Genomic DNA, 56,170 nt, shown 5'->3' with positions numbered 1-56,170 from the left:
GCGGATCGTTTGAGCTCAGGAGTTCGAGACCAGCCTGAGCAAGAGCGAGACCCCGTCTCTACTAAAAATAGAAAGAAATTAATCGGACAACTAAAAATATATAGAAAAAATTAGCCGGGCATGGTGGCGCATGCCTGTAGTCCCAGCTACTCGGGAGGCTGAGGCAGAAAGATTGCTTGAGCCCAGGAGTGTGAGGTTGCTGTGAGCTAGGCTGACGCCACGGCACTCACTCTAGCCCGGGCAAAAGAGTGAGACTCTGTCTCAAAAAAAAAAAAAAGAACATTAGGTAAAAACTAGGGAAATGTGAATTAAACATGGAGTTTAGTTAATAATAATGTATCAGGCCTGGCACGGTGGCTCGCTCCTGTAATCCTAGCACTTCTGGAGGCCAAGGCTGGAGGACTGCTTGAGGCTAGGAGTTGGAAACCAGCCTGGGCAACAAAGTGAGACCCTGTCTTTAAAAATAATAATAATGTATCAATATTGGTTCATTAATTGTTACAAATGTACCATATTAATATTAAGATGTTAACGAAAGGGGAAATTGGGTGCAGGGTATGTGAGGACCTGCTACTACCTTCAAATTTTTTCCTGTAAATGTAAAACTTTTTTTAAAAGATTATTTTTTTTTAAATCTTGCTTATCCCAAAGAACCATATATAAATTATTATGCCAAGGACTTGGGGCATTAGCCTTTCTTTCCCCCAGTGAGAAGCCCAAAAGCAAACGTTACCCACCTCTAACTCCAAAGTCTTAGCCTCCCTAACACAGCCCTGACCCCTGCCCTGTTCTATGGACTGGTTGTCCCTAACATTTACAGTCTGTGATAGGAATAAATTACTTGGGGAGCTGAGGTGGGAGGATCACTTGAACCCAGTAGTTCTAAACTAGCCTGGACAACATAGCAAGATCCCATATCTAAAAAAGAAAACAAAAATTTTTTTTAAAAAAAGTAAATATGGGCTGGGCATGGTGGCTCACACCTGTAATCCTAGCACTTCAGGAGGCCAAGGCAGGAGGATTGCTTAAGGCCAGGAGTTTGAGACCAGCCTGAGCAAGAGCAAGACCCTGTCACTCTTAGAAATAGAAAAATTAGCCAGGTGTGATGGTGTGTGCCCGTAGTCCCAGTTACTCGAGAGGCTTAGGTAGGAGGATCGCTTGAGCCCGGGAGTTTGAGGTTGCAGTGAGCTATGATGACAGCATTGCAACTCTAGCCTGGGCAACAGAGCAAGAGACCCTGTCTCAAAAAAAAAAAAAAGTAAATATGGAGGCCCCCACAGCCAGTGTCCAGCCCCTAATCTCATACCATAAGGAGCCTGATATCCCAGTTCACAAGTTCAAGTTCCATCCATATTCCCCAACAACTATCTTTTGGCTACCCTTTGAATGGCAAAATCAGTTCTCAGGAGGACAAATCTGGGAGAGCAGCCCACTAAGGCTCTGGAAGCAAACTTGTGGCCATTTGGGCAAGGAATAAATGGTGGGTTTCTGGAGCATGGTCTAAACAGGGAGTCAAGGACTCCTGTTCCAAAGGGGAGAGTGTGGCTGGAAGAGGGCCAGGTGACATCCCTCTGAGGCTGGTACAGCCTATGGCCTTTCTCCTCCCCATACACCCACCCACATTGCCCTCCATTCTGCTCCCTTTATACCTGCCCAACTGACACCACTGGGGAATAGTGTTTATACAAACCGGCTGCCAAATAGGTGTAGCCAAAGCCTCCAAAGCAGGAGGGAGGGAGAAACCAGACTCCTCACACTTAACCTCTAGACTCCCCCCAGCCATACCCCGTGACATTTGAGACCGTCACAAACTGCTTCTCTTCAGCCTCTTACCTATCTGGCTTCCCTTTTTTTCCCAGGTCCCTCACCTTCCCTTTTTTTTTTTTTTTTGAGACAGAGTCTGGCTCTGTTGCCCTGGCTAGAGTGCCGTGGCATCAGCCTAGCTCACAGCAACCTCAGACTCCTGGGCTCAAGCGATCCTTCTGCCTCAGCCTCCTGAGTAGCTGAGACTACAGGCACATGCCACCATGCCTGGCTAATTTTTTCTATATATTTTTAGTTGTCAAGCTAATTTCTTTCTATTTTTTTAGTAGAGACGGGGTCTCGCTCTTGCTCAGGCTGGTCTCAAACTCCTGAGCTCAAGTGATCCTCCTAACTCAGCCTCCCAGAGTGCTAGGATTACAGGCAGGTGTGAGCCACCACACCCGACCCCTCACTTTCCCTTTGTCTGCTCCCCACCTCTCATTCTACTCCTGTTACAGCAGCCTAAGGCCCACACCTGGAGTCATTCCTGGATCCTGCAGCTCCTTCCCCATCCCTCATGGCCCACACTGGCTCTCTTGGAAAGAAACTGTCAACTTTGACAGAGTTGGTGGGTGTTGAGTCCAGTCCACACGGGAGTGGGGAATATTTGGACCCTGAGAATGGTGATATTCTAAGCTCAAACCATCCCTTCTGGCAGAAAGCCTGGCAGATTTCTAGGGAGGTGCCTGAGCCTCCCCAATTCACAGTGACAGGGAGGCGGCTTTTGTAGTTAGGCCATCTGCCTTTCCATTCCCCCCACCTCCCACTAGCAGTCCTTTCTCTAGGCTTGGCAGGGTTTCCCTAAGTACTGGCCTCCTATGTACAAGGACTCCCTTAGCTCTGGGCAAGGGCCATTTTTAATTTCTCTACTTTGACCTTCCCACCTCTCTAATCTGTAAATATCAGAGATAACCTTTCCCTACACTGCCTCTTCCTGCCACACCACAGTACCTTCCTAGGGATCCCCTTGAGCTCTCTGGCTCACCTACCTCAAGGATGGGGCTCCACGATATCCTCCAGGGGTGAAAGAAGAAATGCTGGCGTCCCCTTTGGGTGTAGAGAAAATGGCCCCTACTCCCTCTCAGAGCCCCCTTCTACCTGCCCCACTTTTTTCTGCTATCCATTTCCTCTCCCTCAGCACTGGCGAAGCTGAGCTCCCCCCTCTGCCCTCCTAGCCCTGCGCCCCAACCTCTCCAACTTGTTGGCTGCTCTGGCTGGGAAAGAGGGACAGGGGAAACCCAGCCAGGCAGAGTGACATGGCAACATCTGGAGTAGTGGCAGAACAGCAGCCAGGCCAGAGTGGGGTAACAGGCTGTGAGGAACAGGGTTTGGGGTACCCCAGGGGAAGTGGACATTCCCTATCTAGGCTAGAAAAGAGTATAAGGAAAAGTGGCAAGAGTCCAGACCCAAAAACCCAGAAACACTGAAATCGCTGGTAAGCACACAAGGCACAGAGAGTTTCAGCTTCCCTTCTCTCCATAGGGAAACTGAGTCATTCCCCTCCCCTGAGGGGAACATTTTCCTTGGAAGCTTGCCTGGGTCCCCCACTATGGGCAGCAGGTGGATGGGAAAAGAAAGAGAGTCACTCCCACATGCTCATACACAGCTGGCTCCAAACCAGTTCCCTTCCCCACCAGTCCCCAAATCAAAATCCCTGTTTTCTATCTATGTGGGGAAGGGAACGATGGGGAAGGGGCCAACAAGGTGGCTGCACGTCAGGGACAGCCCCTAGATGCCCCACAGTTGCCTGTCGCTGTCTTCCCACTGCTCTAGAAGAGTGAAACACAGAATTTGAACCAGTCCTCAGAGTGTTTCCTCTTAACACCCTGGAGGACGCCTTCCCTCGCCACACTCCCAGCACAGATGAGAAGACAGGCGTTGTGATCCCAAGGCCTGGCTGGCAGGGAAGGAAGGCCAGCCTGCCATTTCCTCTGAACAGCTTCTCCCTCCAAGCCCTGAGAGCCACTCTACTCTAGACTCTTGGCCTCCTCGCCAGCCTGTCTCACCCTCTCCTTTAACTAGAGGGGGAGGGGGCTGCCGGGCGGGTGAGCGCCCCTCCCCCTCCTCTCTTCTCTCCCACTGGCAAAGGCAGAATGAGGGGACTCTATGGGAGGTGAAATTAGAAGCTGGGAACATTCACGGGATCTGATACCTGGCACATATTAAATGCTCCAGGAAAAAAAAAAAGTGTTGGAGGAATAAAGGTAGGAGAAACCCAAAGGACAACCTGAAGAAGGTGTCAGCTGCTTTTTCTACTTCTTGCCTCAGCTACTAAAAGCAAGGCTCTGTCAGGCCTGGTCCCTTCTCTGGCTCCCTCTTTGTGACCCATAATAAAGGCACCTGATGGGACAAAGGGGAGAATTAAGTGGCCACTTTACTCTTGTCAGGGTAATTGCCAATTTCCCAGTCTCTCATCTCTGCCAGCCACTTGATCTCCAAACTGTCCCCCTTTCTTTCCTTCATTTCTACTCTCTCTCTCTCTCTCTCTTAGAGAGGAGGTCTCCCCATATTGCCCAGGCTGGAGTGCAGTGGCTGTTCACAGGGAGGCTCATGGTGCACCACAGCCCTGAACTTCTGGGCTCAAGTGATCCTCCTGCCTTGGCCTCCTGAGTAGCTGGGACTCCCACCTCTTCTTGACTGGGAGATCACTAAGGCATGAAACACCTGGGTTTTGAGTTCTCTTAGCTGGTGGTGCCTCATTTTCCTCTGCTGTCTTTCCAGAGCACCTCCAGTAAGTGGGGCTGTATCTGCAGAGCCAAAGGGTATATGCTGGCCACCTCATCACTTGCTGACATCACCCAGAGTCCAGAAGGTCAAGATCAGATGGGGGAGGAGAATTACTGAGGCCCAGGCCACAGAGCTCCTTCCAGGGTGGCTGGCAGAGGGGCTTGTTTTGTTTCTCCAAACTGCTGGGGGGTTTTGGCAGGGGTAGAGGATGCTGTGTGGGGTCTTAGCTGCCAGACTTTTGGGAGAAGCTCTTCAGAAAGATATCTGGATCTCTAGGTTCCTAGGAGAGGGACCCTTGAGAACTCTTGGGGTGGGTGCTTCCTAACAACAGTCTGGAAGGAAGGGGAGGGAGAAAAGGGAGGGAGAGAGGTCAGGAGACAGGGAGGGGCCTGGGTATGGTTTCTCCAAGGGGGCCCAGAAAACAGGCTATTTCTGCTGCCTCCTTGGCAACTGAAATCTAAGCCTGAGGGAGCCATAAGACATATCCTATTGGAAGGTCTATCCATCCTCACTCATGCTGCCCTTCTCTCTCCCCATAGATTCAGGGACTGCTCTGAAGCAGAGGTGGATGGGAGCGGACAGGCCTGGTGGGGGTTTCATGGCAGGAAGGGAACAGGAACAGGTGATGAACTGAATCTGAGACGAGCTAGCAGCTTCCAGAAATGGGTGGGCAGGGTGAGTGGGGTGGGAAGAGGGGTGATACAACACAGGGACAGGGGTTAGAAGCCCAGACCTGGCTGGATCCTGGCATCTGGTGAGATGCCTGCTTTGGAGGCAGTGTGCCTTTCCCTTCACCCTGCCCAGGTCTGTCACCAGCCCATACTGGGAACTTGAGAAAGGGAGAGAGAGGTTAGGGAAAGATGGGAATGGTGAGCCCTTGTTTTTTAGTTCAAGATTTCCCACTTTGCCCCTTTGGGAAAAAAGGTGGATCAGGAGGCACTTCATTTTCCATGGTTCTGGGTCTAGGATTCCAGAGAGTTTCCCCCACCCAATATTTTAGGGCCTTGCCTCAAAGAGAAATGTGGTAGGGAAAGCCAGAATGGAGGGGAGACAAAACTATAGCACCTTCATCTTCCCCCTCTGGACTCCATCACCCCTGCCCTGCTCCAGGTCACCGCTGGCCCTCTCCATTGCCTCCGGTTCTGCCTGGTCAAGGCAAAGTGTAACGTATCTCATGCATCAGGGTTCTCTCCCAACTCTGTGGGCAGCCCAATCCCAAGGGACTATTTCCATACTGGGCAGAGCACAAACCGTGAGCACTACACATTGCAATCTTGCTCCCCAGGGTTTCAGCCAAACCTGATCATCGAGAAGGTGGCATGGATTGGCAGACAGCCACCTTCAGCACACCTCACACTGCACACTGCACTGACTCTGCAGCACCCTGCCCCACGCTGCAGTTGTTGCACGTCCACTGTGAGCCCAGACTGAGCACAGAGTCACTTACTCCATCCTGACCATGCATGCTACAGCCTCAGCTCCCCACTGCAGCCACCACTGCACACTGCAGGCTCCCTTCACTCACTGCATACCCCTCAACATCACCACTGTACTCTGTACCCCATGAGTTTCATCACAGCTGCCCTCTCATCCTCATGGTCCCAAGAGAGGTACCCTCCCTTCCCCTACACATTGCAAACCCCAATACCCCCTATAAGAGAAGTGGCTCCAACAGAACTGAGGATACAGGTAGCTAAGACTAAGAGATGAGCAAGGGCACCCCAAATTGGATATGCTGTTGGTCAGAAACCCCACTCAGCAAGTGATTCTGCCCCATGCAAACTGGTTGATTAGCAGAGCAGCTTCCCTTAACACACACACACACACACACACACACACACCCCTCCCCAAGAGCAGACTGTGGAGACAGGGCCCTGCCCTGGGAGCTGCAGGAAGGCTGTGGCCCCCACTGGAAAAACTGGGCTAATGACAGCAGGGGAACCGGTGGGGCCAGGGGGGTGCTGGGGTAATTAGAGCTCTGCCTGGCCGTAGGAGATCCATAGATGAAAGGGGCTCTGGCGTCACTCGGATGGTTTTATGTCCACGAATGCAGGTGTGTGTGTGCACACATGGAGGGTGGGGCTGGCATGCTGGAGATCTCTCCTTTGGGGAAGGGGGTCCATTCGTATGCAGCCCACCCTCCTCCTTAGATTGGCCCTGGTACCATTTGGATTTTGATGGGGGCAAACATGGGAGGAAATACACCTACGTGAAGCTAGGAACTGAGGGGGTATGGCAAGTTTTGCCCCTCCCAGAGCTCAGCAGAGGGGGCAGATTGTTGGGGAAATGGCTGGTGACAGTGAATAGAAAAAGCCTATATGGAGAAGAGTGATATTTGAAAAGGGAGGCAGTGGACGGGGTGTGGATGTTAGAAATGAGAGGCAAGGGGAAGTAACAAGGAAGGAGCCCCCAAAGGATTAAAAACATAGGATGATTGAAGTTAAAAGGACATCAGGGATTACCTGCCCAGCCCTGGCATTTTAAGCTTGAGGAAGCTCTACCCCCGACAGCAGTGGTGATTTGCTCAAGGTCACCCAGTGAGTTACTGATAGGGAAGGGACCCGAACTCTGAAACAAACTGTACACCTCTAAGTGTTTGGTATTTACACTTTCTCCCCATGTATAAGGTGCAGGCAGCTAGTCGATACTTCCTCCCCACCCCCATGGTGCAAACCCCAAAACCCCAATTCTCCCAGAAAGCAAAGGCTATTTTTTAATGACATCTTTTCCGAAATATATCACCAAGTACCACTCCTGCCGGAGCCGCTTGGAGTGAGGAGGGCGAGTCCGAGCAGGGCGGGGCAGAGGCGGCCGAGGGGCGGCCGGGCCGCTGGCCGGGGTCCCGGGGCGCGGCAGGGGGCGGGGGGCGGGGGACGGGGGCCGGCGGCGACGAGGCGGCCTGCAGGGAGCAGCCGCGAGCCGGCCGGGCGCGCAGAGACCGAGCCCCAGCCGGAGCGGGGCGGGGGAGGGAGGAGCCAGAGCGGCCGCCGCCTCTGCCGGAGGAGCCGCGGGGCCGCCACACTCGCCCCCCGCCCCCCCGCGCTCACTCGCACTCACACCCGGGCGCAGGAGGCGGGCGGCCCGGGCCCCACCGGCCCCCCATGGACGCCCCCGGCACGGGGCGCTGAGACCCCCGCGTCGCTGCCCAGCCCGGTCCAGCGCGCCACGCCGAGGTAAGGAGGAGGGAGCGAGGGGGCATTAATATGCAAATGCGTCGCGATTGATTATGCAAAGCCGCGGGGCTCTGTGGCCAGCTCCCAGGCGGGCCGGGGGCGCCCGGGGGGTGTCCGCTGCCAGCTCCTGCTTTTCCCGGCGCCCCGGTGACCCTGTCACAGCCTGGGAGCTTGCAACTTACGCCCTGGGAAGGGGAGGTTGCTAGGAGGTCGGTGGGCCCCGGGGTTCGCCGGCGGAGATGGCGTCCGGGCCTCCCCCTCGAGAGCCCGCCCGGCCTCTGTCCGGCCGGTCTGCTGCGCATTCCCGGGCCGGGCCCCGCTGCCGGCCGCCGGAGCTCCCCCGCCCGCCGCGCCGCGGTTTGTTTACGGTGCGCCGGAGGCCTGCCCCCCCAGCCCCCACCCCTAGCCTCGGAGGCCGAGTGGCCTTTGCAAGGCTGCCTCCAGCTGCGGAGGGCAGTATGAGTGCGGTGGGAGGGTGGGCTTGCATGGGCCCTGGGAAGGGAAGTCCCCCCCTCTCCTTACCCGCCTCCCCAATTGAGCATGGCTCTGGTTGCAACACTCCTAATTGCAAAAACGCGGCTGTTTGGAGGGGGAGTGTGTGTGTGGGGGGGCTGCTTGATGGTCCCTAGATGATTAGGAGAGTTGCTGGCTGGGGAAGAGGAGGAATGGACCTGTGTTGTATGTACCACCCTCCCTTGTTTCCCTCCCCTTGCAACGTGTCTCTGATACCCCTTCTCCATCTGGGGCCCTCCCTTATCCAGTGTGAAAGAAAGGCCTGGGGGGATGACAGGGGCAATGGAGAGAGCCACCAGTCCATGGGTGGGGGTGGGGGGGCACAGAAGGAAGGCCAGTGAGATGGGAGCCTGCACCTCAGTGCTGGCTCTGGCCCCAGGAGGGGGAGGGGATGAAGGGGGCTGTTGTCCAAGATGAGGGGGGAGGCAAAAGTGACACGCAGACATAGAGATATGCCCACACAGACAGCCACATGCACACCCAGGGACAACCAGGTGGACTCAAGGACAGGAGCTGCTGGACACACCCACATGGGGACAAGGGAAGAGGCAGGCTGCTGCTGCACCGTGGAGCTCAGAGGGGCGGGACACACCCACGGGAGACCAAGAGCATGGAGACCGACCCATGCACATACCCACGCACAGGGTCACACGGAGATGCTGTCACACACAGGGGCAAGGAGGAGTCGCTGTCACCCACACAGAAAAAGTCACTATCGCATGCATGCATGCACATAGAGCAATTGCACACAGCCGCACAATTACAAAAGACCCTGTCACTCAGAGGCACACACGTGCTCGCATGAGCCCAGTCACATAGACATCATCGCCTGCCGTGACAGTCGCTGTCACTCAGTTAGATGCAGACGCAGTTACACGTCAACACATGTATACACAACTTAGCAACAAGTATTTGCTTGGACTCTTAGTGTGGAGCTCTGAGGTTCTGTAGACAACAAAACCCCTGCTTCCAAGAAAATTCATCTGTATGAAAAGGCTTTCCTGCATAATGGTCCAAATCATGCATTCCTGATAACATGTTCTCAGTCTCTATTGCTTTGCCATACCACCCTACCAGACAGTGAGCTCCTTGAGACCTAGGAGAATCACTTGAAGAGCTCTGGATCCCACCCAGAGCCTAGCACAGGGGGTGCTCTGTAAACACTTGTTAATTGATTGACTGTGGGAACTGCAGACACAGGTGCACTCCTTTGCACACAGTCCCATGAACTCTTGTGCAGAACGCATTCACAAGGTCCACAAAGTCCAAGTCCACACAGGTGCAGGTCTGCACTAACAGTCGTGTCCAGACAACCCCAGATGCACACACCGTAGCCTGTGCAACCAGGCACACACCTAGATGCGCACAACCACAGAATTTCCCCCCCAGCTTCCTCCTGCCTCCTTCCTCTAGGCTACGCCACTCTGTGGGAATGGGCTTTTTTTTCTTTTGGAGGGACAGAGAAACAAAAGCAAAGACAGTGGGTGCAGGGGGGTTCCAGAGGGCCGAGTTATGGGCTCAAAACAGTGTCCAGTGACTTCTAGCAGCTGAGTTTGTCCTAGCCTCTCGGGGAGGGGGAGTCTTGGGGAGAGCTGGTGCCTAGGGAGTGGCTCTCATCCTTACCCTAAAAGCTCACCGGGATCTAGCTGCCCCAGCTCTGGGTTATTGGCCTGGGCTTTTCCTGGGGACACTCAGTCTCCTTCAGCTGAATTCCTGCTGCCCACCATGTGTCTGGCCCCTTTTCCCACCTCAGTCCTCCTGTCCAAACTTGGAAGCTTTCCTTAAGAGGCTGTATGCTGGCGAGTGTCTGTGTGAGTGATGTGTATTTTTGACTTGGAATTTCTCTGACTCTGTCTCTGTTGCTCTGTCTTGCGGTGTCTGATTCTCCCTTTCTCTCCTTGTTTCTCGACCCGTCTGTAACTCTCTCTCACCCTGTCGCTACCCCAGTCTACCCCTGTCCTGTCTGTGTTTCTGCCACAGCCTCTTTTCTCAGCACTGGGGACTGGCAGCGATGTTCTTCATACTTTTCCAGTTGTTAATACTCAAACTCCGCCCGCCGGCCTCTGGGGTCAGCTTGAGGTTGGGGTGGGGGGCGGGGGGCTCAGCTGGCTGCTCAGGACTTCCTGTGCTTCCTTAAGTACTGCTGCTACAGCTAAGGGCCAGCAAGATTTGGGGGCTGGGAATAGGGAAAGGGCGGGGGTCAGCTACTGCCCATGCTGACACCCCAGGCTGGCAGGCCCCTCCTAGGGACACCAGTGCTGTGGGAGCCCTCAGTGTGCAGGCTGCAGCTGGCTAGCATGCTCCTAAACAAGCCAGCGAAGAGGCTTCCAGCACAGTGACCCAAGCTGGAAAAGAATGGCCCCCATGCGCAGTGGCGGGAGTTGGCAGGACCCAGTTGAGTTGGGTCCACAGCAGGACTCAGAATGGCCTTTCTCCACACCCCTGGCAGCTGAGACCCACCTCAGAGATGCCCAACAGCTGTCTTTTTTGCCCAGCCACAAGGCCTGGTTTGGAGGGCACAGCTGGCCAGACTGTGTGGGGCTGAGTGAGGCCCTCTCACCCGCCATGCAGGTTCCAGCCCAGAGGGGGCAGAAAGGGCAGCTCTTCTGGCTTCTGGAGTTTAAGCACAGGGCACTGGGGCAGGAGACTCAGAGCCCAGGGGGCGCCCAGAAGTCACATTTCCCTCTAGCCTTGCCTACCTGGATGAGGAGGCATGGTAATGATTCAGTCGTAGAGAATCCACGGGCTGCTACAGAGGGAAAACTGAGGCTTGGTCACAGGGACACGTAGCCAGATGAAAGAACAGGTATTATGCTAGCAGGTGTTATGCTGTTATGGTTAAGAGCAGGGATTTTTTTGGGACCTAGACTGCCTGGGTTTGAATCCAAGCTCTGCCACTTGCTGGTTTAACTTCCCCCTTGCCTTATCTGTAAATTGGGGACGATCATATCTACCTCATTTATCGTTTTGAGGATTGGAGGAATTAGAGTATATAAAATGCTTTAACAAGTGCCTGCTCATAATAAGCTGTATGTGTTAGCTGTTACGATGGATGCAGAAGACTGTGGGCCTCGGATCCCCCAGATTTCTTGGAGGAGCTTGGTGGAGAATTGGATCTCCTAGATACCACAAGAATGGGACTGGGCTGGGGGCAGTGGGTCTCCAGTCTCCAGCCTCCTCACCCTTCATGTCACCTCTCTCTCGCCCACAAATTTTTGTAACCTGGAACCAATGTCTTGGAAAGAGCCTGATGCAGGCCTCTTTGCCCCAACCTCCTTTGACCCTCACGCTTTAGCTTAAAAGGAGCCCTTGGCATCTCAGCCTGGGACACACCTCACGAGCTAGGGGGCACATGCATAAATGTTTGGGCATCACTGCATCTCTGTTGGGAGCACTGGGGCTGGGAGAGAAAGAAAACGAGGAAAGCAGTCCCCTCTGCTTTCTTATAGGTATAGCATGGCCTCAGGGAAGGGACAGTGGCCTTCCTCTCTCCTGGGGGCCAGCATCCCCGTTACCTGCTACCAGTCCACAAGAACCCAGACCTGGCTGACAGACACCAGATTCTCCTCCCTGCATAGTTGGGGCATTAGTGAGAAAGGTGGTAGCAGAAACTGAGGCTCTAAGGACCAGTGTGGTGGGCATGGCACCTTGAGGTCCAGGGTCTGTCCTGGTTTGCCTCTTTCCCTCTGTGAGTCTGGTGATAAAGATCCCCTCTCCCCCAAACCTGTTTTACTCAGCCCCCCTGCCCTTCAAGGTGAAGCAAGGACAATGGGGGGATGCCCCATGAAGGTGGCCTGGGAGCCTTTGGAGTGGGAGCCAATCTCAACTCTAGTTTTCATGGCTGCAAAAGTGCTTGGGGGCTTTTGTGCCTCTTGGGAAGGGAGGCAGGTGTGACCATGGGTGACCGTGGTGGGAAGAGCAATGGCTGGGGGTTGGGAGACTGGGTTTTGTCATTTACCAGTTGTAAGACTTTGGGCCTGGGTTTTCATTATCTGAGACAATGATGCCTATCTCATTTGGGGTGAGGGTAAATAATAAACAGTGCGATGACACCTGTGTTCAATCTGTGTCACTACCTGACATGGTAAGCAATGCCCGTGGATTCTCCTCTCCTCCCAAAGCCTGGCATACACCAGGGTGGGGGGTGAGCATGCTGCCTGCAACCAGAGACAGTTCTCAGTCTCTCACTGAGGCATCTGGGGCTGGGGGATGTGGTTTCACCTTGGTGTCACCTGGTAGGCCAAAGCTGGGGTGCCATAGGGGACCTCTCTCCTGTGGTGGAGAGGTGGTCCAGAGGGAGAGGTCAGAAGTTTGCCGGGTACACAAGTGGAGCAAGATGGATGTTATTGGTGCCCAGGAAATGCTACACTTGCTCTCCTGCTTTGGGAGTGGGCACTCGGTCTGGGGACCAGGGACGGGGGTTAAAGGTTAGTGCCAAAGGCACAGCCATACCCCCCAGCAGTGGCAAAGAGCAGAATGATTGGACCAAGCCCTTGGCCCACCTCCTCTTCCTCTTCTCTTCCTCTTCTAAGGAGGAGATGGGCTCTTGGCTCCCAGCTGCGTATTTCATTTTCTCTTTTACCAGGCGTGAGGGGGAGGGGCCGGGGAAGGGCACGGGGACCCAAGGCTTTGGTGGCTTTCAGCATTTCTGTACACATCAGTGAGTGGGTGTGTTGTGCACGCATCCATGTGAGAGTGTTTTTGTGCATGTGTGGGCTGGGGAGGGCTCTGAATATCTCCTGGAACGCTACCCAAAGCCCTGTGGCTTTGCGCATGCGGGGTGAGTGTGTGTGTCTGCACGTGTCCGTGTGTGTGCCGGAGACTCAGCTGCATTCACGCTCCCGCTCTCTCTCTCTTTTTCTCTTCCTTCTCAATCTCTCTCCCCCCTCTCCCTTCCTCCCTCTTTTCCTATTCCCTCCCTCCCTGTCTCTTTCTCTCTGCCTTTCTCTCTTCTCTGCCCCTCCCTCTCCCTCCCTCCCTCTCTCTCTCTCTCCCCCCCTGCCTCTAGCAGTTCTGCTTGGGTGGGGGCTAGCTCCTGCCTCCCTGGGGTGCCTGGGAGAACATCTCAGTCTTTCTTTTCCCTTCCACCATAACCTTCTCTCCTGGGCGATGCTCCCCAGGGCTTGCAGGCAACTTCTTCTACTGCCTTAGAAGAGGGGAGTGAGGAGGGAGGACCCCAAGCCTTGTGCCCATGGTGCCATCTGCAGCAAGCGCCTTGGCCCTGTGACATTCATGCCTCTAGCATTCAGCTGCCCCAGCTCCCAGCTCCAATTACCTGCTGGCTGCTGGGGGGAGGGTGGGGAGAATGTGCCATGCCCAGCTTGGGGGTGCTCCTAATTCTGCCTTCTTGGCCACTTGGATCTCCTGCAGGGAATTGGAATTCCTGAGGGGAATTGGGGCAAGGGGCATGAAGTTCTATGGGCTGAGCTCTCTAGCACGGGTGTGGACGCACCACCCATCAGTGGGCATGGGGGGGCTGGACGTGACCCAGAAGGAGACCTCTAGACCTGGGCACCCACCTTAGTGCCTGCCTGGAGCTGGCCTGGGTTGGAGGAGGAGGGCAAGGAGAGCAGCAGGTGGGTGAGGTTCTGGGGGCATGGGGTGGGAAACACAGTCTTTGATGTTAATACTGGGCAGCTGGCCCGAGTCAAGGCTGCTGTTTATGTCTTTCTGTCTCTGACCTGCAGGGGGGAGTTTCCTGTTATATTCTTTTGGGGGGGGTGGGGAAGATCCTTTGTTTAACTAGTCTCCCCCTTATGTATATCCCCCTCCCCCATCTCCCATTCTCTGGCCTCTAAGGTCCCGCAGTGGCTAGGTGATCAGACTCAGGGTCACTGCCCTTAAGCTCCAGAACCCCACCTCCTGGGGGCCCAGTGACAGCTCACTGAGGGGTGCTGCCTCCCTCCCTCTCCTCTGCCCATGCCTGCCAAGCTGGTGCCCCCAGTCTGTGTGTACCCCTCTGCCATGTCACACCTGCCAGATAGTACCCTCCTCCCTGCCTTCACTCCTCCTCTCTCCCTGGCACTAGGATAACAGAGAGTTGGGTGGGGCAGCCCTGCTCAATCCATACCTGAGGATAGAAGGGGGGGCATCTGGGAAAGGAGAGAGAGGTGCCAGCCCTAGAGAGGCAGCTACCGCTCAGCGTGTGGGCGTGTGTGGCTGCTGTAGCTCCACCATCACCACAGACTCCCAGGGGCCGTTAGTATTTGTGGCTGCCCCTGGGAGCCCATGTTGGCACATGGGGCAGCGTCTGCACACAGAGGCCTGTTTGCCTGTGCATGCCCGTGTGTGTGTGTGTGTGTGTGTGTGTGTGTGTGTGTGTGTGTGTGTGTGTGTGTGTGTGTGTGTGGGCGGGCTATGGTGGCTGCCCTGGCCCTTAAGCATCACCCTTCTTGGCTCCCACGATGTGGACTCAGGGCTGCTTGGGAATGGGTTGGGGGGGAGGAATCTCCCCCCACCCTAGCAGCAGGCAGAGGGGAAGGGGAGAGGGAGGTGTGAACCTACCCATAGCACTATTAATAGCCCACATGCCAGGCCACCAAGAACCAGCTGTCACCGTGGAAACCATTCCTACTCCCCCCTCCCCCAGCCTCCATGGGGTGGGACTTAGGCGGGTATGTAACACCCCCCACCCATCTTTCTTTGTTACCTTTCTCTCTTTGTCTCTCCTCCCCTTATCTGCCCTCCTTCCTTCCTCACCCCTTCTCTTCTATCCCCAGTCTCTTGCTCCCCTTTCTTTCTCCCCCTCTACCTCCTTGTCATCCCTGCCTCTGTGGCCATCCCTGCCCTGTCGCTTTGTCCCCCCCATTTTTCTTCCCCTCTTCCCCCATCACCCTTTTTACTGTCTCCTCCTCCTCTTTTTCCCTTTTCTCAGCCCCCCTCTGTGTGTGTCTCGCTATGACTGGCAAGAAGTGAGGCTGGGCTTTCTTCAGAGCATTAAGGACAAAGTTCAGAGGCCCCAGAAAGGGCCAAAGCTGAGAGCAGACACTGAGGAGAGTTGGCGTATGCAGTGTTTGGGGCTAGATCCTGGGGGCAGAGAGCCCCCTCTGGCAGCCCCAGGAGTCCTTTGGGGGTGTCCCTCAGATCTGCAGGACTGCGGAGTGGGACAGACCAGCAGTGGGAACCTGGCACGGTGCCCATGGATGCTGCATTGGCCTCTTGTCCCTGTTCCCCCATCACAGAAGCACTTAAGCTTAATGAAATGCTTCCCCCTCCGCGGGCACCTTGCCCACGCTGCCACCCGGCAGCTCTTATCTGACAAAGAGTGGGTGGCCAGGCCAGCCGACAGGTGGGCTTTGCTGTCTTTCTGTCCAGCCCAGACTCAGAACCCCATAGCCCCGCCCCCTCTGCCCCTGGGGGCTGAGCCTCCTGCGCCTCTGCAGGGGAGGTGCCAGGAAGGAGCTTGGGAATTAAGCTGCACTCCTGGAGGTGGGGAGAGAGACTGCCCTTCAGGGTGGGTATCCCTGCCCCATGCCCCTTCCTTGCTGATCTTTTTCTGCCCACAGCTAACACAGGCTCACGTGGTTTGTGCCTCCCTGAGTGCTGGGCCCTCCCCCTCTGCTCTGTGTCACCTCAGAGGCCCGAGTACCTCCCTGGAGAGATATTAGGGAGTCTCCAGTGGTTCCAGCCTCTTGCTAGGTGCCAGGCGAGGCTGTCCTAGACAGTGAGGGCAGCACCTTGCTCCTCTGCCCACTACGGGGGCTAACTGTAGCTTGGGCTGCACCTATTGGCAGCAGGGCACGATTCGGCACAGCACAGAGGTAGACAGAGAGCAAACCCGCCCCTCCACCAGCGGGCACGTGCAAGCCCTTGGCAGTGCCCAGACACATTTGGAGTTAAGGCTGGGCCGGGCAGGGGGAAGGGGAAATAAACATGGTGGCTTAGGTTGGCACTGCCCCAGGTCTGCCCTGTAGCAACTGGTAGTGGCAGCGTGTGGGGGGAGGGGGTCCTCCAGAGCTGTGGCCTGGGGCAGGAGTTGCCCATGCCGTGTGGCTGCTGCTGGTGTTCCCTGCCCAGCCTGGCCCCACAGCTGCTAATGCCCATTCCTGCGCACACTGGCCCTCCGCGCCTGCCCCCGGGGCCCTGGGGCCCGCTCCCCAGGGCTGCCCCCTCTCGGCATGCCCACTCCTGTGCCTGCCTCCTCCCCTCCCCGGGGGTGCCCGGGCCTCTGGCTGGCGAGTGGATTTTTCCAGCTTCTGTAAACAAGTGGTGGCAGTGTGCCAGGCAGGCAGGAGACAGGCGGGGGCAGCACCGCAGCCAGGGTGTGCCAAGCACCGAGGCACAGCCTGGGGGGGAGATGGAGACACCCAGACCCAGAGAGAGAGAGATGTTCAGACGCAGACAGACAGACAAGTGAAGCCTGTGGAAACAGAAAGTAGCCCTCGAGTGTCCAGCCCATACTCCACGAGGGCCCTGGGCCCTTGCTCCTTGCCCCGCACTGCTCTGGCTAAGAGCAGCAGTGCCCAGCCCCTGGGCATCCCCACCCACTCCTTCTCCTCCCCCACCTCCACCCCTTAGGGCTGGCTACGCCATTATAAATTTATAACAGGAATTTCTCCACAAGCCAAGAAAAACTTGACCTACTTTCTTGACGGCTCCCTGGGCTAAGGCTCCCCACTCGCGCCCTCCCCCCCCAGTCTCCTGTCCAGGCCCCAATGCCCAGTCCTGGTCTGGGGTGGGCGGCATCAGAGGCAGAAAGGGCCACCTTTCTGTATGCCGCCCATGCACTGGGCTTGCCTGGGTACAGAGGCCCTGCCCATGCCCTGACTTATCTCTCCCTTCTCCTCCCACCCTGGCTCCTTATCAGCTCCTAGGGGTGGGGCCAGGGGGCCCAGGGGCGAGGTCTCTGGAGCAGCAGCCACGTGATGGAGGTTATATGTGGGGAGCTGCACCCTTTGTTCCCCCTCCTACATGCCCACACCTGCCTGTGCGCACGCAGACGGTAAGACACAGGTCTGCAGCCCAGGGTCAGAGGTGCCGTGTAGAGGGAATGGTGGGCCCAGGCTGACACTGCCTCGGATTCCAGGTAGCAGAACAAGCCTAGCGTTACAGCCAGGCTGTGAGTTTCTAATCCCTCAGCCACTTGCTTGCTAGCTGTGTGAACTTGAGTGAATGATGAAGCTGTCTGAGACTCAGTTTCCTCATTCGTAACGTTCTGGTGCCCCCTTTAGAGGGCACATATTATCTACCCAGTTAACACACATCAATTTCTTTCCCTCTTCCGCTTGCCATCTTGGTTGGTGGCAGCTCAGCTAAACCAACTGGGAAGTCTGGTCTCAGCTAAACCAACTGGGAGGTGGGATTTGAGACCTTGTATGGGAAGCTCTGGAATCCATGGGAGGCCAGGGTCGGGTGTCATAACTTGGCCAGCAGCAGGGGAGGTCAGCTCCCCACAGCTTTCCACGTCTCTCTCTGTTAAGGCACTGAGATGGGCATTCACTATCCCAGCATGCTGCCCTATGCCTGACCCTTCCTTCACTGGAACCCCCATGGCTGTGCTGAAAACTGCTCATCTCTGGTCTCCGCTCACCCCAATAATACTGATGAATTTTAGGAAAACTTGACTAGAGGGGTTGCAACAATAGCTAACGTGTAGTAGACACTCATTAAGGGGGAGGCATTTGTTTGAATGTGAGGATTGAGACGTGTTACCTAGCACATGAATGATCTCATTCTTTTCCTCCATCCCTCCCCACGTGTAGGCTTAAGATGTGGATCTCCAATGTTATCTGCTGTACCTGTGATCTAAGGGGTCGACTTGGTCCTCTCCCTGTGCCTACCCTCCATGCCCACTGCCATCTTGTTACAGGCCCGTAAAGCCCCAAATGTTGCCACCAAAGGACTCCTACCTACCCTCTCACTGTGGCACCCTTTTACCCCTGCCTCTCTCTTCTCTCTGCAGGGATCTCTGAACAGGACAAGACTCCGAAGCTACTCCCCCAGCCCAGAACCCAGGACCCCCTCGCAGACCCAGCTTGCCCCCAGCCCTCCCACCTGCCACTCCCTGGCCCCTCCCACCACCCGCCCCCCCCTGGGGTGCAGGGCATGGTGTGAAAGGCCAAGTGCTGAGGCGGATACCATGGGTGCTGTGCCCTAGGGCCTGGGTGGCGGGGGGTGGGTGGCCTGTGGGCGTGCCGGGGGGGCCAGTGTGCCCGCCCCAGTCTCTTGGCGTGCTGGAGGGCATCCTGGATGGAATTGAAGTGAATGGAACAGAAGCCAAGCAAGGTGGAGTGTGGGTCAGACCCAGAGGAAAGCAGGTAATGGGTGTGGCAACTGGGTCGTGCCAACTCCTGAGCAGCAGGCATGGTCACCTCGCCGGGCAAAAGAGAGTTGAACTGAGCCTTTAAGCACCTCTAGGGCGTGGACTTTAGGCCAGCAAGCCTTCTGCCTACCTTTGTCCAGGAGATAAAGTCAAGTTCAGATGTGGCAAAGAATTAGGTGCTTGGATTGAGAGATGCCCATTTTGAAATGAGGAGTGATGCGGAGCAGAGTAATCACAGGCAGCAGGCACATGGCCCCTCCCTTGACAGTGCTGGGCAGTCTCAAGTGCTCCCCATGTCCCCTCTACCGTTGCTGCCCTTACCTGAGCATGTAGGATCCAAATGGCATTGCCATTTTCATCCTCTGCCTACCAGCCCGCTTACCATCTGACCACAAGCGTGTTGTCTACAAGCTGTGGTTCGCATAACATGACATTTCAGGGCATATGCACCAGTAACTATTGGTCACAGCCCACGCTTATATTCGGAATCTATTGGGAGCCCCAGAAGCTCTTCCTTGTTCATGGTCAAGGGCGGGCACTGCCATGGGACTCCTCCCCGGAAGTGGAAATGCATGCTAACCGTGAAGGTTTTGCTTACACGTGGGTGAGGCGTCAGCCCTGCACATAAATCTAGGGATGGGTTACCTGTGATCTGCTTTGCCCTGTAGGAGCCCAGAGGGTCTCTGCCTTTCCCATTGGCTCCAAGTGGCACGGAGCTCTGGCCCAGTTGGCATGGTACCCCGGGAGCTGGGAACAGCCTGTGCCTATGGCCAGGGAGAGGGTGGGGGTAGGGGTGCTATGGGGAGCAGTGTGGCTGGCGTTGCCTAGGAGATCAGATCCTGAGCCAGGAAGCCAGAGGCCTGGCCAGGCAAAGCCCTAGGGCCCGAGACTGGGTCCCTGGAGGGGTGGAGGAAGTCATGGAGCTGGCAGTTGGGTAGGGCCCTGGGTAACCCCCATCCCCCAAAGCCTCAACCCAGGAGGGACTCTGAGGATGATCTGGCCTGTCACTGTATGGGTGTCACTTGTAGCCCTTGTACTTCTCTGCTCAGACTTCTGTGGTTCTGGGAGAGTCTGCCCCTAAGGCTTAGAGAAAGGCAGGAATGCCAGTTCCCAATACCCCAGGACTGCAGCCCCTCCCCCATCATCCTCCCCTCCCCCATGTCTTTGCGCCACCTTGTGGCTGTCCCTGGGACTGCACCCAAAGGCTATGAGTCTGGTAATTGCTGAAGAGGCCAGCTCAACTGGGGCCTAGGTGACTTGGGTTCCCTTGCACCCACCCCTCAGGAAGGCAGGAGGGAGACCTGACCCTCCAGCTTTGTAGGAACCAGACGGGTAATCCCCAGGGGGCACGGAACACAGGGCTGTCTGTGGCTGTGACCCTGGCCAAGGTCACTGTGTCAGTGTGTTGGGAGCTGCATCTGGCTCCAGGAGGAGGGGCCCTGCAACATGCCACGAGCAGGGTGGGTGTGGAAGATTATACAATACTTGCATGCATGTAGAGGGCTTATGTAACCTGTGTGTGCTGAGATTATGTAACATGTATGTGGAGAGCCAGGCGACATACATGTGTAGTGACTGAGGATTGCTATTAATACCTTGCATGGAGGGGCTCAGGGTCCTTGTCCTGGCTCCGACCCCAGTGCATGGTGTCACCAGGCACAAGTAGGGCCTCAGTTTGCTGCTCTGTTAAATAAAGGCCATGAACAGGGTAACTTTAGCGTTTTCAGTCACTGTGGGTTATTTAGCATATGCGCATGCCTGGAAATCAAACATGATATTATTGACACTGGAGAGAGAGGGGCCGCATTAGTAGGTGCCTGTCCAGAGGGTTGCGTAACATGTGGGCATAGCCTAGAGATCATATAACACATTCGAGAAATGTCCTAAAAGTTACATAGATATGTAGGTCCTGGTGCTTATTTACCATACTTGGGTTTATGCTGAAGGCTGCACAGTTATTCACATGCACCGTGTTATGTTGCATGTATATTTGTGTTTTAAAGGTTCCATAGCTTTAAGCATATCCTGAGGATTCTTTCAGCATATTTGTCATTTACTGAAAGCTTAAATATGTGGATGTCCTATAGATTCTGGGTACTTAAGGTCTGCAGTGTGTGTGTGTGTGTGTGTGTGTGTGTGTATGTGTGTGTGTGTGTGTGTGTATGTGCGTGTTCTAGAACATGCCTGTGCTACAGCCAAGCCCCTTATCTCTCTCCCCTGTAGCTTCCAGATAGTTGGACCCTTCTAAGCATTTGTCAGCTGACCTGGGGGGTGGGAGGTAGAATGAGGACACAGATAGAGGGAGTTGGACCTGGGGGATCCTCTAAGCCTCTTGAAAGAGAAGGGGGCTCCAAAGACGGCTCTGTGATTCTACCCACTTTGCCCCCATCCAGTGCCAGGTCACCAGATGGAAAGCGAAAAAGAAAGAACGGCCAATGTTCCCTGAAAACCAGCATGTCAGGTGAGCCTGGCTACGTGTGCCCATTCTCCCTGCCCCCAAGCCTACCAAACCAGGCAAGGCCTGCTTTGGGCCTGGGCATGTACTGGTAGCTCCTGTGCCCCATGGGGAGAGCCTCCTAGAGGACTTGGGGTGGACTTGTCTGGGAGTGAGAGGGACGATATGGGGTGTGCCCCACCTTTAAGGATGGATTAGGTCAGGAAGGGCCTATTCTTTTCTCCCATAACCCCCTTGCCCAAGGCATCCCAGAAGCAGGGGCTGAGCTGAAGTCCCAAGGGGCTGTGTTCTCCTGAGATGAGCTGGGGACATTTGTTTTTCCCTCTCCTCCATCCTCTGCCCTTTAGGTACAGCAAGAAAAAAAGCCCTGAGTGGCCAGTGAGAATAAATGAGATACTCTATAGGGAAGGGGATGGACGGGATTACCTCCTAATGTATCTCTAGGATTCTACCTGGAGACAAAGAACCCTCCAGGGAGGCTGGGCTAGGAGGTGGGCCAGAAACAAAAAGTTGGTGGATGGGGAAAGTATAGGAGCCTCTCTGCTGGGGCTCCAAGCCATGCCTGCCTGCCTCCTTTCCTTCCTCCCAGGGTATATCCCTAGTTACCTGGACAAAGACGAGCAGTGTGTCGTGTGTGGGGACAAGGCAACTGGTTATCACTACCGCTGTATCACTTGTGAGGGCTGCAAGGTACGGAAGCGATCTCCAGCCACTGTCCCCACCCCCAGAGCCCTCTTCTCACTCCCTTTGAGTCCCTAGCACTGACACGACAGACAAGTTCTATAAACATGTAGTCTAAAGCCCACCTGTTACACCATCATTTCTCTTCTCTCATTCATTCATTCATTCGCTCCTTCGTAATCCCTGCTCTGCACCTGATAAATGTCAGCTGTCATCCATCCATTCAGCGTATCAGGTGCGAGAGGTGCAAGACATGCTCTGTCCTCAGGCTGCTCACAGCCTACCAGATAGAGAAAGACTTGAAACAGACATCAGTGGTTTTCAAAATGTGGTTCTTGGACCACCTGTAGTACTCATTAAAATGCAGACTTCCAGGCTTCATCCCACCCCTATGTGCTCAGAACCATTTTGTGGTGGAGCCCAGGAATCTGCCTTTTAACAGGCTCCCCAGGTATTTTTTTCAGCATATTATGGGGGTACAAATGTTTAGGTTACATATATTGCCTTTGCCCCACTTGAGTCAGAGCTTCAAGCGTGTCCATCCCCCAGACGATGCACATCGCATCCATTAGGTGTGAATATACCCATCTACTCCTCCTCCCCTCCCATCTGCCCGACACCCGATGAACGTTATTACTATGTGTGCACGTTAAGTGTTGATCCCCAGGTATTTCCAGTGTACCCGAAAGTGTGAGAGCCAGTGCTGGGGGGCATGGTGGGAGCATGGAGGAGAAGAGGATGGCAGGTTCTTCCTGGGCAGAAGGGACAAGGTCATAGACTTGGGGAGGGCTAATTAGATTTCACTTTGGTCATTTCAGCCTGCGTGGCTTTTTCAGGATCACCTCCTGAAAATGTGAGACCTTCCAAGAAACAGAATCATTTGCAAATATGTTAAGGCTCGAAGTTTCTCTCATAGTGTCAACCAAACCAAGACCATGAGGGATTTAAAGCTCTGTAACAGTGTTCCTGGAAGCAGTGCAAGCAGCTTAGCATAGAGCGAGGATCTTTACCCCTGAGGACATCTGAGTCCCAGGGGATCACCCTAAAAAAGACAGAGAAGCCTTGGCCCCATCCCTATAGAGTTTGATTTTGTAGTTTTGGAGCGAGGCCCAGGAATCTGTATCTTCTGTAAGTGACCTAGGTGATTTTAATGCACCCCAGAATCTGAGAGCTCAGACCTTGGTGTCCCCTACCTGAGGGCCAGTTCTGGCTCTGCTGCCCACTTGGCCATGTGACTTGGGTAAATTGCTTCATCTCTCCAAGCTTCAGTTTCCTAGTCTGCAAAATGGGGACAGTAATGGTTCCTACCTCAGAGGGTTGTCCTGAGGGTTCAACGTGATGCCGCAGGAAAGAGAAGGCTTATCTTTACTAAGTGACCGGCATAGAGGAAGCACTTGGTAAATATTAGCTCTTCATTATCGTGACCATCTTGATTCTTGAGGTTTTTCCTTTAAAGCAAAGGCTAATCCCAGTCTATGGAATTGAAATCTTTCTTTTCAAGCTACTAGAATTCATACCCAGTGCCTTTTCTTGACTTTTTTGATCCATCTATTTCATGAATTCCACCTGCATGGGCACCAAGCATCATCTATGAGACTGGTTTTTGGGTCAGTGCTGTTTTTAGAGTCATTTAACAAGATGGAAAATAAGGTATTAGTTGGATTTCCAAAGCTGCTATTCCTTTAGGCATAATAGCACCTCACACCATCCCAGGCCCAAAGCTGCCCACCATGGTCATCATTCCTACCTCCGCCACCTCCACTACCCAGGCACCCCCCACCCCTCAGCAGCGTGGGGGCAGAGGGCACACTTTTCTCAGATCCTTTGGCCTGGCAGAGCCCGGTGATCCCGGGCTTGCTGTGTCAGGAGGATGCCGGGTTCCCTCAGTGATCTTGCCTTCCTCACAAACCCACCCCACCGGTGAACCACACTGTTGGTTCAAGAAGGGGAAGTCATGATCACAAACTGCTCCATCTCCCCCCACCTCAGGGCTTCTTTCGCCGCACAATCCAGAAGAACCTCCATCCCACCTATTCCTGCAAATATGACAGCTGCTGTGTCATCGACAAGATTACCCGCAATCAGTGCCAGCTGTGCCGCTTCAAGAAGTGCATCGCTGTCGGCATGGCCATGGACTGTAAGGGGCCTGGGTTGGGGGAGTGGAGCCAGGGGGGTGGGGGTGGCAGCTCCCTTCCAGGGTACCCTCAGGGCCCACAGGGCAGAATGACAGTCCAATCCAGGTCAGGCTGATGGCAGAATGTTCAGAGTCTTGGTCCCTGCATCTCTCAGCCCTGGGGAAAAGGAAACGATTCCTCTCTGGGCCCAGGGCATAGGCCCCCATGCCTTTCACCATGCGAGGGCCTCAGAGAGGGAGTTGTTGGGTAGAAGGAACTCCTTCGGCACCCACCCTAGCATGTTGTTCCTGACTACCAGGGAAGGTACCCTGCTTCTGGATGAGAGAGGGCATCTTTCATTAGCTAGGGATTGTGTGGCAAGATCTTCTAGTAACTACTGTACCATAACCCATTAGACCAGAACATGATACTCATCTGGAGCAGCCCAAATTGTCGTTGACATGGTCCCAGGGATTAATCATGATCTGAGTTGTGCCACCCAACTGCTAGGTGATTTAGGAAGTTACTTAACCTCTCTTGGTCCTCAGTTTCCCCAACCTGTACACTAGGAAGAGTGGTTTCTGAAAGGATTGTGGAGAGGGTGGAGGGTGCTATGCAGAGGACCTCATGCCGTTCTGTTGACAGTGGTTCTAGACGACTCTAAGCGGGTGGCCAAGCGCAAGCTGATCGAGCAGAACCGGGAGCGGCGGCGAAAGGAAGAGATGATTCGATCACTGCAGCAGAGACCAGAGCCCACTCCTGAAGAGTGGGATCTGATCCACGTTGCCACGGAGGCCCATCGCAGCACCAATGCCCAGGGCAGCCATTGGAAGCAGAGGCGGAAGTTCCTGGTAAGGAGAGACGGGCCTGGGGAGAGCGGCAGCCAAGTGGCAGGGAGAGGAGAGAGAGCTCAGAGTCTTGCCTCCTCCAGGAAGCCTTCTTAGTTTAATCTGACCCAAAACTGACACTCTTCACACATTGGCAGTCCTGATTCTGTATTCTCCTTGTATGTGTCCTTGCTCTCTGTGTCCTGCCTATTCCATCCGATTAGGAGCTCCATGAGGACAGGGCCTTGCCTTCCTCATTGAATTTCCAGTGAGCAGGGGGCGACCTTCCTCTTTTTCCTGCCCATAGTGACCGGGGTGGGGGGAGGGGGAGGACACAGTCATGTAACAATATTTTGGGGCACCTGCTGGGCACCAGGCATTGTGTTAGGCCCTGGTAAAACTGGTTGCCAGGTTTTTCCAGGTCAGTTTGTGGGGAGATGGACAGTTGGTTGTATATGGTGCGGCTCTTGGTTCCTGGTGGCACGTGCCATGGAGTAGGATGGTGCACTGTTAAGAGCATGGTCTCCGATACCAAACAGATACGTGTGTGACAGTCAGGAGTCAGACTGCCTGGGTTCAAACTCTGGTTCTACTACTTACTGGTCACGTTACTTTGACCTTGTTACTTAGTTGCAGTACCTGCGAAATGGTGATAATCATAGTATCTTCCTTTTAGGGTAGTGGTGAGGATGAAATGAGATAAGATATGTACAACATGTAGCCTAATGCCTGATCACATGTTAAGTATTTGACAATTATAGCTGCTATTGTCATTACCATTGCTGTTATTGCTCTGGTCTATTCTCTGCCCCAAGGTGAAGGGAAAGCCTTAGGGCTGGGACTCCATTACTGGCGGCCCCTCTTCCCGAAGCTGCCTTGGAGCTCCCCCTGGTGGGCAGGCAGTCCCAGCGAGAGGGCAAAAAGGGTCTGCACCCCAGCTAACCGCCCCCCTCCCTCTAGCCGGATGACATTGGCCAGTCACCCATCGTCTCCATGCCGGACGGAGACAAGGTGGACCTAGAGGCCTTCAGCGAGTTTACCAAGATCATCACCCCGGCCATCACCCGTGTGGTGGACTTTGCCAAAAAACTGCCCATGTTCTCCGAGGTGAGTGGCAGATGGGAGGAGAGATGTGGTGCCGTGCTGGAGGGAAACCTGGGCTGCTCCCATCTGAGGTCCTCTGGACAGGGAACAGTTCCCATAGATCAGCACACGCCCAGCACACACACACACACACACACACACACACACACACACACACACACACACGACTCGCTGATGTGAGGAACTGGCTGGCTCCAGGTGCCCACCTCGCCAGCCCCTTGACCCTGAAGTCTTTGTTGCCATCTCAACTCTATGCAGCCTGGAAGCTCTCCTCATTTTACTGAGCACTAGCTCTGGAGACAGGCAGCCCTACTAGCTGTGTGACCTAAATCCCCTGTACCTCAGCTTCTCGTCTGGAGTGGGCTGGGGATAAGGATCGGACCTAACTCAGGCATACTTGTGAGGTTTAAATGACATAGGGTGTGCATGAGGCCCACACATGGTCAACTCTTTAGAGTCCATGTTTCTGGCTAAGGCCAGTAGTGGCCTCGCAGCTCCCAGAGGACACCCACAGAGGAAACTCAGGGACATAGGGAGGGGTGTGCTGAGTGCTCCTGTGGCCCTGCCACTCCGCAGCTGCCTTGCGAAGACCAGATCATCCTCCTGAAGGGGTGCTGCATGGAGATCATGTCCCTGCGGGCGGCTGTCCGCTATGACCCCGAGAGCGACACCCTGACGCTGAGTGGGGAGATGGCCGTCAAGCGGGAGCAGCTCAAGAATGGCGGCCTAGGCGTAGTCTCCGACGCCATCTTTGAACTGGGCAAGTCACTCTCTGCCTTTAACCTGGATGACACGGAAGTGGCTCTGCTGCAGGCTGTGCTGCTAATGTCAACAGGTACCTGCTGAGTGGCTGGGAGGGCTCAGAAGCTTCCAGGGCCCCAGAGCTTGGCTGGACCCTGGGCCTGTTGCTCTGCTCTTGCTTTAATCTTACAGGCTCTCTCTGCTCCCCAGCTTCCCTGCCCAGCTGCCCTCCCCCCAGGCTCCCTCTGTGTCACCCACCCCCAACTCTGCTCCCAGGCCCATCTCTCCCCCAGTCCCCGCTCTGCTCCTTGTCCTGTCTTTGCCTCATTCTTTCTCTGTCACTCCCATTCCCCTTTGTTCCCACACACCTATCCTCAGCCCTCCTGGGTCCCGCCTCTTGTCAACCAGTCCCCTCCCTACCCCCATCCCTACCCCACTTTTCTCTCCCCGGCCGCCTCTCGGTCCCTCCAGTTCTGTGTCCCTGCACACCCCCAGCCCCCACAGCCCCTCTCTGCAGCCAGCCACTCTCCCCTCACGCCCTTCCTTCCCCACAGACCGCTCGGGCCTGCTGTGCGTGGACAAGATCGAGAAGAGTCAGGAGGCGTACCTGCTGGCGTTCGAGCACTACGTCAACCACCGCAAACACAACATTCCGCACTTCTGGCCCAAGCTGCTGATGAAGGTGACTGACCTCCGCATGATCGGGGCCTGCCACGCCAGCCGCTTCCTCCACATGAAAGTCGAGTGCCCCACCGAACTCTTTCCCCCACTCTTCCTCGAGGTCTTTGAGGATCAGGAAGTCTAAAGCCTCAGGCGGCCAGAGGGTGTGCGGAGCTGGTGGGGAGGAGCCTGGAGAGAAGGGGCCGAGCTGGGGGCTGAGGGAGACCCCCCACCTCTTCTCTCCTTCCTCTCGCCCTTGGATAGATTCAGCTCCCACACACACACCCGCACTGCCCAGGTCCCTCCTCAGAACCTCCAGCCCTGGGACAGGGCAAACAAATGAACTTGTTATGAAAAGGACAGTGTGGCAGGCTGGGGGATCCCGTCCTCTCAGAAGGTAGGGGAAGGGAGGGAGAACCGAGAGGGACAAGCCATCTTGACCATAGTAGGGGAAGGAGGAATGTGGGATGGGGGAAGATGCCCTCGACTCAGCCCCTACACACACATGAGAGAGAGCCCCCCACCCAACTCCTTGGCCTCGGTTTCCCCTCCAGGCTGGGGCCCCTCTCCTTCCCCAGATGCCTGGGTGCAAAGAACAGCTTGGCTTGGCTCCTCCCCTGGAGGTTAAAAATTATAGTCATTCTAACTGCACTTTGGAAACCAAGCAAGGGGAAAAGATAAATGAAGAAACACTAGACAGAGATAAAAGACAAAAAAGAGAGAGTGAGCGATAGAGAGAGAGAGATGATATTAAATTATTAATTGAGGCTGGCCAGAGGGGAGGGACCCCCCTTACCACCCCATGCACTTTGAGAGCTGTCCCTCCTCCCCCCACATCAGAGAGAAATGCCCCACACACCAGATCCCCGAGGGTAGGGCTGCCAATCAGAGCTGTGAGAACACAACAGGGTCCTGGCCACCCCCTTGCCTTGCCCCGCCCTCTGTGCCCATCGGCACCCCCACCCCAGTACGTCCTCTGCTCTCTGCCGCTTGTGCCCGCTGAGTTCCATCTACCTCTCATGCTGGATGCCAGCTGGCCCCTCACCAGCCTGCCCTGCTGCCCGCACAGCTACCCTTTCAAGTGCCCAGCCCCAGGGGCCTCTCCCTGTCCCCCTCCTCCTTCCCCACCTTGGCAGCCACACAGGAAAAACTGTGGCTCCGGCTCCTACCCACCTCATATCCTGCAGTATTAGCTACAATCCAGATGCTGCTGCATTGGGGGGTTGGGGGGGTGCTGTGCGTGAGTGTTCCCCAGAGCCTCCTCCCTTTAGGTCTCTGTTTCCCTGTTTCCCATCTGTCTTCTGGGTTCTCTCTAACCTCTGCCCTCCTTCTCGACTCCCACTCAATGCACTAACCCAGACTCTGGGTGGGCAGGCACCGGATTGGGGGTATTTAGATAAATGGCACTTAGTTGGGGCCCCGGGCAAAGGGGTGGTTGGTGCTCCTCCTTTTTTCTTTAAAGCTCTTTAGGTCCACTGCCCCTCTGCCCTTGGGACCCCCTTCCCTCTTCTTTTCTCTAATTCAGGGACTTTGGCTTGAGCCCCCTCCCACCCTCCTGGTGGGGAGTGCTCTGTTGGTCTGCACTTGGGTGAGCTGCCCTCCTCCTCCTCCCTTTGGCTGCCCCCCACTTCTCAGGGGAGGGGGGAAGGGAGGGGGGAGGGACAGAGCAGACCAGAGGGCCCTGGGCTCAGGGCTGCATGTCGGCAGGGATGGATGGGTGGACATAGATGCCCCCGGAAGCCATGGGGAATGGGGCAGGGGGCGGGGGGAGGGGTGCCAGGGCTTCCTGCGCTTTGCACTATTGGGGCAAAAATGTCTTAAGCAGTGGGGAGCCTGCCACCCCCCCTGACCGTCAGCCTGCCACAGCCCCCTACACACACACACATACACACACGCACACACGCACACATGGGAAGGCAGTGCTATGCTGCCCATCAGGGCAACATCCTTCCCACCATGTTCAGGTGTTCCAACAGAGATGGAGGGCCTGGAGGAGCATCCACTGTCACCTGTGCATGTGCCTGTCCCACCCTGCTCTGGGGCCCTGAGCTGCCCGAGCTGTCTTTGTCTGACTATCCTCTCTCTCTCTCCTGGGGTACTGATTCCTGTGTTACTCCAGTCCCATGGGTAGGCCCTCCTGTACCTTCGTCCCACGCCTGGGGGCCCAGTAGAATTCCTGACCTGTCTATTGTCTCCCCCACTCCTCCCTCCCCATCCCTACCCCTCCATCCCCATCCTCAGCCATGGACACGGTGGAGAAAAAGGCCTTGAAGAGCCTTGGCCTCTTACAGGCACCTGGGACTCCCCCCACCCTCCCCAATCATATGAGCTGTGATTCCCCTCCCCTTCCCCCTCCCTCTTGGTGATGTGGGTTGTATGTGTGTGTTCTCTGTGTGAATGTGTGAGTGAGTACACGTGGTAGGGGAGGAGCCAGGGAGACTCAGGAGTGCCACGCACCTGCTCTAGAGAGGCAGCTGTCCCGTCCCTGCTGCAGAAGTAGGGGACAGGGCCCTCTCCTGGGGGCCATTGGTGCTAATGAGGGGGATGGCCTTGACGTGGGTGCTTAGCATGCCTCCCCCAGTATTGGCCCAGGGCACTAGGGCAGGCAGGGTGGGGCAGCAGGTGCAGTACTGGTGGGAGGACAGGTTGCTGGGAATAGGATGAGGGGGCCAGGCCAGGACAAGGGGGTGCCAGAGCCATGACCACTACCCCGCCCCCACCACCCACCTCTCCATCTCAGTATTCCCCCTCCCATCACTCATAACACACATACCTCATCCAGCCTCCTCCCTGCTCAGACTTGGGGAGGGTGGGGGAGGAGCCCCACCCCTTCCCCTGGTGGCGGGTCTGCAGGGCTGGGAGAGGGCAGGGTGTGTGACAGAGACACCGTCCATAAGGGGGACAATATCTCCTGCCCTGGGAACTCCTGGGTGGGGGGAGGGGGACACTGCCCAGAGGCGCTACTGAATGTATGAGAAGCTGGTGCTGGGGTGGGGGGAGGGGGGTTGTGGCCAGAAACAGGGAAGGAGGTAGGTCCCTTCCCCAGGGAGGAGTGAGACCTATAGGGGTGACTCGAGGGGCTCCTACTCCTGCCCCACGTTGACAATCAGTATGTCTGTTATGTGCGATTTTTCACCCCGTTGTGTTTTGGGTCAGGATTTTAAAGAAAGATATTTTTATGGTAATTGTTGCTCGTCTATTTTACTATATATTTATGTAATAAATATATGATGAAAATAATCCCCTTTGGCACCCCCCCTTAGACTTGTGTGCTGTTTCCCTATATCCTCCCATCTGCTGGCAGAGTACCCACCCCACAAACTGACCAGATGGAGAGGTGCCCCCCCCCAGCCTTGGCAGTATTTCCACCCCAACCCCCAAACGAGCACACACCACAGAAGCCAGCTCAGCTGTGAACTATTGGATTTGAGACAGGAACAGAACAAATCAGGGGGCTAGAGGAGGGTGGGAGAGAGAGAGAGAGAGAGAGAGTGGTTTAAATAGGGGAGGATGGGAAGTTCAGTGATGGGGGAGGGAGGCAGGTTATTTACAAGAAGGCTCAGGGGGCCAGAGGCTCATCTTGGAATATTTTATAACAATATAAATAAGATTCTGGTTTGCTTTTCCTTTTCGTCTCGTAAAGGAGAGAGAAGTGCAGAGTTCGATTCTGTACAAGGGGGCAGCGGCAGAAGGCCGGCCGGGCGGGTCACTGGGCGTCCACCCGGAAGGACAGCAGCTTCTCGGAATGCATGTTGTTCAGGGTCCGCAGGTCCGGCAGCTTGAGCAGCAGCTTGGTGAAGCGGGAAGTCTCCAAGGGCCGGTTCTTCAGCACCAGAGCCCGAAGAGCCCGCAGCAGCGTCTCCTGGAGCTGCTCCACCGAAGCGGAATTCTCCATGCCCGAGCGGTCTGTGGGGAAGACGACAGCAGTGAGGCAGGCTCCCTGAGCTCCTCTGACGAGGAACCGGAGGCCTGCGAGGACCCGGCAGGCAATGCGGCCTCTCCCTGAAGCCCCTCCAAGGGCCCATGGGGATGGAGAAGGAGCGCAATACCTTCTCCCAGGCCTCTGCCCCAAGAGCAGGAGGGGCCTGAATGCTGGGAGCGTGGGCTCAGCAGGGCTGGCCACCTCCCACCCCATCAGACCACCCTCCTCCCCTAAACAGGCCAAATGTGTCCAGGCTCCTTTGCTTTTTGCTCTGTAGTTCCCTCTGCCTGGCAACATCCAACTTGTCCCTTTGAGGCCCCGCTCAAGTGTCACCTCCTTCCCCAGCTCCCCCAGGCAGAAATAGTTGTCTGTGCTTCCTTGGTTCATGCTTCTACTGTGACACTTATCTCACTGTTTTATAATTAGTCGGGCATGAGTCTGTTTCCCAAGCTAGACTGTGTCTGAATCATGTCTGTATCCCCAGTGCCCGGTGCAGGGCCTGGCATAGAGTAGGTACTCCATAAAAGGTGTGTTTAATTGAACTGCGTCTGCCTCCTCCCCCCGGGTCAGGCGAGAGCTTGACCAACCTGCAGAGACAAGCACCACCGCGGTGAAGAGGCCCAGCTCCTCCTCGGTAAGCGCCAGGGAGTTGAGCTTCTCGCTGAAGTCAAACATGGCATTGAGCAGGTCTCCCATGCCCATGGCGCCGAGCTCCTGCAGGCTGTAGGTGGTGCGGCTCAGGAACATCACTGTCTGGTCCTTCACGTTGAACAACGATGCAAAGCGCACCATCAGCACCTAAAGGGGGAAACAGTCATCCTGGGTGGGGTGGGAGAAGCACTTGCCAGATTGCCCCTACAGTTTGCCAAAGGTTTACTGGTGCTGCCTTAGCTTTCTGAGTAGAGGGGGTTGTTTCTGAATGGGCAATAAGGGGGCCCAGGTGGAAGGATGGGCAGCATCCCACTGGCTCTGGAATGCAACAGGCCTGAGTCCAAGTCTCAACTCTGTCACTACTTGTGACTCTGGGCAAGGCACTTCACCAACGTTAATCTGCTCAGGTGTATAAAGGGCAGCAATGTACCCTAAGGTGTTGTTTTAATGTAGTAGGTTATGATTAGACTGCAGCCTGAGATGACAGTCCAGCCATCCAGAGGCAGGAGTGAGAAGGCTCTTCTGCCCCTTCCATCAGTCAGAGGCTGTAAGAACAAAGATACTGGGGTTCCAAAGCTTTTCAGAGCCCCTGCCCACTCTAGACACCAAGCTTTCCTGCTAGATCCTTCCCAAGGTCAAGAGCATGGAGCATAAAGGGTCACTCACCTCAAAGGTGCCAGCCTTAAGCAGGGTGACTTGGTCGTGCTGAGAAAGGTCACAGAAGCCGGGGATGTGCTTGGCAAACTCTACCACCTCCCGCACAGCAGGCGTGAAGCTCATGGAAAAATCCTCCCAGATCTCCTGCACAGTTCGCCCACTGCGTCCGTGCGGGTACATGTTCATGGGACATGCCTGGGGGAAGAAGGGATATAGGGAGGGAAGTGTGAGCCAAGCTGGCTCAGATGGGTTCTCCCGCTAGAGCTGGGCCCCAGATTCTGCCTGGACTACGGGCTGTGGCCCTGGGGGATGGGTCTTGCAGATAAAGTAGCAATCAGGTACCAGGTGGAGATCAGGTTTTTCCCAGGCAGAGCCCAAACTGCAGGATAAGACATCTCCTGAGAAGAGAATATCCCCACACTTAGCCTCTAGGAACACCCAGCTGCCCTATGCTAAGTCCATCCTTCCAGGCCCCCTGACCTCTTCTCTCATGCCCTTACCAGCAGAACATTCTTGGAGTTGCCTTGCCGTGGACTGTTGGCAGGCGCCTCGCCTTCTGGGGCTGCGTACACGTGGGTGGGGCATAGACGGTGCCCATTACTGTTAGACTGGTGACAGCTGTGGTGGCCAGGGCCAGGGGGCCAGGTGGGAGGGTAGGTGGAGGGGGCCTGGTGTAGACCATTTAGGGCTTCATTATGACGCTGGGCAGCCAAAGTGTTGTTGTCATTGGGGGCAGATGGGCAGCCCTGATTTTCCCAGCGATGTGGGGCGGTGGCTGGAGGGCTACCGGATACATGGTTGGCGTTGAAGTTGCCAGGTGAGGTGCCCAGCTTGTCATGGGCATAGGTGAAGATCTCTCGATGGGCCCGGGCCACCTGGGATATCACATCCTCCACTGTGGGCTCAGGGCTTGGGGATCTGGGAGGCGTCAGCTGTTGTGGGAACTGAGAGAAGCCCACCAGGGGTGAGGGGACCGGAGCTGGGGGTGGCGAGGGGCCCATGGGGCCTGGGGTGGGGTGCTGAGTGGGTGAGGTCTCCAGTGGGCACTGGCTGCTCAGCTGGTTGTTGGCCAGGTTCATGGCGCTCTGCATCTCAGCAAGCATCCGCTGCTTCTCTCGTTTGGGGATGCGCCCAAAACGCACAGCTGTGACAGGATGAGAGCAGTGTCAGGAAGTTCTCATACACGTGCTTCTCTTCCTTCCTTCCTCCTGAAAGGGCAAGGCCCTGAAAGCTTGGGGTTCCACAACAAAACTACAAGCACCGCCGGGACGGGCGCAGTGGCTCACGCCTGTAATCCTAGCACTCTGGGAGGCTGAGGCGGGCGGATTGTTTGAGCTCAGGAGTTCGAGACCAGCCTGAGCAAGAGCGAGACCCCGTCTCTACTAAAAATAGAAAGAAATTAATCGGACAACTAAAAATACATAGAAAAAATTAGCCAGGCATGGTGGCACATGCCTGTAGTCCCAGCTACTTGGGAGGCTGAGGCAGAAGGATTGCTTGTGCCCAGGAGTTTGAGGCTGCTGTGAGCTAGGATGACGCCACGGCACTCTAGCCCGGGCAACACAGTGAGACTCTGTCTCAAAAAAAAAAAAAAAAAGCACCACGGCCATGCCCAACAAGGGGGTTTCCCAAGTAGGGATTGCAGATAGGAGGTGAACAGAAAGACCAATGGGAAAGAAGTGGGTGTTGACCCAAGAGGACGAAGTATGGACATCCCCCATGCAAAGGCGATTCATTCACAGTATGATGCGTCTTAGTCTGGGACTATTTTTTAAGGCAGGGATTAATTCAGAAACTCTTAAGTGGAAGGAAGGGGAAGGATGTGGGGATGCTGGGATGCTGCCTCACCGTCTCGTGACATGCCCACGGAGAGACACTTCTTGAAGCGACACTGCTGGCAGCGGTTGCGATTGATGCGGACGATGGAGCAGTTCTCATTTTTCAGACACCTTTTGTACTGGATGTTCTGCTGGATGCTCCGACGGAAAAAGCCCTGGAGGGCAGAGGCAGCTAGTGAGCACCTCCATCTCGACTGGGCCTGTGTGTCCTGGGGGAGGGGGTCATCTGCCCCTGCCCTTACCCCCAAGCTGCCTCACCTTGCAGCCCTCACAGGCGTGCACGCCATAGTGGAAGCCTGAGGCAACGTCCCCACACACTTTGCACAGCAGCACCATGCCATTCAGCTCTGTGGGGGGAGACAGGCAGCAGGTGAACAGGAGAGGACAGGCTGAGTGGCCAGAGGTGTGAAGGCTTTCTGGGCTGGAGTTTCTGGGAGGAAAAAGCTAAGGAGGAGCTCCAGTATCTAGGGGCACTGGAGTGACCAGACTGGGCTGGACGGGGGCTGGTGCAACTCTAGAAGTCCCTGAGGCCAGGGTAGGCCCTGGCAGTAACTCCGTCACATGAAAACTCACTCCCAACCTAGCCCTGGCCTGCTTCCTTTCCCCCAAATCAGCTGGAAATTTACTCACTGGTGATGTTGCTGGTGCTCTTGCTGGGGGACACTCGGCTGCTGTCCTCCATGGCCACCTGTAGGCTCCCTGGGGGGCTCCCATTATAGAAGGAGGAGGAGGATGACGAAGATGAGGAAGAAGAAGGGGAGCCATCATCACTCAGACTGGATGGAATGCTCCCAAAGGAGCGAGCTGGGTCTTGGGTAAGGGAGCCAGTGGGCGATGGTGGGAAGTAGGTGGGGCAGCCTTGGGTTAGGGACTGGAAGCTGCCATTGGAGCTGTCGCTGTAGAGGGACTCAGGGCTGGTGCGGCTTGGGGAGGAGCCACTGGAGCCAATATAGGTGATGACACCACCTGGTGGGAGAACAAAAGGGAAGGGGGTGTCAGCCACCAAGTGTCTGGACCCAGAGGACCACCATGCTCATCCACCACTTGTCTCCCCAAAACACTGCTGGTCACACAGAAGTTAACCACGTGGAGCCCTTAATCTTGGAATTAATGAACAACTCCCCAACACATACTAGACGTCGCATGGCCAACCAACACCCATGACTCTTTGCAGGAAACATTCAGAATCTGCTTTAAGTGTGAGGCATGACCCCTGTGGGCATCTCACACACGTATTCCCCTTCCCTATACACCTCCCTTGGGAATACTGACTGCAGTTAATGACTTAGTTGTGAGTGGCAGAACTGGGGATGAGATGAGCAGCTGAGCATGTCACAGTGCCCAGTGCTCCAAAAAACCCCAAAACCAGCTGCTGATTTTGGCACCAAGACGATTCTATGGACCACGGAGGGACAGCTAGCCATGAAGAGAGTGTAAGCCAGTTACCTTGCCCCCCAAACTGGGAGACATATGCTCTAAAGGAACTGAAAGGAAAGAACCTGCCCACCCTGGTTCTCCCGGCCTCCAACAGAGCGCGTCACAGTGGACTCTATCTTTGAGTCCAGGAAGGATTTAGCAGCGCAAGCTGCAGGAGGTGGAAGTAAAGTACAAATTGTCCAGCCCAGGGCTCTGGAATTCCCCCTTCAGATCTCAGCCTGGTAAAAATGACCTTGGCTTTCTGGCCACTCAGGGACTTTGGCCCTCTGGTTACACTGCCAACCAGGTGGCTGTGCTCCCGTGGTATTAGCAGGATTAAAAGGTGACCTGCCTGCCACACCTCTGCCAAGCACCTTGCCTGGCCTGCCATGGGCGGGGTGGGAGAAGGGAGGATCCCAGGACACGTGTGAGCTGACATATGCCATGCCACTAGAGAGGCACATGTCTTCCTCACCCACTGACACACACTAAACTGGGCAGGGCAGCCCTAAAATAGCTCAATGTTGGTCAGGGTGAACCCAGCTCCTTGTAAAATAGTTGCACAACAGATCAGCTAGTACAGTTTCAGGGCTGAGGTGGGGGATGGAATACTTAGTTGGTGGTAAATGAACTTGACCTAGTTCACCCATCCCCAAAAGGGGAGTGAGACCTTCATTCAAAGAGACTTCCAACCTGAAAGTGAGGAGCATGCTCAAAAGAGTCTAGTTCTAGGACTAGATCCATTGCCACCAACTTGTGACCTAGAGGCGATCAACTCCCCTCTTTGGGTCTCAGTTTTCCTTTCGGTGAGAAAAGGGGGTGGGAGCAGAGAGGGACATTGAAAGACAATATGGTTTCAGCTATGATTCTGCGATAGTGGTTTTGGGGAAGTCCCTAGGAGGCAAACTGTTGCTTGTCTGGCGGAGGTGGAAGGAAGATAGTGCTTGCAGGACTAAGGCACAGAGAGTTTGGAATGTGGATTGAGTCGAAACCGCAATATGGTGCAGTGGGTGCAAAAAGAATAAAAACGAAAGGAGTAAGGTGAAGGGTGGTTAGGTGTGAGGTCCTTTGAGGAGTGTAAACATAAGGCCATGAGAGGTCAGGGATGGCTCCACTTTACTCTGCTTCGGTGATGGGGGAGGGGAGCCGGCAGGCAGACAGGAAAAGGAGGCAGGCGGGGACCGTGAGTCAGCCCAGCTTCACCCAGATCTCTGCGGGGCGGGGCGGGAGCCGGGCCCTCAGCCGGCCTCACGTCCCCGCTCCACGTGTGCTTCTCGCACGTGGCTCCCCAACGAGGAACCCCGGAACTCGAGGCCCCGCCCTCTCCGCTTTCCGTCAATCGGGAGCAGCAGCCCCGCCCCCGCCCCGCCCTTCCCCGGCGACCCGGTGGTGGGTTGGGCCCAGAACGCGAGCTGGGCCTGGACAACCGAGGGGAGGAGAGAAGGGAACACGCGTTGCCGAGGCGACCGGGGGGCGGAGCTCATTATGTAATGGGGCCGGGAGGCACCGACCAATGGGGTGGCGGCCACGGCTCCAGCTGAATGAAAACAAACGCAGCACGTGGGCCCGGCTCTGCGGCCATGTGAGCCCTCCCGGCGGCCTGGGCGCTGTGGGTGCCCTCCCTCCCGCCGGGCACCACGCTCAGGACTGCTCAAGTGCCGCTCCTTCCTGTCACTGAGGATTCCCCAGTGAGATCCGACCCATTCCCGGCCCAGCCCCTCCTGCCCAGAGCCCCAGTCGCGCCACCGCTTCTCAGATTCCCTAGAGCCTTCGGGAACTACAGGAAGGACAAGCTGGGAGGCAGGGGGTCCTTTTTCGGAGGCCAAGCATACCACAGCTGCAGGGGTGGACAGATGGAGGCGTTTCGGGGCACTGTTCCAAAGCTCCCAGTCCCCCTAAACTCTTCATCTCACCATTCGCACCCGCCCTCCCCTTTCCTCCCGCCCGGGATTCGAGTCCCTCAGGCTCAAGGGAGCTTTGGGACGCTGAGGTGTGGGGGGGGGGGCGTTTCTGGGCGCATTCCCGGCCCTAACAACCCTCTCTGGAAATCCCACCCTAAGGCCCCTAAACATGCTAGCAAATCTCCCGGCAGAGGGAGTCCCCCAGTCCCTTACAAAGTTCCTTTTGTTATAAGGCCTAAATGGAGGTGGGGAGACAGTGACAGAGAAAGGAAGATGACAGTAAAGGAATTTCAGTACCTGTGTTGTTGTTGGAGTCCAGGGTCGTCATGTCTTCACCGGCTGACAGCGGTCATTCAAACTGGACCTTGACACAAACTAGAGGTTGCGATTGCCGCTGTCGCCCTCTGGGCACTGGCTGAGGGCGGGGAGTGGACCCCGCGGCTCACGGGCTCACGGTCAGGATCCGAGGCACCCTGCAGCAAGGTCTTGGGGTGGCCCGACTGCAGCCCTGCAGAAGGGTAGGACGTTGAGGCAGCGGAGTTCTGCTTTGCATGGGAAGAGCAGAGAGAGTGTGCGGGGGGATCAGCCTGCAGTAGTTCTGGCCAGAAGATAGCAAGGAGAGTCGGGTGTCTGCAGCGTTCGGGTTGCCACTGCCTGCCGGCTCCGCAGCGCTGCAGGGTTGCGAATCTGGAGCTCCCTGTGCAAAAGTCCTAGAGCGAGAGAGGCTGCAACCAGGAAGTAAGCAGCTGATGGGGAGAAGCGGGGCACCGAGGCGCAAAGAGGCGAGACGTGTGCCCTGCTACGTTCCCTCGGCAGTAATATTTCACTCTGCCAATCTCAGCCGCCTTTTGCCCGAGCCTTTCCCTGGGACAGACAGCTCTGCGCAGGCGCCAGCAGCCCAGGGTTCCCGGGCCGCACGCGGCACTGGAGCAGGTACCATGTGATCCCAGGGAGCGCCTCGTGCCCCAGTGACACACTTTTCCAGCAGCCGGCACGTTGAGCTCCGTGCGCCTGCGCAACGACTAGACTGTCGGGATTTGTAGTCCGCTGACAAAGTGGGTGGACTGCGTATATTTCCTCTTTCTGCCTTGCAGAGCGCTTGCTGGGACCCGGGAGGAGCTAAGAGTGAGGTGGGGTGGGGTGCGCTGAAGAGTCAGGGTGGCGTGTCCGGAAAGCCTGTATGGCAGAGGCATGTGAATTCCTGGGGAGGGACTGCAGAGCTTGGCTGCTCCCTGGGAGATCAAAGCTGAGAGGCCCTTTCTGCAAACCTTGCAAACGTGAGGGCTTCACGTGATTGCAGGACTGACCTCACCCTGAGGTTATTGGTGACCAGAGAGAGACAAACAGGGGAGAGAGATTTCCCCGGAGTCAGGAGCTCAGGCTGCCTTCTGCTTCGGAGCCAAGTCCTGAAACTCAAAAGAAGTGAAGAACTGACCCCCTTTCTCTCTGCTCCCCTTAGGGAGAACACCTCTAGGGAAAGGAGTTGCTGTGGAGGTGGGGATATCCCTAGGGACTCCCTGTTTGCTTGTATGACACCATCCCACCCACTGGAGGTGACTTTGGAGTGAGTCATTTCCCTTTGTGTGGGAAATAAAAAGGACAACAGAGGGAACTTGATGGCGAAAGTGCTTTGAGGTCCTAAAATGTGGGGCAGACTTGAGGCAGGGGCCTGGGGCAGAGCGATACGGCCCCTCCTTCCCCACCCAGTGCTTGAGGGTAGTATATGGATTCCACGGCAGGTAACTGCTCAGAGGGGAACTGCTCAGAGGATCATCTTAAGCCTCCCTCCTTTCAGTGGGGAAAATAAGGCTTAGAAGAAGTAACTGACCCAAGGTCAGATACCCATTGCTAGTTTCATCTGCCCACCCTGAACATCAGGGAGATGGGTAGATGAGCAAGTGAAACACTGAACAGGATTAGAAACAGCCAGCATTTCCCTTCAGAGCAGCAATTGTCCCGTGAGTAATAACAGGTCACAAGTAGAAGTCTATCCTGTTTGAGGGCTTGGGTTCTAGGGAGAGATGGAAGCTTCTTCAAGCAGCCAAATGAGCCTGACCCACCTGCTGTCCTTGTGAATTCCCCCCTCAGCCCCAGGGCTTCTAGGGAGGGTTTTCTTCACACAGGAAGCCCTTCTCCACTTGTTCAACAGGCAGCCACTGGGACAGTATTGATGGATGCCTGGGAAACATGACAGTTACCAAAGAGGTAGAGAAAGGAATATGGGCCCCAAGGAAGAAGTAAATTGTCTAGTGAGGACAGTGACGTTGGCTGAAGCGAAGGTGGCAGGGCAGCTGGCTTGACCATGGGCCCTCTGGGACTCCTTGTGGAAGATGGCCTGGCTAGAGCGGACTAGGCTTCAGCTTTCTTCCCGTGCCCCCAAGAAAGGTGGGAGAGAGAAGATAGTGGGCTCTTCCCTGGCCTGCCCTGGCCCTGTGGCCCACAGCTGGGAAGCTGCAGCAGAGCGTGGGAGGGGCTGGGAGGGACTAGGACAAACAAGGAAAGAGGCTTTTCAGGAAAACTTGGTTCTGAGGTCACCCTCTACTCCCTCCCTCTCGCTACTGGGCTCCGGAGGGAAAGCTGGGAGGTGAGTCGGCATGTCCTGCTCTGGCCTGCTCTCTGCAACCTTCTTGACTCTTTATCAGAGCCAAGGCCAGAGCCCAGGTCTCTGTCAGGGCTGGACCCAAAATTAGAGCCCCTGGCATGACGTCTAGCTCCCCACCGGCCCCAACACCACCACTGGCACACTCCCTGTACTTGCCCTGGATCCTTCCATGGCCTACAGCTCCGTTTGCTGCTGTGGGGTTCCTGCCCACCCCCTGTCTACTTGCTGGGTGTTTGTCCCTATAGGAGGAGGGCCAGGGGTCAGGATCCCTCCCTGAGTTTGCAGCCAGTGAGAAGGAGGGGGGAGCAGAGGCAGCGAGAGAGCTGAAATTCAGTCAGCCTAACTGCTCTTGGCAAGAAGCTGGGTTGTTTTGCAGCCTGTGTGTGGTATGAAGGCAGAGGCTGGGAGGGAGGAGGCAGAGGACGGGGCTTACCTCTGCTTCCTCCTTCCTCTGCACTGATTATAGGGCCCCGCCTTTTCCCCTGAGAAAGAAGTAATGTTGGGGTCTTTCTTCTACAACTGGTGAGAAGGATACAGAATGAAAAGGTAGTGCCCTCCCTTGGCTCTAGCAGCTTCTAGTTTGTCTACCCTGCTCCCTTCTCTACCAGCAGCTGCTGGATGAAGGGCAGAGACTATGAGACCCAGAGCCACCAAAGGGAGGGGGGAAAAGGTTGGGTTGTCTGGCCCTTGGGAACCTGGAGTGGAATCTTGGCCTCTCATTGACCTCAACCTTGAGTTTAAGACAACAGGTGCGTCTCAGCACAACTTCCCTCCCCCACCCACTAGCTGGGCAGTTCAGTTCATTTCTAAACACACACACACACACACACACACACACACACACACACACACATACACACACAAATACACCGTTCCTCCCATAGCCAAATTCAGCCCAAGAAAGGGCTGGGCTTTTAAAAAACAGTGCTCAGATTAGATCCAGGAGGATAGATGCATATCCAAGACCTGGCACAGTAAGGCACAGCCCTGGTTCCATGTTGTATACCCTTCCACTTGGGTTCCTCAGAGTCTGGGATTCTGGGGACTGACCTCACCATTAGGGGCAGCTTTGGATCCTGTGTGTTTCCAAATATGTATTTAATCCTCCTTGATTTCTTTGGACTGGGGAGAACAGCAAAGATAGAACAGAGAAAGGAAAGGGATTGAGAGCTCTAAGTGCTGGTCAGAGTATGTGTGTGTATGTGTGTGTGATTGTATGATTGTGAGTGTGAGACTGCTTGTTTGAGTGTGAGTGTGAATGCTGTGAGTGTATATATGTGTGTGTGTTTGATCTAAGGTCTGTTCTCCTTGCCAGTAGGTTGTTCCGGGTAACAAGGCAACGCCCTGTGCAAATTCTGGGTGGCCTAAATCTTGGGCTGACTGCTTGACTGACTGACTGACTGAGGGTGGGTCCTTGCTAAAAACAGGTCAGGCTTCAGTAGGTGCCTTCCCATCCCCCTGCTTTCTCACCAAGGAACCATTGCCCAGAGTAAAAACCTGTCTGCCCAGGTGATGCAAACCTGGCCCAGAAACCCTGGGGATGCCCCTGAATCAGTGAACCAGCCATGTTCCTAGGAAAGACTCATTCTCTGAGCTCCTAGATCCTTTTCCTTGTCTCTAAAAGGCCAGGTAGCTTTTCCTACCCCACCCAAAGCCTCCATATCTTGGGGAGAACTTTAAGAACATGCCACGGGAGGTACAAAATCTGCGCTAACTTGCTTTTTGGGGGAGATGGAGAAAGAGAGGGTGAGGCATGAACCAAAGTGTGCTTTGCCTTAAATTCTATCTTTACCTCACTACTACTTTTTCCAAGGAAAGGAAATCATAAATATGCATTAAGTACCAACTATATGCTAGGCACTGTGCTAAGTGCTTTACACACGTTATCTCATTTAATGTTCACAACAATCCTATGCTGTAGCTCTCATTATTATTTTAGAGATGGGGAAACTGAGACTTAGAAATGACTATTAACTTGTGCAGGGTGCCAGAGGGACTGGGTAATCTATCTCAAAGCTTTATTTGCATAGCACTTATTTAAGACTGAGAAGATGTTATATCAAAGAATGATGGAGATTATTGGATGGCCTAAAGCTCCCCTAGCCACCTCTCAGAACTACCACCATCATTGTCACATTAAAAATGGCAGTGCTGGGGCTTCAACCCCAGGCCTAAAGAGGGAATTTTTTCTACTAGCAAGACTGTTCTTCCTAGAGAGAATGATTACTCTGGCAGGAATGTCTGAGCAGCAAACTGATTCTGGTATTTCCCAAGCAATGATGTTCTTGGAAGTGAGGTGTAGCACCAAGAACAGAAGCCTGAAGCACCACTTGTTCCTACCCTTACAAGTACCTCAGCCCCCCAGAGCCTCTCTTTTAACCCCATATTTCCTCTTCCTTTAAACTCTTCCCTCTCTCAATCCTACATTCCCCTTATCTGGGTTCTAAAGGTAGAAGGGGTCTGGAGTAGAGTGCAAAAACCAAACCAACGACCAAAAGAAAATTCCACATAGACTGCTGTAGACGTGACTAACTGAAGTGGGCGTCTGAACTCTCTTCTCTACCTGAACTCTTGACTTTGGGGTCTGTGGCTGGTGTTGAGGGGAGTGAGGCTGGTGGGTCAGGGCCCATTAAAGCCCCATGAGGCTTCCCTCCGGGGGATGTATTAAGAATGAATTGGTTAAAAGAAAGTGTGAGCTGGTCTCAGTACAGTGGAGTTTACAACTAATTGATCACAACCAATTATAGATTTCTTTGTTCCCTCTCTACTCCCACTGCTTCACTTGATTAGCCTTTAAAAAAAAATAAAGAAAAAAGAAAAAGAGTGTAGAAGGCCACCAAAGATAGACAGATGTTGTGTAAAAAGCCCTAAGGAAACAACATCCTGCTTCCCTATTTACCTGCTTGAGCAATTAGCACCTCTAAAACCAATGCTTCCTAAAGCCACCATCCTGGGCCAATGCTTCTTCAGCAGATACTCTGGGGAACCTGAAGGAGGGTCCCCTTCTCAGAGTCCAGGATCCTGTTCACATCACAGGATCCTAGAGGTGGCATGGACTGTCCTTGGCAGTGGAAGATTAAGCCCTAGATGACCACTTTTCAGGCATGGGGTTCCTCTTCCTGGGTTGCAGGGCAGTGACATCCAGTACACACTATGCCACAAGGCCTCCTGTTCAATCTTTGCCATGCTGCTGCCAGAGCCCACAGTGGTATTATCTTCAGGCTCCTGCACCTGCCCATTGGCTGTCCTTGAGCTGCAGAACTAAGATGCAGGGGAATGCCTGTGCCTGCCTCTGTCTCCACCCCTTATCCCAAGCTCCATCTCAAACCCTCCCCTTATCCAGCATCTCCCATTCCTTGGGCCTCTGCAGATCTCCATGCAGCTGCCTGGGAAGGCCAAAGGCTCATGACAGTCCTCGTGAGCAGAATGGACCTTGGAGGAGCTGTGGCCTGGGCAGGCATTAGGGGCCGTGTGTAGTTTCTGAGAGCCTTACATAAACACTGGCTGGGATGAGGAGGGAAGGGGGGTTGCAATGGGCTGCCCAAGAAAAAAAGCAACCCCCGCCCGCCAGCTCAGCCTGGGTGGAAAGAAGGAACAAGGCTCACTTTCCCTCCTCCCACTCCTCTCCCCTGGTCTGCAGCTGTTAGTTGGGCTGGAAAGACTGCGGTATCTTGGGGGAGGGGGACAGGAGAAGGAGAGAGAGAGGATGCGACTTCCCAAATTTGGGATCCCTCCCCCGCTTCTAAATTGGTGGGGGGCGAGGGGGGAAGAAGCAATTTGCCAAAGAGATTTTCGATGCGGATGCCGCAGGAAGGAGCTTTGGCTCATTAGAATGCACAGTTTGCACCCTGGAAAAAAAAAATCTGTGCTGGTTGCAAAAATGCAGACGTGTGTAGGGGCCCAGCGGAGATTAAAAAAAAAAACGCTAGCTCTGCAATGCAGGATCTGCGAAGTTTTGGTGCGATGAGGAAATGTGGGTCGTGCTCATTTCATTTGCTTGTTCCTGGTAACCTACTGTCCCCCTGACTCTGGTACAGTCTCACATCCCAGCAAGAGGCACAGCTGCTCAGAAACAGGGTCACGGGTAGGGGGCGGGAGCAGAGGGCTGGAAATCGGGGTCTGAAGTTAGAGCGCCACAAAGGACCCATGGGGCTGGGAGGGCCAGATGGATGGGGTGGGACGCTTCTATGAGAGGTGGAGGCTGAATTTGCCTTGCACACCCACATTTGTTCTCCAGCTACACCAGGGTTAGTGTGAAAGCCCTTCCAGGTCACCCTAGGCTCTTCTCCATCCCCTGTTGGCAGAGGGACTTTCCCCTTCCTGTCCACTGACCTTGCAGACCACCGCTGCAGAATCTTTGCTTCATGTCCCCAACCCCACAAATCCCTGAATCCTCCTTTTTCTAAAACCGGAGTGTGCATTTGCTTGGTGTGTGTGTGTGTGTGTGTGTTGGGGGGGTAAGGGGGGCATCCTCCTTCCTAGAAAGAAGGGATAGGGTAGCCTGATTTGGGGAGCTCAGGCTACAGGGAAACCAAGTTTTGGCTCTGGGCTGACATTAGTACATCAAGGTGAGGGCTGGGTGGGCCATTCTGTGCTTGTGGCTCCAGGAGGCCCTTTGTTCTTTTGGGGTTTAGGGCTCTGGGCAATGTTAACGCCAAGGCGCTGCCTGGGAGGAGAATATGCCTGGGGAAATCATGTTTCTTTCCTGGGTGTTTGCTCCCCTGGTGGCTCAGGAGAGACAAAAGGAGACAGAAGCAAGATAAAGAACAAGGAGACGAGAAGGGAGCCCAGTGCCCTTTCACTCCTTCCCCATCTTGCCTCCTGTTTCTCTGGCCGGTGGAGGAAGGGGACCAGTGTGTTTGTGCCGGCTTGAGGCTCACGCGGGCTGCTGGGGTCACATGGCCCGGGCATGTGCAGCCTGCTCCATTTCTACCACAACAACTCGCTCATAAACAGCCCGGCTGCTGCGGCGGTGGCGGCGGAGACATGTGCAAGCGAGGGGGTGGGGCACGTGGCCCTGCCCGAGCCAAGGGAAGGCGCTCGCTCAGCACTGCCTCCACCCCTCCCTGGCACTGGCTCTGCCTTGCCACAGGAAATTCCTAGTGCTCCTGTTGCTGCTGCAAAACATGTTTTTGGGAAGTGACATTCAATAAGGATAGAGTCAATGGATTATTTAAAAAGAGATAGAATGAATAATCAGCCTGAGACCAACTCTGTTTGCCCTTACCCTGTCTTTCTAAGATCCCTGTACACGTTAGGGTGGAGGGTCCGGCAGCAGTCATGTGCTCACAATTCTCACTTGTTCCTTCCTCACTTAGAACCTACCAGGTCCCCCTGGTGAACACTGGGGCAAGGGGCTAGGGTTCTGTAAAAGGACAGTTCTCAGGATCAGCAGAGGGCTCAGCACCACCTGGGAACCTGTTAGAAATGTAAATTTAATCCTAGCACTTTGGGAGGCCAAGGTAGGAGGATCCCTTGAGATCAGAAGTTCAAGACCAGCCTGAGCAAGAGCCAGTGGGCAATAGAGTGAGACTGTGTCTCCAAAAGAAAAAAAAAAATGAAATGTAAATTTCTGGCTGGGCACAGTGGCACCTGTAATCCCAGCACTTTGGGAGGCTGAGATGGGAGGATAGCTGGAGGTCAGGAGTTCAAGACCAGCCTGGGCAACACAGCAAGACCCCTATATCTACAAAAAAAAAAAAAAAGAAATGTAAATTCCCAAACTGATTGGATCAGAAACTCTGGGTGATTCTGATGCACAATGAAGCCTAAGAACCACTGCTCTAGGTCTTTGTTCCCTTGAAATCAGTCCTCTAGGAGAATCTAGCCCAGGATCTGGGGATGTGTCTACCTTTCCCCTTTGTGCTGCTGCATCTCAAAGCTGGCCAGAGAGCATAACCAGATTTAGTCTGACTCAGTGTAAATAGCATTTACGGAGTGCCTCCTGTGTGCAAGGATTCTGGAAATGAGGGCAAAAGGCACAACAGTAGAGGGATAATGACTAGCTGAGATCTCAAAGGGGAATGGAAGATACTGGGGGAAGAATGAGGGAAAGAGAAGGGTAGAAGTGTAATTGTTTATCCTTTCTCTATTTTACCTCCTATTAGAACAATTGATTGTGGCTTAAATTGTTTTGAGGCTGGAGGTAGAAATTGGTCCCTTGTCTGTTTTTGCTGGCCATGGGGACCGCAAGCTAGTTACAGCCATAGGCCCTTGACTCCCCATGCCTAACTAAAAGGATATGAGGACCATACACACATACACATGCACGCACACATACACACACACACATACACAATCCTTTGGATCTCAGAGGCAAGGGTAGGGAGAGCCAAGAAAAGGAATGTGGTCCCAGAGGGTTGGAAGTTCCCTGGGCAAAATGAGTTTAGCAGATAACAAGCAGGAAAAGTCTTTCAATAGGGGAGGGCGGGGACACCCTGGTGTACTCCAGCTTTGGGAGCTCCAGAAACTGTGGCCAGAGGAAGCAGAGGGTCTCTAAGACAAATTACAAAGACTCCTGAGGATGAAATCTGAGGCTGCAAAGTGAGTGGAGAGTGAAGGATGGACACTAGATCCAAAGGGTTCCCTTTCACAGGCAAATGTGGGGTGGGGAGGAGGGACGGAAGCTATGCCCAGCCCCTCTCCTTTGGCCTTTTCTCCATCACAGGCAGCTCTTACCAGAAATTCTGTTACTGTCTCAAGTCTGAGCATTTGACTCCTGGCCTCTCCCTGCTTCAGTTTTTGAGGAATAAGCTTTCCTCTGATTCTTACAGAGCCCTTTCTTTTGCTTCTCTGCAAGGCTTCCTTTCTGTGCCTGAAAGGCTCTGGGCTCAAGGAGCAGACAGCCCTGCAGCTCAGCTGCAGTGACCTACATCAGCTCTCCCTTAGGCCCTGGGTGTGGGGGCTGAGGTTTCAAGATAGGAACTTGGGAATCTGGCACAGGTCTACAGATGATGACATCAGGCAGACAGGCTGCAAAAGTGGCATTGAGAGACCGTGAGGCAGGGGGCCCACAGGACTGAATTCTCACCTTGTTATTTGAGAGCTTTTTTTTTGTGGACAATATCAGAAGACTCTTCTCCCCTAAATGCAAAAATATGTCTGAGCAGTGACCCCTTGGATAGGAGCCAGAGATCCCTGACAGGCCTGGTCTCTATGCGTGAGATTTGGAAGGAGTTTCTGTCTGCTCCCAGTTCTTGCTGAACCTACCCCAGTCTGCTGCAGTGGGCTGGGGAGATGATGTGGAAGAGTGAGCTCAGATTTCAGCTGATTTATTTCAGGGAAATGAAGGCTGAGTAGAGGTCACATATGCAGAAATCCACTTACTCTAAGGCTTAACTATATAGAGACCCTGTACTTCTCTAGACCCAAGGGTTCTGAGAAGGATCCAGAAGGAGCCCCAGATGTGAATTACCATTTACGAACTCCTTACCTCAGGACCCTGGCAACTGACTCCCTCCTTCCAGCTACAGGCCTTCTGGAACAGGGAAGGCATTTTCTGAAATAGGTGCTTTCCCTTCTCTCCCACCGTAAACCACATGCTTAGGATGACCAATGCCTCCAGATTGTGGATGTTTTGCCCTGGCAAGGAAATCCTATTGTAGGGGAGGAAATTAGGTGGTGGTGATAGAGAATGATAGATGAGCCTTTTGCTTAGCAGAGAGAGAGAGAAAATGGGCAGGCTGTGCAGAACTGGGTGGCTCTTCTGTCACACGGGCTTCCCCTCCGCCAAGCCCCACCCCAAAGCCCAGGAAGTCCATAGCTTGGCGGCCAGCCAGGGTGCGGCGAGCATTCCTCAGGACTCTGATAGGCTGGGGGATGGTTCCCACCATGAGGATGGGGGAGGGGAAGGAAAGGCGCGGGCGGGGGTGGGGGTGAACAAAGAGAAGGCGGTGAGGGTGAGAGGTGGGGAGTTAGTTCTCAGTGCCATAAGTCTCTTTTAGAGAGAAGGGCTGAGGCTGGATGCCTTCCCATTGGCCATGAGAAGAGTCTGCTGCCTCAGAGCAGATGACCCCTGGGTCACCTCGCTGCTCAGGGTCATCCCTGACGTCCCAGGCTGTCCTCTGGAGGCTCGTTAGCGCTCTCTTTCGCCCTCACTCTGCGGCTGTGGTTGAGCTTGGGAGCCCCCGAGTGGCTAAAAGCTGGTACTGCAGTTGCGCTGGGGGAGGAGCCCATTGGGTCTCCCCCTGCCTCTCCCTTTTCCTCTCCTTTAGCCTGGGACTCTGGAAATAGCACCTGGTAACGGGAGCGCTGACAGATATTGAGTTATAGGAGAGCAAGTGTCCTGGCCACAGTCCTCAACATTTTAGCTTGATCGCTATTTGGACTGTTTCCCTTGAAAGTAGTGCCCCAGGACTCCTCCCATTCTCTTCCACACATTGCTCCTTAACGTGTCCATGGGTAGTGTGCTTCTTGGCTACGATGGTCTCCCTCCTTGGGTTCCAAGGATCGTAGCTCTTGAGCCATTAACTAGTAATGACCCCTGTGGCCTTGGAGGGACAAATGGCCTCACGATAATTCTGATTTTAAATTTACCCTTCCCTGCCTGCACTATTTAGTCCTACCCTTCCTTCTCTGAGCATTGCTCACAACTCCTCTCCCCAATCGGCTTCCAACGTCATACATTCCATCACCCCAATTCCCTATCCAATTCCTCAACCCCACATATGTGGGGGAAAGGCGTAAGGTGAAAACTGGACAAAGCCCACGTTAGAATTTTTCCCAAGGAAATTAGTTCCCTCTGTTTGGCTTGACCTATTTTCTAGCTTTTCCTAGTTAGTCCCCTTTTTCTGTGCACCAAACCTTCCCACTGGACTCATTTTTTGCTGCCCTGCCCACTCCTTCCTCCAACACGATCTCCTGGGGCTCTTCCCATCCAGGGCAAATGTTCCTAATGCTGAGAAGGGAGAGATTCCCTTTTGAAAACAACTGATGTCAGCCTGAGGAAGCAGAGCCAATAAAGAGACAACTGCTTACAGTGTTGTTGGGGCAGGGGGTGGAGGCAAGGAGCAGTTCATCCACCCCAGGAGAGGCCCTGTTCCCATCACCCAGCCCATAATTAGGGAATCTTGGCTGTCGCCTGGCATTGGAGGATCTGAGCGCTCTGCCAACATCATGAAGAACTCTGGGGGAAGTGGAGTTGGAGTAGAGGTAACTAGCTTTGCAGCTGGGGATTAAAACTTTACCCAACTGCACCCCAAAGTAGTTTTCTTTGATAACATCCCTTGTCTTGAATTTGTCTCATCTTTTGATTGTGTAATCCTTAAAGTTATTAACCAGGCAGCTATGTGGATATGAAATCATTTTAAGCAGAGGCAGCCTCTTTCCCCTATTGTCCTCCAGCCCTCATCAACTTTCCTCCCCTCCCAGGCTGCTGCCCCACATTCACCCTGAAGGGGGCACTTTTGTTCAGTCGTTAGCTGGTGCCAACTACAAGAGAGCCCCAGGAAGGAAACATAACAATTGGTCACGTGTTGGGGGTGGGGTTTCTCGCAGGGTTTGCTGGGACAGGGAAGGGAGGTCCACGTGGAGTGGGCGGAACGCGGTGAAAGTTTTGGCGGGGCTGGCAGAGGGAGAAAAATATCCAAATTTGTGTTGTGATTTTATTGGGAGAAAAAAAAAAAAAGCAGCAAGGAGGGTGTGTTCTACCCTGTGAGAGGCCCCCGCAGAGGGGAGTAGGGGAGCGGCACCCGAGCATCCTGCTCGCGGAGTCCTGGAACGCTGGTCAGGGTTTCTGCCAGGAGATCTGAGCTGGGGCCGAGTTTCGGAGCCGGAAGCCTCTGTGGCTCTATGCTGGTTTCCCATCCCCCATCCTCCCAGAGAAGGGAAAGGTGGCTTCCCCAGCTGTGGTCCCCTTTCGGTGTCATGTGGGGCTGGGCTAATGCCAGCCACGCAACTCCAGTCTCTATTTACCTTTCCGAGAGCCTCAGGAAGCCGCCCAGTTGAATCTTCTCTCCCTGGGGAGAAACCAAAACAAGTCTCCTCATTTTACTACCTCGTTCTACCATACTGTTATCAGGAAAACAGCTTCATACAGTCACAAAGCTGAAGGGACCTTAAAGATGATCTATTTGGATTTTCTTTTTGGTCCGTGAAAACCAAGACCCAGTCAAGTAAAAGGGCTTGTTGCATGCTCTTTCCACACCATAGGTATTCCCTTCAAAGAATATAGGTCATAGAAATGGAATCCTGCCATTCTGTAAGCCTTGGAGGGATGGTGAAAGTGGTTGGCTTTAACTCTATCCATACCTTTAGCCAGAGGGCAAAAGGAATGGTCATTATTTCATTAAGTATAAAATAGGGAATTGTTTAGGTACTTGATTTATGGATCCTAAGCAGTTTTCTTAGGCTGCCTCTTAGCTAGCCACTCCACTTTGTTTCTCTTGGCCTTTGAGATCACACTTCCTTAATGTCTTAGTTAAGGTGTTACAAGTGTTACCATGGATGGTTCCGAGGACAAACCAAGAGGCACAGGGAGAGTTGGAGAATCAAGGTTTATTCGCCAACGGGCTCAGAGGGGTCTCGCCACCAAATTCTGAGCCCCATCTACCCATCTTTTTTCCACTTTTATTAGGTTGGGGTGGTCTGGGGGGGGGAGTCTCAGGTGGCTGATGCAATAGGTAAGCATGATTGCAGAAGCCAGGTAATAGGTTAATATTAGGTTGATGAGGGTCTTCCCAGGAGTGGTCTCAGGTGGCCGATGCAATTGGTAAGCATGATTGCAGAAGCCAGCTAATAGATGGGAGTCTTCCTTATGAAAGGGATCACCACTGCTTAAAACCAATGGTTTGGAATCAAGAATTCCCTTCCCTTCTTAGAAGACCTTCTCTTCCCAGGTTTCAGTTTTCTGGTGGTTTACCGTGAGTAAATTGAGATCAAGAAGATCAGACCTCCAAATCCAAAATTTCAGCCTTGGCTTTGGTGGAGAAAAGCATGTTTACTTACTTTGGAGCAGTGAAATCCTAGACTTTGGATTTCAGAGCTGTAAAGTTTCCAGGAAAAAAAATATTGGGGACTGATGTTCACAAAAGAAAGTACATTTTAACACACACACAAAATAGGAAGCTTGTAAGCTCAGAATTGATAACAATTTGCAGCTACCCTGTGTTGACTTACATGGGTACTCTATCGTGTCTTTCCCCCGCCAATTTTGTCCTAGACCAGGGGTAGGCAAACTACAGCCTGAAGACCAAGTCTAGTCCAACGCCTTTTTTGTATGTTCCACAAGCTAAGAATTTTTAAATAGTTGAAAATTTAAAAATAATTTTCATGACATATGAAAATTATGTGAAATTCAAATTTCATATAATAAATAATAAAGTTTTAGTGCAACAGGGCCACACTCATTTCATTTACTGGGGCTGCTTTTGTGCTACAATGACAGAGTTGAAGACCGCAAAAAAGACCCCAAGGGCCATCAAAGCCTAAATGTAGTCACAGTCTGGCCCTTTAAGAATAGGTTGGCCAGCCAAGACTGGGAGGGAGGGTGTTCCTGCAGTCCCTGTCCGGAGGCTGCTTGAGGCTGCTTGAGTCCATGGGTTCCAGGTTGTAGTGAGCTATGATCAGACCTATGAATAGCCACTGCTATTGTACTCTAGCCTGGGCGACATAGCAAGTCCCCCTATCTTTGGGGGAGCAGAAAAAAAAAGAATAGGTTGGCCTGGTGCAGAGGCCAAAGCAGTGGTTCTTAAACATGAGGTGCATCAGAGTAATCTGGAAGGCTTGTTAAAACAGGAATTGCTGAGTCTTATCCCAGAGCTTATTATTAATAAGTCTAGGGTGGGGCCCAAGAATTTGCATATCTAACAAGCTTCCAGGAGATGCTGAAGATGCTGGTCTGGGACCACACTTGCTCTAGAGAGGAAGAAAACATACACGTTTTGCTCATGGAATTGCCATTTGTCCTTAGAAACCTTAACTATAAAGTCCTCCTCCCTCACCCCCTCTTTCTACTAATCAACAAAGCCTCCTAATGAATAATGATGTGATAACTACATTATCAAAACATTACCAGGTGCCACATGTGATGATAAACACTTCATGGATTATCTCATTTAATCCTCACAATAACCCTGTGAAGGAAAGCTCTATTACAGTCATTTCACAGATAAGCAACCTGAGGTAGAGAAGTTAAATAACACACAGTCTACTAGATGGGGAAACTGTGTTTGCTGCTTGCAGTCTCACACCAGAGCCTTTGTTCTTAAGGGCTGAGTCTCCTGTCATTCTCTCTTTATCCCCATACCAGTACCACTAGTACCTTAGTTTAACCACTTATCTCACATCTGGAATAACGGCCTTCAAGTTGGCTTCCTGCTTTTAGCGCAGAGACACAAAGATTGAAGTTAGCTTTCAAAAACACAAATCTAATTATTCCATGATTTGCTGGAAATCCTTTGATTGTTCGCCATGGCTGATAAACTATACATTCCTTCAAATCTTCACAATCTGGCCCCAACCCCCTTACCTGCCTTATCCCCTACATTCCCTGCTATCCAGGCTACATTTAAGCCAACTTTTCCCATTTTCTACAATACATCCTTTTATCCCATGCCTTTGCAATGTTCTTACCTCTGCCTGAAAAGCCCTCCTATGATCTCCAACCTTCAGGACTCACCTATATTGTCACTTCCTCCTTAATTTCTTCCAGATAGTATGTTCTCTCTCCTCTGCACTCCTAGACAACTTTATTCTTCCCTAGGTTTCACTATTTTTTACATAATATTAATATGACTGCTACCCACAACCGAGATAAAGGTCAAAGACAGATGTAATGTGCTTCTCTTCATATGTCTAAAATAGCTCATTTTCTCATTCAATCAATATTTATTAAATGCCTACTTTGTGGCAGGTATGGTTCTAGGTGCTGAGTCAATAAAACACGAAGCTTACGTTCCAGTGGGGGAGGACAATGGACAAGGTAAATTATATGTTAGATGGTAATTAAGTACTATGGAGAAAAATAAAGCAGAAAAGGAGAGGGAGTTTGGAAGGGGTTGTGAGTTTACATAGGGTGGCCAGAGAAGTTCTCACTAAAAAGATGACATATAGTAAAAAGCTGAAGAAAGTGAGGAGGAAGTCATGTGGATATCTGAAGGAAGAATGATCCAGGTAGAGGGAATAGCAAGTACAAGGACCTGAACAGACATGTGCCAGGTGCATCCAAGGGCCAGCAAAGAGGTAAGTATTGCAGGACCAGAGTGAATAAGGGGGAAGAACAGTAGGAGCCAAAAGTTCAGAGAGCAGCACTAGGTGCCAAGGCCTACAGGCCATTGTGATGATTTTGCTTTTACTCCAAGTGAGATGGGAAGGCACAAGAAGTTTCTTTTTTTGAGACAGAGTCTTGCTCTGTCGTCCGGGCTGGAGTGCAGTGGCGTCACCACAGCTCACTGCAACCTCCAGCTCCTGGGCTCAAGCGATCCTCCTGCCTCAGCCTCTCAGAGTGCTAGAATTACAGGCGTGAGCCACTTTGCCCAGCCCATGAAAGGGTTTTTTGTTTTTTTTTTTTTTGAGACAGAGTCCCACTGTGTTGCCCGGGCTAGAGTGCCGTGGCGTCAGCCTAGCTCACAGCAACCTCAAACCTCAGCCTCCTGAGTAGCTGGGACTACAGGCATGCGCCACCATGCCCGGCTAATTTTTTTTTTGAGACACAGTCTCACTCTACGACCCTGAGTAGAGTGCCGTGGCATCAGCCTAGCTCACAGCAATCTCAAACTGCTGGGCTCAAGCGATCCTACTGCCTCAGCCTCCCGAGTAGCTGGGACTACAGGCATGCGCCACCATGCCTGGCTAATTTTTTCTATATATTTTTAGTTGTCCAGATAATTTCTTTCTATTTTTAGTCGAGATGGGGTCTCGCTCTTGCTCAGGCTGGTCTTGAACTCCTGAGCTCAAATGATCCGCCCACCTCGGCCTCCCAGAGTGCTAGGATTACAGGTGTGAGCCACCACGCCCAGCCCCGGCCAATTTTTTGCATATATTTTTAGTTGTCCAATTAATTTCTTTCTAATTTTTTAGTAGAGACGGGGTCTCCCTCTTGCTCAGGCTGGTTTCGAACTCCTGAGCTCAAACAATCCGCCCACCTCGGCCTCCCAGAGTGCTAGGATTACAGGTGCAAGAGCCACGGCGCCTGGCCCCATGAGAGGGTTTTGAGCAGAGAAAGAACATCTCACATCTTACCAGGATCACTATGGCTGCTGAAAGCAGACTTAAGTGGGGCAAGGCAAAGGTTGAAACGGAGACACCAATTACAAAGCGACTGCAATTTAAAAAAAAAGTGAGATATGAATGTGGCTTAGTCCAAGGTGGAAGTTGTGGTTGGAGGTGTTGAGAAGGTGTAGGCTTATGGATATATGTTTTGAAGGACAATAGGATTGGCTGATTCATCAGATATGGGGTGACAGAAAAAGAGGAAAAGGGTAGGAGAAGAAGCAGGATTTGGGTGGGGGAATTCAGGAGCTTGATTTTAGATGTAAGTTCGAAATGCCTATTAGACATCCAACTAGATATGTATACCAGGCAGTAGGATATATGATTTTGGAGTTAGGGGATGAGTCCAGGAAGAAGATATAAATTTGGGAGTTATCAGTATAGAGATGGTATAGAAAGTCTTGACACTGAAAGAGATCGCCATATTCTATATGCCCACTGCACCCCCTCCATTCCTTGGTATCCCTAAGCCCAACACTTCCCTTGCAGATCTGAGGCCACTCTGGTAGAAGAGGGCTGGGCTCTGATGCATTCTTAACACATTCACACCCATTTGTTTAAAATTTCCAATGCTTGATGCTTTAGGCTTACAAAGAAGGGACACAGTTTTAATTAGAGGTTTTCACATTAGGCCAGAGGATGTTAGTCTTCTCCATCTCCACGTGGATTTTAAAAAGAACACCTCAGAAGAGAAAAACAATCAATTAAGACATTGAAAAGTTTTTCCGTGAGGAATTCTGTGAGGACTAGTTGGCCAAAGTTGCTTGGAAATATAGACACACATACAAATTGAACTGGAGAGAAAGGGAGAAGTATTCAACATAGGAGAACAGCCTAAATTATTCCTGCTCCTGGTAAAAGGATAAATCCCTTCAGGGATATCAACCCTTCAAGAGTCTCCAGAAGATGCCAGGAGTGGTTTAAGAAGGCTGGGGAGATTGCCGTTGGGAAAGAACCGTTGGTAGTTGGCAATACTTCATCCCAAGGAGGTTGTGGCAACAACTCCCCGGGCAGCAGACATCATGGATTCTCCTCCCTCTGGGAACCAGAGGTCCCTCCGTTTCTGGTCTGGATCACTTAGAGACAAAGAACTTCATTCTCTCGCACCAGTGTGGGACTGCTGGGGAGGGTAGGGGGTGGAGGGGTTAGAATTCTACCCCGTGAAACACCCACAGGCTCAAAGAGGAGCCTGGATCCTGACTGGCCAGGAGGCGTGCGGGGCCCCTCCGGCGTGGGCCAGGCGCGTTGCCAAGGTGCCGGCGCAGGGGCCACCCCGCGCAGGCCGGGTACGTGGAGCGCTCGGTGCGCTTCCACGAAGGGCGCGTCTGCCTCCCGAAGCCCCCTTCCTTCCTCTCGACGCCATTCTCTCGCGCTTCTTTTTCCCGGGGAGCCTCCACATTGCCCATTTACCCGTGGCCGCCCTCGCCCTTTTTTTCTTCTCCTGACCCTCCCCCGGTTCGCCCCTCCCTCGGCAGCCCACCTTCAACCCGCTCCTCCGCGCGCTCCTGGGTCCTCGCCCTTCATCGCCGGCCTCCCCTCGCCGGCCCCGTGGCCCCCTCCCCGCCCCCCTCCAGGCGGCGGCGGCTGCCCCTTTCACAATAGCACCGCCCGCCTCCCTTCTCTGCGCTCCCGGTTCGCTCCCGCCCGCCTCCCTCCCCGCGCATGCGTGCTCCGGTCGGCGGCGGCTGCGGCGGTGGCGGCTACGAGCGGCTCCGTTTTTTTAAAGGGAAATGCTGAGGCGCCGGGGGTGACTGTGGGGGAGGGGGACCCCGAGCCTCGGAGACCCCCGGGGGAGGCGACAGACCCCCTCCCGGAGTAGGAGGGCTTTGGGCGGACCCATCCCTCCCACCCCCTCCTGAGGAGGAGGGGGGGGAAATGGAGGCTCGGGGCGGCTGAGGCGAGCTCCGGGGCGGGGG

General features: G+C 53.9%; 2 protein-coding genes across 2 annotated transcripts; one reads left to right on the top strand and one right to left on the bottom strand.

Annotated features, from left to right (window-relative positions):
* Positions 1–7,426: 7,426 nt before the first annotated feature.
* THRA (thyroid hormone receptor, alpha) lies at positions 7,427–30,299 on the top strand. The gene is made up of 9 exons (XM_012661713.1): positions 7,427–7,703; positions 18,118–18,472; positions 20,871–20,938; positions 21,522–21,622; positions 23,603–23,750; positions 24,373–24,578; positions 25,515–25,661; positions 26,235–26,493; positions 26,954–30,299. Exons 2-9 carry the CDS (start codon positions 18,420–18,422, stop codon positions 27,202–27,204), a joined length of 1,233 nt encoding a protein of 410 aa, XP_012517167.1. The 5' UTR covers positions 7,427–7,703; positions 18,118–18,419; the 3' UTR covers positions 27,205–30,299.
* A 157-nt stretch (positions 30,300–30,456) lies between these two features.
* On the bottom strand, positions 30,457–38,410 carry NR1D1 (nuclear receptor subfamily 1, group D, member 1). Its single transcript, XM_012661701.1, has 8 exons — positions 37,742–38,410; positions 34,758–35,093; positions 34,386–34,474; positions 34,138–34,282; positions 32,790–33,433; positions 32,299–32,484; positions 31,569–31,779; positions 30,457–30,965 (listed from the first exon to the last, which is right to left on the bottom strand). The coding sequence occupies exons 1-8, from the start codon at positions 37,770–37,772 to the stop codon at positions 30,766–30,768; spliced, it is 1,842 nt and encodes a 613-aa protein (XP_012517155.1). The 5' UTR covers positions 37,773–38,410; the 3' UTR covers positions 30,457–30,765.
* Between the last annotated feature and the right edge of the window lie 17,760 nt (positions 38,411–56,170).

Source organism: Propithecus coquereli, unplaced genomic scaffold (assembly GCF_000956105.1).
Source record: "Propithecus coquereli isolate 6110/MARCELLA unplaced genomic scaffold, Pcoq_1.0 Scaffold119, whole genome shotgun sequence".
Classification (NCBI taxonomy): Eukaryota; Metazoa; Chordata; class Mammalia; order Primates; family Indriidae; genus Propithecus; species Propithecus coquereli.
Note: the sequence above shows the minus strand (reverse complement) of the source record. Positions and strands in the feature narration are given on the sequence as shown.

Excerpts from the sequence above, each read along its gene's own strand:
- THRA (XM_012661713.1), top strand. The coding sequence starts at position 18,420 with ATGGAACAGAAGCCAAGCAAGGTGGAGTGTGGGTCAGACCCAGAGGAA. Across the intron at positions 20,939-21,521 it reads CCTGAAAACCAGCATGTCAG|GGTATATCCCTAGTTACCTG; the intron begins GTGAGCCTGGCT and ends CCTTCCTCCCAG. Across the intron at positions 24,579-25,514 it reads AGCAGAGGCGGAAGTTCCTG|CCGGATGACATTGGCCAGTC; the intron begins GTAAGGAGAGAC and ends CCCTCCCTCTAG.
- NR1D1 (XM_012661701.1), bottom strand. The coding sequence starts at position 37,772 with ATGACGACCCTGGACTCCAACAACAACACAG. Across the intron at positions 34,283-34,385 it reads ACGCCTGTGAGGGCTGCAAG|GGCTTTTTCCGTCGGAGCAT; the intron begins GTGAGGCAGCTT and ends TCTGCCCTCCAG. Across the intron at positions 30,966-31,568 it reads GGTGGTGCTTGTCTCTGCAG|ACCGCTCGGGCATGGAGAAT; the intron begins GTTGGTCAAGCT and ends TCTTCCCCACAG.